Source organism: Meles meles, chromosome 20 (assembly GCF_922984935.1).
Source record: "Meles meles chromosome 20, mMelMel3.1 paternal haplotype, whole genome shotgun sequence".
NCBI lineage: Eukaryota > Metazoa > Chordata > Mammalia > Carnivora > Mustelidae > Meles > Meles meles.
In genome coordinates, this window is record NC_060085.1 from 51,568,567 (window position 1) to 51,640,085 (window position 71,519).

At 48.5% G+C, this 71,519-nt stretch overlaps 2 protein-coding genes across 2 annotated transcripts in view; one reads left to right on the forward strand and one right to left on the reverse strand.

The window, feature by feature from the left end:
* The window catches only part of CAV3 (caveolin 3), a 10,732-nt gene extending 2,894 nt beyond the window's left edge, over nt 1-7,838 (forward strand). The window contains exon 2 of the mRNA XM_045992110.1: nt 7,497-7,838. Within this exon, the coding sequence (XP_045848066.1) occupies nt 7,497-7,838 (342 nt within the window). The remainder of the gene's footprint in view (nt 1-7,496) is intronic.
* A 7,056-nt stretch (nt 7,839-14,894) lies between these two features.
* On the reverse strand, nt 14,895-34,452 carry OXTR (oxytocin receptor). The gene is made up of 3 exons (XM_045991884.1): nt 34,335-34,452; nt 32,391-33,480; nt 14,895-15,197 (listed from the first exon to the last, which is right to left on the reverse strand). Exons 2-3 carry the CDS (start codon nt 33,316-33,318, stop codon nt 14,950-14,952), a joined length of 1,176 nt encoding a protein of 391 aa, XP_045847840.1. The 5' UTR covers nt 33,319-33,480; nt 34,335-34,452; the 3' UTR covers nt 14,895-14,949.
* Nucleotides 34,453-71,519: the final 37,067 nt, after the last annotated feature.

The following is a 71,519-nucleotide window of genomic DNA, read 5'->3' on the forward strand; positions in this document are numbered from 1 at the left end:
ACAAGACGGAGGGAGGCAGCGGGAGAAGGAAGCGAGGGGTGAGAGAGACAGAAAGAACAAGGCAGAGGCCAAGAAGAAGGCTCAGGAGGGACCTGTTAGGGTGGTTTCACCAGCCCTAGCTCTGTGGGCTAGAATGCAAGACACAGGAAGAGGCTGGAATAAGACCGAGCTACAGAGACCCAGGTTCTGCTCCCAGCCCTGACACAGGCTCACTGTGTGACTCCAGGGAAATCCCTTTCCCTCTCTGGCCTGAGTCCTGGCGTCAACAGATGCTGGGTGGCAAAGAGGGAGACCCGTCCCCTCGGCCAGCCTCTGCTGAGGTTTCACACAGAAAAGCCAAGGACGCAGAGCAGGAGAGAGACCCATGTTGTCTGTGGATTTGCCCTCCAGAAGACCAGAGGTGCTCCCTTTTGACTTTCTAGTCAAAACTTCCCTAAACTTCCCCAAAGAAGGCCTGGTATGGCCCTTGAACCAGGGCTGGAAAATGAGTGCCAAAGGCAGAGCAAGAGCCCTGTGCAGCCCACCAGACTTGAACTGCGGTCCCCGAGGTTCAGGGCTGGGTCTCCCGCAACAGGGAGGCTCCTGGAGATTAGAACTGAGCACAGCCCATCCCCCCCCCCCCGCCCCCGCCCCCGCCCCAGACCACCACTACCACTCCCAGAGTATGGATTCCACGAATCGTTTCTGAGTGCCTACTATGTGCCAGGTTCTGCGCTGTCTCAGAGGAGATGGTGAGGAGCATAACAGGCCCACTGCACACGAGGCCCCGTGCCGGGCTCTGAGGGACGCCAAGCTGCAGCAGCAGTCCCCAGGGCTCTCCAGCCTTCCCTTCAGACCCACCTGGGAAACCTCCCAGCCCTCTTCCCTGGCATTCCTGCAGGACCACAGCCTCAGCTCAAAGGCCTCTGAGTTCTTTCTGAGAGGGCTCAGGACTGTCTCCCTAACCCACACCTTGGCACCCAGATCCTAGAGCAGGAGTGCACAAGCCCGAAGTGTCACGCAGGCCCCTCACCTTCAGGCTCTAACCTTCCTCCCTGTAGCCACTCAAGGTCAAACAGAGCAGGAGCCCAGACATGACTCCCGCTCATCCTACAGGTTTCCGTCCCACCTCCAACCTACATTTGCCACTAAACACCCTCCTCCCTCAGAAAAACACACAAACCGCAAACCGCACCCTTTGCCGATCAGCTCAGGCGAAGAAACAGCCAAAGGACCCGGTAGTCACCAGTTCGGCAGACTCTGCCCCCGGTTTGGACCCACCTGGATACCCCATTGCGGAAAGATGACACTGACCTGTCCTTCCTCTGGAGGGGGGAGTCCCACCCAACAGAGAGGATGAGACTCAGATAATGAGAATATCTGGGGAAAGGTGCTAAACACCATAAATGACAACCTGGTGCAGTGTCCTGGGGTTTAAGGGAGGAAGACCTTACTCTAGTCTGGGAAAACCAGGAGCCAGATCCATGGGGAGACAGGAGCCCAGGTGCATAAAAAAATGGGGAGAAAATTAAAATGTGAATAAGGCTTTTGAAGAAGAGGGAACGAAATAAGCAAAAGCCATAATATTGAGAAAGACGTTGAGTGGTATTGGCAAGCTTGAGAGACGGGTATTGCCACCCCCCCCCCCCACCTGCACCGACCTATGTCCATGACAGACATTACCAGGGGAGCCCAGCACTCTTCCAGGAAGCTATGGACCATTGGCAAGGCAGAGTTGGCTCACAGAGGAAACCTCTCTGCTACTCTGCCTGCCAAAGAATGATAAGACTAAGGGCATCCAAAAGAGAATTTGTGGGAGAAAGAAGAAGGGGCAGGCTGAGACCGGGTATGGAAGGTCATCCAACCTGCCTTTCATGCCATGTTGGTGGTTTCCTCCTTTTGGACATGTCTGGTCCCCTGTCAGGTACCTCTTGGAAGGGCTACACTGGACTAACTCACACTGAGGTACTTAGAATCTAGTGTTATGGGGACTCCTAGTTCCTAAGTCATCTAGCTTTTCTTTTCTTTTTTTTTTTTTTTTTAAGATTTTTATTTATTTATTTGACAGAGAGAGAGAGAAAGATCACAAGTAGGCAGAGAGGCAGGCAGAGAGAGAAGGGGAAGCAGGCTCCCTGCTGAGTAGAGAGCATTGCTTTGGTTCCCCCAGATTATATAGAATTCTATTATCGTGATTACCAATCATAAAACAAGAAGCGAAGGTTTGCCATTTTTCAGCTGTTTCAGAGCTATCACGTCATGTCAGCTTCCTACTACATCGACCAGCATTTCTCAAATTATCTGGGTGAAGGGCCAGTTTTATTATTATAATTTCAATTTGTTGAACACAGAGACTTTGGTAAAATTCAATAGAGGTGAATTACTAGGGAAACGAAATGAAGAATAAACATCTACAACGTAAACCCCAATTTTTATTATTAGGAGCGTTACCAAACATACAATGACTGGCTCAAATTTCTGTGACAATTTCTAAATGCTTACTCTCAACTGCTGTCCATACCTTGTCGGGAAGAGGGGCACCCGCTCTGAACCAACCTGTAAGTAGCAAGGTACTAAGCAAGAAAACTAAGACCAGTAAAACTAAGCCTCCCCCTTGGGTGTTCTGACTTCAAATCGAACTCTGAGTCAGTAGACATCTTGGCCCAATCCTCTTGGGGTAGTTTAAAAACAAAGAAACAAACAAACAAAAAACCCATAGGCCCAGAGAGGGAAAGCACCATGACCCAAATCACACAGCAACTCAGTGGTCAAGTGCAGACCGGCCCCCAGATGTCTATCCCCCTGCCTAGAGCTGTTTCCCACCCACGGATACTCTATCTGAATTGTCCAGGGCCCAGCATGCCCAAGGACTGAGTCATACTGGCATCGTGGGAGGTAATTTTGACAGGGGATGGCTGCTGGCCTTCCCCGAAACCTCCGGCAAAGCCCGCCCCTGCTGTCCTGCACCCTTCCCCACCCTCTTGGAGCCTGTGGGGGCTGCGCTGGCTCATTCCAAGTAATCAGCTGGCTCTCTCACTGTTCCAAAAATAAATATGCCAGAGAAGGGGACACCGACTCAATGGGCAGCCACGCTCACCCTTCTCATCCTCTACCCTTCCTCCAATTGCACACCAAGCCCTGAGGCTCTGCTGATAGGTCCAGCACCCCCACCACCACCCTCCCAGAAAAAGCCTTCCCTCCACTTTAGAGACGAATTCGGAAATGAAGTCACTCTGTGCTTCTAATACACTGGCGTGACTGGCTAAGATCTCCCTGAGCCGGGTCTTATAAATACCTCCCCAAAGCTGTCCCAACGCTCACCCTGAGTGAGGGGAACAGCTGGGCCCGCCCACACAGCCCACCCCCCCAGAGAGCACATTTTCTGATTCCCAGAAAACGAGCAGTCGCCCCCATGCACAGTGCCCAAAGGCAATTACGGGGAATAATTCAAACGTCAGCACCGATGTCTTCTGCAAAGAAATAATCATTAAAAGACACAACAGAGAGGTCTCAGGGAGTGAGATTATTACCATAAACAGAAAATCAGGGAAAAGAGGACTGCACCCATCTTACCCGCACAGGCAGAGGCATGTGGGCACACGCACACAATCACAACCAGGGAAGTCGCAGAATGGCTGTATTTAGGATCTGGGGTGTCAACAGATTTTCTGAGATATATTTTTGTAGGAACTTGAGAACAAGTGAACACATACTCACTGTCACTAAGCACCTAGCACGTGCCAGGTACATTGCCCACGAGGTGGTCTGCCTAGCGCAGAGCTGTTGCTGAATAATTCCGGGTTTGAAGGAGGGGATGGATGGATGCATGGATGTCTATAGATGGAGGGGTGGACGCGTGGATCAATGCGTGGAAGGGTGGATAGGCGGACGGATGGTTGGATGGTTGGATGAGAGATGGATAGGTGGGTGAATAGATGGTCAGGGGGACAAATGGATGATTAATTATTTCTATTCCTCATAACAAGGTAGTAAGAAATAGCAAGCCCATTTTACAGATGAGCAGGTGAAGCTCAGAGCTGTAAGACACCTGCCAAAATCACTCATCAGAGCAGCGCGTGCACTGGTGCGCCAAAACACCTTTGGGGCTCGACTGTCCTCTTGAAGAGAACACTCTGTAACAACCCACAACAGCAGCTAACGGTGATGAGTCCGGTATTCTGTGCCAGGCGGTGCTCTGAGTATTTAGATGTCTTACCTTATTGAATCCTCCTTCAGACTTTACGAGATGAATCCTGGAAGCTGAGGCACAGAAAAGCTCGGCCCGCTTGCTGACGGTTACGGAGCCAGTGCGCAGCCGCGCTGGACTCCAGCCTCCGCGGTGGGACTTCAGACCGGGCTCTCTTCCACCCGGCCGCCTCTCAGAGGCCAGACGCAAATAATCACATGTATTGAAAGGCAGAATACAGGGGACTCAGTGAACAAAGAGGGCTGGGCTACTAAGGAGCAGGGTGGGTGGCTGGAAAGAAGGGGCCAGGAGCCCTGCCTTGGGGCACGTCTCTCCAGCGGGTGAGGACCAGACCTCAGACACCGCAGAGTCAGTAACCACCTCGGGGTCTGATGCTGTCTGGGTGGTGTGGACACCTTAGATTAGAATCAGGAGGGCTAGATTCGCTCCCACCTCCGGGTGGTCTGCCTCCTGTGAGGTGAGGAGGCAGGGCTGGGTCACCTGTGAGTAGGGGAGGCACCATCCTAAGGAACAGCCCCAAGAAGGGCAGGGAGGCTACACGCACTGAGTGGGAAGACGAAGGAAGGAGGAAATGCCTGCTGGGACAAAAACAGGGAGGCATATCTCTGCCCTAATATCTCCTTCTGCTGGCAAAGCTCCTGGGGCTCCACCATGCTCCAGAAGCCAGCCTGGGTGCTCAGAGGTATCAGGCTGGGGCACAGCCCTGATGGAGGAGGGACAGGCTGCAGAGGTCAGAACGCCTCAGTGGACAGGACCCAGGCCCTAGGGACCTAACTGAACCTCAATAACCATTATGGGTGGGCCCAGGTCAGGGCTGGAATGGTCGTCCCAAGCCTCTCCTCCCCAGCTTCTTAGATTTGAAAGCTCCCCCGAGAAATAACAACTGAACTTTTGCCCCATAAAAACCAAATAGAGAAGATACCAGCCCTTTCCAACGCCACGAAATGCTTCTCAGCCATCTTGGGCCGCCTTTTCCAAATATCCAGCACACCAGTTTTCCATCTCTGCCTCCAAACCTCACAGTCCACCAAATTCCCAGCCTGCCACCACCTCCCAGAAGCCCTCCAGGAATAAGTACCATCTTTCTGAGATGAGGACCATATTTATATTCTTCCCTCCAGCCCTGCCCTTCCATCCAGCCCCCCCCCCTTTAAGAGGTCAAATGACCCCTGCTGAACCCCAGCAGAGACAGCTGGAGGCTGAGATTTACAGGGGGTCCTGGAAGGTCCCACTGACTCCCTTGAGTCAGCTTTTCACATCACCTGCAGCCTGAAATCCCAGTCTGTCCGTCAACTTTGCTGTCCATGAATATAGCAGCCCCTGGGGGAGAATTCATCCTCTGCTGTCTCCAGGAGGATCTGGGGACCTGAGGCATGGCACAGGACCTCAGAATATACTCATGTGCCAAAATCAGGACTTGTCATTGGATGTACAACAGGATTATGTCCACTCCCTCCCCACAAAAAAGTCACCCTGGAAAGAAAAGTACCAAAGCAATGACATTGTTAGTACTAGAGAAATACAAGTTGGAGATGCTTTCGTTTTTTTACTATTTCCTGAATTTTCTGCAATGTGGCTCTGTCATTTTATAATGAAAAGTAATTTGAATAGTAATCCTGAGCCCAGATGAGAGGATCCCCTGGAAGACTGATGTTTGAGCTCCGGCCCACCCAGGCCTCACAGGCGACCCCTCCACCCTGGGTCTGATGAGTCTGAGCCTTCCTTCAACCAGCTTCTATTCAACTGGCCCAGGAGCCTGGAAGATGGTCATGTCCCCATTTCACAGACAGGACAGCTAAGGCTTAGGGATGCTAACGACACTGCATATAAGAAAGCAGCTATGATGGTGTTTAATGCATAACAGCAACTCAAGAAAGATTAGTTAAATGACTCGACTGAAAGTAATCTTTTTTTTTTTTTTTTCAAGTTTACTGATTATTTTTTCCCACCTCCCCGATGGGGCCTCAGCCACCATTTTAGCGGAATGTGTGAACTGGATTCTCTGAGCACCGGTGCTCCTTCCAGCTGCAAGGCAGGCTGGGGTGGGCAGCAGGGAGAGGAAAGTCTGAGGTTGCTGCGGGCCTGCTCGGCCTGACTCGGCACCAGACACCTGTACGAGCCAGGAGGGCATGGCCCTCACTTCACCACATGCCAGACCCTGAAATAGCCTTCCAACCCGTGCACCCCTCTCTAACCCACCACCATCACCCCAAACAAGCCCGCAGCAGGTCCCATTCGGAATATTACCCTGGGTCCCCACTGGATCCCTCCCTGCGTTCTCTCTCCCAACCTCCACCGGCTCAGCCAGCTGCTCAAAATTCAGATCAGAGAGCAGAGAACAGATGGGTGATTGCCGGAGGTGGGGGTGGGTGGTGAGCAAAGGGGGGTCAAAAGGAACAAACCTCCATTCATAAGATAAATAATTCATGAGGACCTAAGTTCCGGCACGGTGACTGCAGTTCACAGACCGGGCAACAGCTATGAAAGATGCTAAGAGAGAAGATCCTGAAAGTTCTCGTCACACACACAAATGTGTGTCGATCTGTGGGGACAGACGTTAACTACACCTAGTGTGGTGATCATTTCCCAAATATATGCATACTAAATCATTATGTTGAAGCTAATATAATGTTATATGTCAATTATACCTCAATTAAAAAAAAAAATCAACTCCGATGAAGTCAAGCCAGTCCCTGCACAAAAGCCTTCGGAGACTGCTCATCACAGTGACTGTCCGGCTGGGCCCCTCCCGCCTCACTCTGGCCACACCGGGCTTGCACTTGGCCTTCCGGAAGCACCTGCATCATCCTCGAGGGCACACACTGTCCATCCCAGGAGTCTTAGCTGTGCCCAATATGCTTCTCCAGTCCCCGCCCCGCCCTCCACCTGGCCACCTTCGGGGACCAGCCTAGCTAGATAGTTCTCCTTAGCCCTAGGAGGCCCGACGAGGACCATCCAACTAACTCTCCAGGAACACAAAATCACATTAATTTAGAACCAGGCCTCTAAGCCTGCCTCTAACTTGCTTGGGGCATTAAGCAAATCATGCAACCCCCCCCCCAGGGCCTGTTAGCCCCCCATAAGTTGGGGGGCAGTTCTGTGCCTCACTGCTCCCAGGTGTCACCAGCATCACCTGGGAGCTTGTCAGAAATGCAGTGTCAGGTGTCCCTCCTGCTGTGCTGGTTCAGCATCCCCAGCGGTGGGGCCCCGCCGGCAGGTGCAACCAGCCTTCCAGAGCGTTCTGATGCTGGCACACAAAAGGGTAGGAAGTGGGTGGATGCTGCGACTGAGAATGCCCTTCCCGCCCCCGCAGGTGGATTTCGAGGACGTGATTGCAGAGCCCGTGGGCACCTACAGCTTCGATGGCGTGTGGAAGGTGAGCTACACCACCTTCACGGTCTCCAAGTACTGGTGCTACCGCCTGCTGTCCACGCTGCTGGGGGTCCCGCTGGCCCTGCTCTGGGGCTTCCTGTTCGCCTGCATCTCCTTCTGCCACATCTGGGCGGTGGTGCCGTGCATTAAGAGCTACCTGATCGAGATCCAGTGCATCAGTCACATCTACTCCCTCTGCATCCGTACCTTCTGCAACCCTCTCTTTGCCGCCCTGGGCCAGATCTGCAGCAACATCAAGGTCATGCTGCGGAAGGAAGTGTAAAGCCAGGTGGGGGCGTTGGGGGTGGCCGGGCAGGGCGAGTCAGTCCAGGCTGGCCCCCTGGTTCTGCTTCGCGGAACTGCCGGTGAGCGCTTTCTCTTTAGGGACTGCTATTTCCCCTCAAGATGAAAAGAAAAGACAGCCCAGCCACAGAAACAGTCTGCCCCCGACCCCACCTCGATGCCCCTGTGACCAGGCAGGAGAAAAGAGAATTTGCTAAGAGGCAGCTACCGCAAATCTTTGCATTCACCTGTACTGTAACAGCACAAACCAGCACTCAGTTCCCACCCGGGGTCAACCTGTCCATGCACACCGCCTGGGAAAGCTACCAGTGACTCTTGGCATTAGGAGGGTGGCTCCAATAAAGGGGTTTGGCTGCATTTGGGGAACGCTGTTTTGTGTGCGTCAATAAGGTCTGTGTATGTCTCCATGAGCTCCAAAAATACAGTTTGCTGCCCTGAGAAACAAGCGGGGCAAGTTGGTCGGCCCTTCTCTTGGCCAAATTCAAGAACTAAAACGGAGTCTGGTTCCTCTTGGGCTTCTTATTTGCTGGGTATCTGCTCCCCCGTGCTCCTTAAGAGATTACTTCCCACTGGGTTCTTTTGTTCTGGGCCAGCCAGTGATCACCAACAGAAGAAAATGGCCCTTGGGCTGGAACCGCCAAAGGCAGAGCCTGGGTTCAAAACTCTCCGAACCTCCCCTTTGGCTCAGCAGACCCCAAGCCCCTGGCACTCCTGCTTGGCACATGTACCCCTTAAACGTTCAGAAATGTGATGGGGGCATAAGGTCCAATTTGTGCATCTGTGGGCTCACTATAGATGTAAAGAACAATAACAAGGGCATGCCCCGCCCTCTCCTCACCTAACCCCAGTGGGGGAGAAAAACAGTAATCTTACATTCTTTAGAGATACTGTTCCCAAGAGTGTTATTCAGAACTTAGTCCTTAGAAAAAAGGGTGGGGGTGGCTGTTGTGATTAAATTTGTTTGGAAAATGCTCTATTTTTCTCTCAGAGATTTTTCAATAGACATCAGGACATCAAAGGCTCTGACAAGTCCTGCAGTAAAGAAAACTGTTTAGGACATGGTCTCCCAATCCCACTTGACCTTTTTTTACCCCCATGTAACACCCATATAAGTCTCATAAAATGATGGTTCCACAACAGGTTTTCAGAGGCATCACCTCACTGGTGCCTGGCCATGAGCCCAAGGAGCTTGGGGGACAGTGTGGTAGAGCAGATTGGGAGACAGGGCGCAGTCAGCCTTGGTTCCAGTCTTGTCTCTCCTCTAGTTGGCGTCTCTGTTTCAATTTTACCATCCATAAAATGATCCCTAATGTCCATCTCAGCCCTAAAGTGTTACCTGTTTTTGCTTTTTCTAGTATCTTATTATGCCATTTTCAAACACAGAGGAAAGGCAAAAGGGTTTGCTGTGAACACCTGTGTGCACTCCATCTAGGTCTGACAATGAACGTTTTACTGCTCCTGCTTTGTCACAGCTCTGTCCATCCACCAAACTCAGCTTTCTTTATGCAAGCTTATTTTTTATGCATTTTAAAATAAGCTGCAGATATCCACATTTTTGCTATTAAACACTTCAGCAGTCATCCCTTAGTTTTTTCCAGGTGGGGAAGTTACAGCCCAGAGAGGTCAGCAGACTTGCCAAAAGGCACCCAGCAGGCCAGCATTGGAGCACAGCAGCTCCTGCCCACCGCTCTTTGCCCTATGCTGGGGCTCTTCGCATTCTCAGACTCAGTAGCCCAGGCTCCTCCTACTGAAAAGGCTTAAATTCAGTATTACTTACATCCCCCTTGAAGGGGCCACCCTTTCAAACATCTCTGGAAGGTATTAGGTCAACAGCTTCAGACTTGGAATCTTGGGTTACGCCGAGATTTTTCACCCCCTTGACATTTCCCATAACCTGATATGACTACAGCTCCAATTTTCGAAGCTCGCTCTCTTTCCCTAGGGGCAGATGAGAGCAGGTGCTCAGTTACCCTTGCTGTTCACAGAACTGGAGAAAGGGCACACATTTAAGATGCATGTATGTCTGAGGAGTTCTGTTTCTTCCGGGAATCTCCTGGAGAAGTAGGGGGAAGAACAGCACCCTGGGGGCGTATCGGGAATAGGCTGGAGGAGGGAGGTGGAGTTCTGCTCCCTCTCACATGCTACATTCGGCTCACCAGGGACACGTGCTCATAATGCATGGCCAAAATGTGAGTCCGTGGAGCCTAGGAACGAACATGAACCCATCTGTGGTTCTTACCTCCCCGGAAGAAATATGTGCTAAGGTCCATTCGAGATGACAGTCTAGAATCCTATTACCTCCAGAGTTCGACGGCGGCACAGTGGGTGTGGCCATGTCATATCCAAGAGATCGGTGCCTGGGTCTTGGAGCCTCTTTTGATGGCACTCTGACAGATCGTGACCGAAGGCAATGGGACCAGGTCCCCCCAGCCCTGCCCCTCACACCCCGCCCCCCCACACCCCAGGTGTACTTCTGTCATAATGGGGCAGAAAACTCTGCCGCCCCGTGGGGGAATCCAAGTCTACAAGCCACCAGACACGATCACTGTTTTAGGGAGGGAGAAAGAGGGCAAAGCAACATACGAAAAAAAAATGTTTGCTCGGTGTGCCTTTTATAAAGCAGGTGATGAAGCGGACATTTTGGGATTGGCCACATCATTCACCGACAGGCACAGTCCACGAGGCTACCACAAAAACCACCACAGTAGAACAAAATCAAGGAATTCACATTTTGCATTTAGTGGTGTTTCATTGCCACTGAATAGAAAGGCTAAAGACTATGAAGCCAGGATCTTGGTAAAAGGCAGCCTCCTGCCTTTGTAACCCACAAATTCACCCCCAAAGGAGCACAAATTGTGTGACAGATTATTCTTTTCAGGACCTAAAGAAATAAGGCTTGGGGTTTTCAAGGGTTCACATTTCACTTCTGACCACCGGAACAATGAAACGTTCCAGAAAAAAACTTACATGTTCCGATTGATTGGCACTTCCAGCCACACATGTGGTTTGTCAACACGCCTGACACTGTGGGAGAAGACGGTACACAGACCTCAGGCGTGGGGTCCGGGGAAGGAGGGGACCTGGGCTCCAGACAGTGATCAGGACCCCGCACTCATGCTTCCAGGCTCAGTTGGACAAGGACTGAGATGGTGAAGATACTCTCCAGCACAAGACTGGGAGGGTAGGGGTATAGAGCCACGGGTGCTGCTGAAATCAAATGCCACGGGTGGTTCTCCACGGTGCTCAGGAAGGGTGCGCCCCTAGTGAAAAAAATCTGTGACTCACTGTCCCCTTAGTCCCCAGTGGCCTCTGTTAGCCATTAGGGTAGCAGCTTCCCCAGGAAGAGCAGAGGCAAGGGCATCTCTGGTTGGTGAGCAGGGAGGCTCAAAAGCCAACAGACCCCACCATGGCCGCAGGTGCACCCAGAGTGCCCCGGGGGTCCCAAGCATGGCCACAGAGTCCCCCAGGCAGCATCCCGTTAGCTTCCCGAAGAGCGGAGACACACTGGTATTCACGCTTTCAGGACATGTCACAGCAACACCGCCTCTGGATCTTCAGTGTCCGGTTAGTCCCGAAGATCTTGGACTAACTGGTAAGAATCTGAATACGGGCATTCTGGCACATGGCTCACTTCTCTCTGAGTGTCTAGACCACGCCAGCTCCTCCTACTATGTGCATAAATGTGTACGTGTATGTGCATAACACAGTGTGCAGGAAGAAGAGGACAGTGTGTAAAGTGACAGTGTGTAGGGTGGGCTTTGGGGAAATGCTCTTCTTTGGATCACAGTCCAAAAAAATATGTATAGAAGTTTTTTAAAAAGTGCCCCAGAGTGCCAATGAGTTGGCCAGTCTCCACTGAAAAACCTCCGATCTAGAACATCCTGTACTTAACAACCAAAGGTAGTTCTTGGGCATGGTTGTATCCTTCCTCAAGCCTAAGAGGACACCTGAGAACCTGTTTACCAGGTAAGTAAAACCTTTGAGACCCTTGATGAATTATTGCTCTTGTCAGTAAAACACAACAGTCTGCAACCACAAGACATCACTTGTGCAGGATGGGGGGTTACTAGAGCAGGATGGGGGGATTATCACCACTGGCTCCTTCGGCCAAACTGGGATCACCATCTCTTGCAGAAAATCTGAGGAGCCATTCCTCCTAAATGGTGAGTCACAGAGACAAACGGAAGCTCAGGGAGAGTCTAAGGAATTCATCCTTCCAGCTGGTAAACATTTTTTTGTTGTTAACTTCCTTTAAATATTCAATTCAGCAATTTTAGCATATTCTAAAAACTCACCTACCGTCATCACTAATTCTAGAAAATCCCTATCACCTCCCCCCTCAAAACCCTGCATCTATTCTCATTCGCTCTCCATTCAGCCCAGCCTGCAGCCCCTGGCCAGCACGGTCCTCTAAACTTCTCTCCAGATTCGCCTATTCTGGACATGTCACAAAGACGGAACCAGACGGTATGTGGCTTTCTGCAATGGCTTCTCCCAGCTGGCATCACGTTTTCAAGGGTCACCCGTGTTGTAGCGTGTACCGGGATTTCATTCCTTTTTATAGCCAGATACCATGCCACTGTACAGAGAGACCATATTTATCCATTCATCTGCTGGTAGACACCTGGGTTATTTCCACTTTGGGCTATTACAAGTGATGGTGTCACGAACACTTACGTCCACGTTCTTGTACTTGCATATGCTTTCATTTCTCTTGAGTAAATACCCAGGAGTGGCATTTCTGGCTCATATAGTAATTCTATGTTTAACTTTTTGAGGCACAGCCAAAGTATTTTCCAAGAGGCTGGACCATTTTCTATTCCCACAAGCAATGCGGGAGAGCTCCAGTGACTCTACATCCTTGCCCGCACCTGTTAGCGCCCAGCTCTTTGAGGACGGCCATCTTCGTGGGTGTGAAGTGGCATTTCCCCGTGGCTTGAACATGCATTTTCCTAATGAATAATAATATTGGACATCTTTTCATGGGCTTACTGGCCATTTTTATGAGAGACTATAAACATATGTCTATTTATTTGTTTATTCAAATATATTGCCCCTTTAAAAAAACCAGCTTGTCTTTTTATTGTTAAGTGGTAAGAGTGTTTGATATATTTTAGACAGGAGTATTTGATTTGCAAATGTTTTCTTCCATTCTGTGAGGTGTCTTTTCACTTTTTTGACAGTGTCCTTTGAAGCACAAAGGTTGTGTACCCCATTTCATGATGAGGTTAATTTACCTATTTTTCTTCCTCTTCTTGTGCTTTTGGGTAGCATATCTGAGCAATCATTGCCTAATCCAAGGTCACAAAGATTTATGCCTGTGTTTTCTTCTAAGAGTTTAATAGTTTTAGCTCTTACATTTAGGGCTTGAAGCATTTTGAGTTAATTTTTATACACAGTGTGAGGTAGGAACCCAACTTCATTCTTTTTTTACTGAAGGATGGTTGACATACAATGCTTTATTAGTTTCAGGTGTACAAGATAGAATTCCAACAATCCCATACATTATTCAATGCTCACGCAGTAAGTGTAATCACACACAAAGTTATTACAATATCATTGGCTATATTCCCTGTGCTGTACTTTTCATCACTGTGACTTACTTTTATAACTGGAAGTTTGTTCCTCTTAATCCCCTTCACCAATGTCATCATTTTGCAGGTGGATTACCAGTTTTCCCAGTCCCGTCTGTTGAGCAGATTGTCTCCCCTACTGAATTCTTTTGCCACACTTGTCAAAAATCAATTGGCCATGAATGGGAGGGTTTTTAACTGCACTCTCCATTCTATCCCATTGGTCTACTCCATTGATCCACATGTCTATCCTTATGCCAGTACCACACTCCTTTGATTACTGAAGCCTTGCAGTGAAGTTTAAAACCAGGAATTGTAAATCCATCAACTCTGTTCTTTCCAAAAGATCATTTGGCTATTCTGGGTCCCTTGCATTTCTGTGTGAATTTTAGGATCAGCTCATCAATTTGTGCAAAGAGGCCAACGAGGATTTTGATAAGATAATTGCTTTAAGCCTGTAGATCATTTTGGACAGTACTAACATCTTAATAATATTTAAGTCTCTGATTCATGAACACAGGATGTCTCTCCATTTCTCTGAGTTTCTTCAGTTTCTTTCAATGATATTTTGTAGTTGTCAGGGTCTAAGTCTTGTACTTCTTTTGTTAAATGTATTCCTATTTTTTCTTTCTTATACCAGTAGAAATGTGATTATTTCTTAACTTCATTTTCATATTGTGAGTTGCTAGTATAAAGAAATACCCACTGGCCTTTGCATACTGACTTTGCACCCTGCAACCTTGACGAATTCATTTATTAGTTCTAATGGGTTTGTATGCGGGCATAAACTCCTTAGAATTATCTACATACAAAATCATACCATCTGCCAAGAATTTTACTTCTTCTTTTCCAACCTGGATGCCTTCTGTTTCTTTTTCTTTCCTGACTATTTCACATAAATATTAGCTTCTTAAACATTTATAGCCCCACTTTTCATCAGCTGCCAATGCCAAATGGTTTCATAAGGGAATCCCCTGTTCCTAGGGCCACCTTCTGACATGCTGGTGGCCAAGGATGCTGGGACGGTTCCATGCAAAAGTAAAAGAACTCTAAAGTCAGAAATATATTAGCACCATCCTCCACATCTGAGGTCCCACTCCTACTCCTTATTCTGAGCTCCGAACAGTACGCTTCCACATACCAATCCCATACTTACCAGCTTTCACATGATCCCAGAATAAAGGAGTAAAAAGATACTGCAGAGAAATGACAGGTCCAGGAGAATAAAACCAACCCATCAACCAACGAGAGCAGCAGTAGGGGCAGGGCGTATAAACCCCCATAGGAAGCCAGAGGAGATCCAGAGACTGACTGATGGCTGAGTCACCCCAACATTTCCACCGTGGAGACTCCTTCCCCAACCCATGCCAGAATTTCCCACCCCACTCAAGCTACCCCGAGGTGTGGAAGGGTGCAAACTGAAAGGTACCTTATACATACACGCACACCGCCACCAAGGGGCGGACTGTCTATGCCGGCACACCCCGAGCCATGGGAGGCAGTCCTGGCCCAGCCCGGTCACACTGTGGATGGCTGCGAGCCGCTCCTCTGGCTGGAGCTGTGGTGGCTCAGGACAAAGGTGGATGAGTTGCTCTTTTTGCTGACGCTGGTCTCTCCTGGACGGTTGCCCTTCAGGTAGCTGGAGGAGCAGCAGAGGAAGCGCTGTACCAGTTCGTGGAAGAGATGGCCCGTGAAGAGCAAGTAGATCCACGGGTTGCAGCAGCTGTTGAGGCTGGCCAGGAGCATGGCTATGATGAAAGCCGAGGCTGAAAGGAGGATGGGGGCGCGGGGAGAAAGGAGAACAGGCCATCACTACTGGAGCGCCACCACCATTTCCCGAGAACAGCCTTCCCCAGGTGCCAGGTGCTGAGTCACAAGACAGAGACATAGAGGGACAAGGTCTGCCTGCCGTCCACATCATGGCTCCGGGTGTGCGCTGAGCCTGCCCCCGCCACACACACACCCCAGCCTTCCCAGGCTCAGCCAAGCCCTAGAATGCTCTCTGTCCTTTCTCTCATCAAGAGTGCCCCCCGAATGCTTCCGTCAGCGGACAGCCACCTGTTCATTCATAACTCACCCAGCGCGCGTCCAGTGCCCACGACTCTGAGTGCCCGAGAGCACAGCGTCAAGGAGCTGCCAGACCTAGCTGGTAGTCTTGTTCTGCCAGCAACAAATTACTTGAGTTCCCCAGGAGACTGCTGTTTGCTAATCTTTACATGGGGATAACAAGAGTACGCAAAACACGCAGGAAGACTGCAAGGATTAAAAAAATGCCTGGTATACAGTAAGGACCCAATACACGGTAGCTGCTATCGTGACCGTGTGCCATGCACCAGGCTAGGCCCTGGGGACACAAAAATAAAATGAGTAGCAATGCAGGCCGGTTGGGCAGACCAAGGAGGGGCAGCAACTCGGAGCGAGTCATGGCCAGTCTTACAGAAAGGGACATTTGAGCCGATACCTGAAAGATGCTTAGGAGTTTTCCACGCAGAGAACAGAGGAAGGGTGCTCCAGGTAGAAGGAATGGCCCAGGCAAAGGCGTGGTGGCAAGAAAGCGTTGCCATCTTCGCCGTTGAGAACACTGAAAGTTCTGTACCCCTAAGAGCATGCTTCGGCATGACAAATCAGACTTACACAGGAGAAAAGGTTTTCCTGAAATTCTTTAAGGTATTGGGCAGAAGCCATTATACTAGGGATTTATTGTGTTCCAGACAAAATTAAGGATCAACTTCAAGACACTGCTTTTTGCAAATTCAAACTTCAAAAGGAAAGAAAAATTCTGAATCCTGAGGCGCCTGCCTGGCTCAGTCACTAGAGCATGCCACTCTTGATCTTGATGTCATGAGTTCAAACCCCATGCTGGGTGTCGAGGAAAGAAAAAAGGAAAGGAAAGTAGGGAGGGAGGGAGGAAGGGAGGGAGGAAAAAAAAAGGGAGAGAGAGAGGGAGGGAGGGAGGAAGGAAGGAAGAAGAAAGGAAGGAAGGAGAGGTGAGGGGAGTGGAGAGAAGGGAAGGAAAGGGAAGGGAAAGGAAGGGAGAAAACAAGGAAGGAAGAAAAGAAAAATTCTTAATCCTATATACTTCCAAGTAGAGGAGAGGAAAAAAATCCGAGTTTCTTGCAATAAACTTCCATCTGACAAACTACAGATCTCTCCCACCAATGAAGGAGAGTGAGCACTCCCTCCAGAAACCTGCAAGGACAGCAATACACCCAAGAATGCTGCTCACAGCCACATCCTTGCCTTAAGGCAGCTGCAAGAGGGCTTGAAAAATCTGCAGCTCTTTGATCTTGTCTGCAGAAAGTTTTCAAAAATATCTCCAGAGGGGCGCCTGGGTGGCTCAGTGGGTTAAGGCCTCTGCCTTCAGTTCAGGTCATGATCCCAGGGTCCTGGGATCGGGCCCCGCATCGGGCTCTCTGCTCAGTGGGGAGCTCGCTTTCCCCTCTCTCTCTGCCTACTTGTGCTTTCTGTTTGTCAAATAAATAAATAAAATCTTAAAAAAATATATGTCTCCAGAATTCTGGGTGCCTGGCTAGCTCCGTCAGAGTGGCGTGCGACTCTTGAGCTCCGGGTTGTAAGTTTGAGCCCCACGTCAGGCATAGAAATGACTTAAATGAACAAATAAATAAAAACAAACCAAAACAAAACAAACCTCCAGAATTCAAGAGCTGAATCCAGGAAAGGATTTCTCACAGCGACTGGGAAGCCACAAGACCTAGAGGCCACCACAGAGGCAGAGCATGGAGACATCTGTCAGACATCTGCCACCTAGTCACCAGAGGAAGAAGGATGATTACCCACAAGACGATGGCTTGGTTCTCAAACTGGGATCCCTGGGAACCTGGGAACTTGTTAGAAATGTAAATTCTCGGGCCTTACCCAAGACCTACTGGACGAGACTCCTGGGGGTGAGGTTCAGACACATACACAAGCTGGAGAACCACTGGTCTAATTCCTTGGTGCACCTGTTGGCACAAGAGCAAACTCGAGCAGATAAAATCAGAAAGTCTCGCACTAGAGAATGATCAGGGAAACAAAGGAGGAGCATCTAAACCTTGGACTAAAATAGTAAAGAACAGGAAAGTGGAAAAGTGGAGGGGGGAAAAAAGCCTGTACTGCTCATTTTCTAGAAAAGAGAATGAAAAAAATACATATTTGATTTGAGTAGCTAAGAAGATGAATATAAGTTTAGAAATTCTGGTGAGAAATCACCAAGACTAAAAACAGAATATCCTCAAAAATTCAATGTATAAAATAAAGGAGGCAAAATCACCACACGGTCAAAATTTAAAAAGGACTCTGAGAAATAAACCACCAGACACAGCGGCAAGAATGCAGGCATGTAAGGTTAGGAAACAAGGGAGAGGACAGAGCAGGAATGAACAGGCCTGCACAGGAAGGCACCGCCTTTTACCTTAACTGTATAGAGTTAAAACTTATCTTTTCTCTTAAGCTATTTGCTTTGGATCATTTAACTTATTTATTCTATTAAAAGAAAAAAGGCATACAGAAACATCAACAACAAAAAAGGAAACAGTTAATGAATTCCAGATACACCACCCCCCTCCCCCAATGGAGATTCCCTTCCTCTTCCTGGCCAGCCCCTGTAGGACTCTGGACCAAGGCAGGTGCCTCTGCCCCCACCTGATGGCCACCCGTATGTAGGATGGGCCTGGCTCGGCTCCCGGGGGGATGGATGACCCTCTCTAAGCTGAACCTGCTCCTGTCAGGTTGCCAGAGGTGAAGGGCACAATTGCACTTTTAAAAATCTGGCAATATCCTACCCATCGAGAGACAGGAGTCCCCAGGGGTGGAAATGCCAGCCCTCAGCAGGAAGGAGAACTATCTGGGAATCAGGAAGCAATAGGAATGAAGGCACATAAGTGAGAATGTCCAAGAACATTCAGGGACTGCCAGAGTTGGGGAAAGAAAGAGGAAAGAGCCAGGCTGAGGAGGACCTTGAGCACAGGCCGCCTGAGCTTTAGTCTACAGACGGTGGGGAGCCCTTGATGGTTTCTAAGCAGGCGCCTGACTGACTGCCCCTCACAGGCTCTCTGCACTTTCTGTTCCTTGTTTAGACCACGCTGCTGCCCTTTCTGGTGGCTAAAGAAGCCAACAGGAATAGAACAAAGCATGAAAAATATTGTCCTCACGATTCACGACGTTGTTTCCAAGAGAGCACAGGGCCATGTAGCGATGCTGACCATGGGAATCACTGCTCAAGCCGGCACAGGACCCTGTGGTTTTCAAAGCAGACTCATCCCCGTCTTCTGTGTAAGGGAAGTGACTTCCCCAGGGACACACAACATGTCACCCTGTGTTTCTACCTGAACCTAATGAAGCTATTCCTTTTCAAACTAGGTCAGCGTTCACACGTGTCAGGTTGGTAGCAGTTAGTGAATCCTCTCAATCCCAAAGCAAAGACATAGGCTTGCCAGACAATCCCTCTTAGGGTGTGATTTGAGGGCGAGTCAGAGAGCACCACCCTTTTCCCAAACAGGTAGAATTGCCCATGGAGGCGGGGTATTGCCTGTTCTCAGTGATGATCTTTTATAATCTAAGTATATCTGGGATGGGAAACACATTACCTCCTATCAGACCATCATCATTCCTAGCAGAAATGTCTCCTGGTCTAGACCAGCGACCAAAAAGCTATATTGTTTGGCCTATGGGGGCCAAATCCCACCTGATGCTTGTTTTTCTAAATAAAGTTTTATTGGAACACAGCCACACCCATTCATTCATATATTGTCTATGGCAGCTTCTGCACTACAAGGAGAAAGCTGAGCACCTATTCCAGAGACCTTATACCCACAAGCCTAAAAGAGTTACTGCCTGGCCCTTTCCAGAAAGCTAGCCCACCCTTGATGCCTGGAGGAGGGGCAGATGTTAAAAAGTGGTGGGAAGGGCTCCTAAGGGTGGGGGGAGAAATCCCACAGAGTAAGCCCCGCCCACTTCTCCCCACACTCCCGTGATGGCTTTGCTTTCAAGTTACCCAGACTCGGCACAAATCCTAGCTCTGCCACTTTGCACTTTGTGTGTTCTAGGGCGAGTCATCTAACCTCTTAACCTCAGTGTCTCCATCTGTGAAATGGGAGTTAATATAAAGAGCTCCTTTACAGAATCACTGCCAAGTTTCACTAGTCAGGACGCCAAGTACCCATCATGATTCCTGGCACTCAATGAAAGTAAAAACTTAACATACTCAGTTATTACCCTTATCACTACCATGATGTGTACACGCCCAGTAAATGCTACTTTTCTTAAGGATAACAGAGTTAACGCCAACCCATGTGAAACAATGGGGAGAGGCTGCTCCCTGGGTTGGGCTCTGTCTTGGAATCTGAGCCCAGGGTGGGGCACAGGACACAGGACCCACTGGCTGAGCTGCTGGAAGCCGCACTGACATATGGCAGTGTCCATCCACTGAGTCTCTTGGGCCGGACCGCATGGCCAAGGAGGTCAGCTCGTACGTAGATTCATTTCCTGGCTCTACAGGCCCGCACTACCCGAGCAACCAACAAGCTTATCTACCCTGTTCAGCTAGCTTGTGATTTCCGGATGGGTTTAAACAGACTGAAACATTGGGCCATCTTCAGGGAGAGCGAGGGGGGTGCTGAGGCTCCACAAAGTCAAAGGTGTGCTGAGACAATGAACCAGCAATGGAGGAGAATGTCCTTGCCTTATTCCACCTTCCTCGGGGGTCCTGGGAACGTCTGATCTCACCCTGCAGATTTCAGTATGAAGACCCGTTTTAACTCACATGCCAGCCTGGACATCGCAGGGAGGAAGCGTCTGTCTCCACACCGCAAACTGCCCTCTCTCCTCTCGGCTCTGGCATTCTAGCTCCAGGTTCTGGCACACGCCCCACGCGGGGTGTTCTTCTGGACCAAAATCCTTAAATGCGGACTTCTTTCTCTCTTTTTCTCTTTCTCTCTTTTTCATTTATTTATTTGAGAGAGAGCATGAGCAGAGGGAGGGGCAGAGGGAGAGAGAGAATCCCAAGCAGACTCCATGCCCAGTGCAGAGCCTCACTTGGGTCTTGATCCCACGACCCTGAGATCATGACCTGAGCCAAAATCAAGAGTCAGCCACTTAACTGACTGACCCACGCAGGTGCCCCAAGACTGTCTTCTTCAAAACACAGCTACCCGTGAGGTAGCTGCTAGAGAGGCACCATTGAAAAGTGACTCAGTGTGGTGCCACCTCGAGCTGGGTCTAGCAGATTTGCAGCAGATGGCATGGTGCCCTGAGCCCAGATCTCATCTTAGGACCCAGGGGCTCATTCCCCAACTACCAGGGAAATGGCCAGTGAGGCTCTCAGCTGAGTTCCTTTTGGGGCACTGCCTTTGACCACAACAGAAACGCCTGTCCCAGAAGCAGCCTACACCCAATGACCAGTCCATGCAAATGGGCAAAGGCCCACCCCTTTGCATTAATTCTGGCTTCTCTGAAGGGCCGTTCCCTGCTGCCCAGCTCCAGCCCTGGCCCCCTGGTCACATGTCAGACAAAGCAGAGCAATGATGAAGTCGGTGCGGAAAAGGAGGAGCTGGAAGTCAGAATCCACAACTCCTCCAAAGGTGTGGTCTGCAGCCCACACCTCCTCTGGGGCCAGGGGGGTGGGCAAGTGGTCACAGAGGGGCCCCAGGGGAGCCCTGGCTCAGGGAGGAGCCAGGGACACAGGATTCAGACGCAAACCCCTGGGGTCTGAATCCTCCACCTAATCTTTCTCTGAGCCGCTTCTACTGTATGAGCCTTAACATCCTTATCTATAAACTGGAAGTGACACTTGCAAGGACTTGGAAAAAACTGGTGGGGGGTGTAGGAGGGCTTTGTGCACTGCAGTGTTTATTCAGGTGATTACTATCATCATTAACAGATATGAGATATGAGAGATATGACCAGCCGCATCATTTTTAAAGTCCAAAGTTTAGAGCCTCCTGGTCCCAGGTCAATCAAAGAAAGTGTCCTTTGCCTGTTTTTCCATGACTTCAAAAATTGAAGAAAAAAAAAAAAAGGGCGCCTAGGTGGCTCGGTTGGTTAAGCGACTGCCTTCAGCTCAGGTCATGATCCCAGCGTCCCGGAACTGAGTCCCACGTCCGGCTCCCAGCTCCATGGGAAGTCTGCTTCTCCCTCTGACCTTCTCCCCTCTCATGCTATCTCTCGTTCTCTCTCTCAAATAAATAAAGAAAATCTAAAAAAAAAAAAAAAATCTTAAAAAAAAAATTAAAAACCAGAGGCCTGGGGTTGGATGCCATGACACCAAAGGAACTCCTGATCATCCATTTGGAAAAGCTTACCCGGGGGCACTTGGGTGGCTCAGTCATTTGGGTGGCTGCCTTTGGCTCAGGTCATGATCCCAGGGTCCTGGGATTGACATCAGGCTCCTTGCTCAGCGAGAGATTACTTCTCCCTCTCTCTCTGCCTGCTTCTCTGCCTAGTTGAGCTCTATCTCTCTTTCTCAAATAAATAAATAAAATCTTAAAAAAAAAAAAGGAAAAGGAAAAACTTACTCAGCCAGTGACTTAAGAAAACTCAAAAGGAAAGGTGGTTGCAACCCTGAGGAGGGCAGATTTCAGGGTCTCTACGGGGACCCCAACTCTTCCACTTGCTCCCCATAAAAATAACATCCCTCCCCAGGACAAAGCCCTGAGTGGTGCAAACTGCTCTCTCTGGTCCTTGCCAAAAATGGGGGGCCACTGGGAGGCACTGGTCCAGGGACTGGTCCTCACACCTGCCTGGTCACCAGCTTAGTGCTTTTCTCAGAGGAAAAAGAGGAGATCAGATGTTCTAGCATCCTTTCATGCCCTGTGCTCATTGTCACAGGACCTACTCTCAAGGGAAAGACGGCGAACACAGCACTCTATTCAACAGGGAGGTGCAGCACTGGGGGGAGGGGGCGGGGCTGCTGGGTGGGTGCAAGCCTGGAGACTAGGGGTGACCCTCAAGCGGGGCTCCTAGGCACCAAGCAAGAGATGTGAACAGAAATGGCCACCCGCCAAAAGCCAGATGCCCTGCTGGGCAATTTTACACCCAGGAGACAGACACAACACTGTATTTCCACTCAGCACTGTGATTCATGGAGGGGTGGGTGGCAGAGGGCCACTTGAGGACGAGGACGGTATGCCCCAAAGTGTTCCACCCGCCTACGAGGCTGGCTTTACTCAAGCCCCAAGAACTCCCATGTTCGGATTTCCCGGCACCGAAGGCCCAAATTAGCCCGAACAGCTGATGGGCAGCTGGCCACGGCCTCTCTGGGCTACATTGTGCCTGAGGCAACGAAAGCATTTCACACACACTTCAAAGACATGTGGCTTAGCTGACACCTAACCTCGGAGTCAAATCAGGCCCACCCTCTTTCATAAGAAACCAAGTGCTTGGTTCAGGACCACACCTCCCAACAAGGGCACTGGGAATTTGGGTCTAAGTACCTTATTCCTAGAGGCGCTGTATAAGAATTTGAGAGCTGTAGTCCACAGAAGGCTTTTTCTTTTTATGATTTTTGAATGTATACTCACATAAAGATTGAGTACTAACATGTATTACAGAGTGCCTTTTTTGAAAAGACCACAATTTTACAACATTGGAATGGTTTTAAAATTCACGGATGTGTGATCACCCCACGTATCATAAAGCCAGGATTAAGAGCCAAATTTGTGGGCTACATAGCTTTAACTGAGCTTCTATTACATCATTGCCCAAATATGGGGGAATCTATTACATCACTGCCCAAATTCTGGAAGCAGAAGGGCTGGGGCCTTTTGGTAAAAAAACCAGCCCTTCTTTACCCTGCAGGGAACAACAGGCCATACAGCCAATTTCAACCACAGGTGCAAAGGCAAACTGCACGTTTTGATAAAAGAGTAAGATATTAAAGACTTCCTATTCAATATGTTCGTCAGTTTATAGGCAGGCTACACAGGCATAGCCTGGCCGCTTGGTAAAAATGCAGACTCTTGGGCTCCCTCCCAGACCTCCTTAATCAGATTCTGCATTTTAACAAGATGCCCCCCACCCCGCCAACCTGAGCTATGAGCTCACTGAAATTTTAGAAGTATCCCTCCACTAGGGAGAAAGATAATAATAAAGTAACTGCCCCAGGAGATCAACAAGGAATGTGCTTCTTTGCACAGCCAGCTCCTATTCATTCTTGGAAACCCTTTTCAAATGCTGCTTCCTCTCTGAAGCCCTCCTGATTTTTTTTCCTCCAGGGAGACAGAATCCACAAATGCCTCATGGGGCATTCACGGGGCGGGGCGGGGGGTGGGGAGGAGGGGGGGGAGGAGGGGGCGGGGGGGGGGGGGGTTGCGGAGGCAAGGACAAATAAGCGCTGAAAGTAAAGATCTCTCTTCCGGTGGCATCCCCTCAGTGTCATTACTTACATTTCCAGATTTGTGGCTGGGGGGATGCGTGTCATTTGCAGAAAACACGAGAAGAGTTCTAGAAGGGACTGAACTGAAGCGAAGCATGAAATTAGTGGACCAGAAGTCCTGATAGAACTGCTGGAAAGGCAAAAAGGCAATCTCCCTGCTTGACAATAGGAGGGGGCTTTAACCCCACGAGTGGATTCTCATGCAGTTCCCTCTAGGAAAATCAGGTTCATACCCAGATATCCAGGTCTGGTGGAGAGAAAGAGAGAAACGGAATGAGCAAGAGTGACCCTTGTCACTCTTGGAGTGAGGTGTGGGTCGGAGCATCTGGCCGGTTGTGGGGGGGAAGTTCCAGCTCCCTGCAGAGCACAACAGGAGACTCTGGCCAAGGCTGCCCCTCCGTGGGTGGCCGGGAATCAGATTCACGGGATCAGGGGCTGGGACTCCACTGCCTGGTTACACCCCCTTCCTGCTCATCCCCTGGACAAGAGCTCCCTGCCATTTCTAAAACCCAGAACTAGAATTTCCCACCTTCCCTCTTGCTGTGTCCTCCAGGTAAGGCTCTTGTTTCTCTTTACCTCTTCAGGCTGGTTTGGAACACCCAGGGGCTTGCTATCTGCCCTCACCAGAAACCGCAGCCCTCTGCTCTGCGGAAAAAGAAAAACGCTGCTCCTAAACTCAAGACAACGCCCACCCCCAACAGCACTGACCCAGCCCAGGACCTGACAGTCTCGGAATTTCTCTGCTTTGTAAAGCAGACCTTGGGGGCGCCTCAGTGGCTCAGTTGGTTAACTTTGCCTTGGGCTCAGGTCAGGATCCCAGAGTCCTGACCTGACCTTGATCCTCTGGGATCAAGACCTACATCAGGGCTGCCTGCCCAGTTGAGATCCTGCTTCTCCCTCTGCCCCGCCCCACCAGCTTGTGCTTTCTCTCCCGCTCTGTCTCATTCTCTCTCTCAGATAAACGAAATGTTAAAAAAACAAAAAGAAAGAAAGAAAGAAAGAAAAGCAGACACTGACTGAGCGCTTACTATATGCCAGGCACCCTGCCACTGACAGGCAAAGCCCACCCTGCCCACAAGCTAAACTCTATACCTAACTCCAGAAAACTGGGCTCCAGGCTGGTTTAGTCAACTGCCCAAGGTCACTGCTGCCACTCCATCGTGCTATACCTCAGGACCTAGGAGCCCAACACCAGCGGGGCAGAAAGTGGGGTGTTACTCCCGGAGCTCTGTAACCCAACTTGGCCTGACAGTCCCATGTTTATGCAAACGCCAGCTGTTGGCCTCCGGAGGGCAGGTGAGGAACTGGGGATAGCTTCCTGCAAACTCCCCTCACTGGAGGACCAAGGTATCAAAGCAGTGCCTGTGTGGACAGGACCCTTGGGAGGCAGTAATGACTGTAGAGTGGATGCATCGGCCTTCAGAGGAGGATGAGGCTGCCAAGTCGTGGCCTGCAAGGCTCCTGGGAGCATCATTCTCACAGACCACGAAGTAAAGGGCACCCCCTGGAATTGTGCCACAAAGCGATCCACACCTGGACTTGACCTTTGAAGGACAAGTCTCTGCAGAAGGGACTGGAGTGGGCATCCCTATGGTGAGAACAGAATCAGCATGGGTGCTCAGCAGAAGGACCCTGTGGGAACCAACAAGCTGTCAGGGGTTCACAAGGCAGATTTAGCCAGAGCCCAGGACAGAGGGGATGAGGGTGTCCTCGTTCGTTAAATACTAGGTCAGGCCACACCTCCACAGTGTGTCTAAACCAGCGCTTCTCAACCAGAGGCGACATTCAGCAATGTCTAGAGACATTGTTGGTGGTCAGGACAGATGGAAAGGTGCAGTGGGATGCAAGAGGGCAGAGGCCAGGGATGCTGCCTGAACATCCCCCAGCACCCTGGACAGCTGCCACCCAATAGGGATTACGTGGCCCAGAATGTCAGGAGTGCTGACATCCAGACACTCTGGTCTCCACCCAAAACGAGACGTGTGGTAGAGCTAGGATGGAGGGTTCAGCGGGGAGCAGGGGGAGCTGAGAAGCTCATGCTTTGAACACACAGTGCCCAGTGAGTGATGCCAGGAGGGCACAGGCAGCCAGGTGTGTGTGTGTTGAGTGTTTCAGCCAAGAGAGCCAGGCGTGTAGAGATGTTGGGGACACAAAGAGGGGCAGGGCTCTGGGGCCAGGCCAGGAAGGTGGAAATGCACAGGAGGCCTGGTGTTAAGTGTTTCTCTGTCTGAAAATGAGCTTCCCAGCTCCTCCCTTTTCCTGTGGAACTGTGGTCCCTCCGGTGTGGCCTCCCCACCTCACCTTTTCAAGGATGTTGTGCCCAAGGTTTGGGTGGGCCAGGCACCTCGGAGGGTCTGGTCTTCAGGTGAGCCATTGATAGGCAGAGCAGTGGGGGAGGGAGGGCAGGAGGAAATTGGATAGATCACTCTCTGCCCTGAAGAGCTCTTGAATTTGGCCCTTCTGGGGATAAATTGCAATTAGATGGACAGTTAACAACCACACTCTTGTCATTAAGCAATTGTGAGTTATGTTCTTGGCTAATGTGAGTGCTTCCCCTTTGGGTTTCTGTCCCAGGTGACTTCCCCTTTCCCCCAAGAGGTTTGATCAATAACAGGAAAAAAAAATCTGTTGGGGGAGGCTTTGCTGCACATTTCTTCCATTGGATGGATTTCTGCAGGGGATGCTTCTGAAAGCACCCAGGAGATCCCAAGGCCAAGAGTGGTAGACCACCTTGAAAATGCTGGCCTGGGAATGAAGGCCAGTGTGACGGGGGCAGCCTTTGGGGTGGGAGAACCTAGGTTCAAATTCCAGCTCCACCCCTCACTCAACAGTGTCTTCAAGCAGGTCTTGCCTCTCTGGGCTTCAGTTTCTTCCTCTGCAAAATGGGGACAAAGCCCCCTTACCTTGCTGTGTTCAGGTGAGGATGAGACGTGGGGCTGGGTGAGAAGTGACGGCCTCCTGTTTCCAACTACTCTAACTCCTCATGTCACTGAAGCGGATGGCCACAGAGGGTGTCCTGTTCTAGCCCCATGGGGTGATGGAGGCCCAGAGACCACAGAGAAGGCAACAAGACCAGCTCTTAGCACTGCCCAGTGCTGTCTCCCGGGGCTGATGCAATGGGGTCTGAAAGAGCACAGTTCAGCCCCTGCCAGCCCCTGCCCCTGGGGGTGGGCCCCATGAGGTCCCCTTCATTTCCAACAATTGTCAGTGCAAAGTGCTGGGGTTGTCAGGTAGCCCAAGCTCTCAGGCAGCTAACTGACCAGCCCAGCCTCTCCAGAGAGGACCTAGAGCCAGGGGGAGGTCTGCTCAGCTGCTGACCTCCTGACCCACAGCCCCCCACAGCCTCCCCATCCCCCAGAGGGCACAACATCCTTGAAAAGTTGAGGCAGGTAGGCCACACCAGAGGGACCACAGTTCCACAGGTAGAGGGAGGAGCTGGGAAGCTCATTTTCAGACAGGGAAACACTTAACACCAGGCCTCCTGTGCATTTCCACCTTCCTCCTAGTACAAGACTCCTACCAGAGGTTTGGTTGCCCCCAAGTGACTGGGGCGCTCACTTCTTCACCAGACAGCCAATGCTAGTGTTGGAGGGCTGTTTAGAAGATCCTTATCTCTCTGGAATCCAAGTCCACATACCCAACCCAGGCCATCTCAAGCACCTTTCTCCTCCCATATCCCTCGTGTCTGTCAACCAGCACTGGCTAAGCTCCCCATGAGTGCCCAGCACCGTGCTCAGCACTGGACGCACACTAGTGAGCAGAACAGAAGGGGTCCCTGTTGTGACCAGGCTCACAGTCCAGCCTTAACAAGTTTCTCCTCCACATCCCCACCACCCTGGACACACTGCCTACCGTCGACAGGGCTTTTCCGAAAAAAACGCCCATCTCCTTCCTCAGGAAGACCTGCCAAGATTCTCAGAGTCATTCCCAAGAATGCGAACAAAACCTAACAAGCAGAATGGGGGAAGAGGAGAAGAGTGATGTTGGTCACGTACCCCCCAGGCGCCTTGAGGCATACCGTGTCATTCTCCTAACAACCCCAAAGGTAGGCAGGTAGGCTTTGCTTCTTTGATTATATACAGGAGGAAGCTAAGGCCCAGAGAGGTCTAGTGGTTTGCTCAAGGACACACAGGAGAAAAGGGCAGAGCAAGCTCCAAATAGGCCAGCCGCGTGCTTCTTTCCCTGCACAAACCACGCAGGATTCCACAGGGCCTGCCCACTGTGCTGGCCTGCCAGACAGGTCCCTTGGTCCTTCCACGGTCTCTGTGGAGTGGAGGTCCCCACCCTCTTCACTGGGCATTTTCTCACTCCCATGGAAATCAGCCAGTTTGAGAGAAAACAGGGACTATTCTGTATATGACTCATCTATGAAGTGTGAGTGAGATTTTTTAATTCAAAAGCTTCTCCCCTAGCTTCCAGGCACCGGACAGGAGCCACGTATAGTGTTCAGTGTGGACGCGTGGCACACCTGCCCCATCTGCCAACCTGTCCCCGCTTCCCTCTCATCTCTGCCTACGGGACCAGGCATTTCACCAAAAACTAGAGCCGGAGACTCAAAATCAGCCCTACCACATCCAACTAGAATCAGTGAACCCCTGGAAATACAGACATGCCCTCTCTCCATCTCCTCCCTCCCAACTACTCCAGGTCAGAATCCTGGGGGCCAGCAGCCAAGCAAATCACACTGAGTTCAAGGGGAAAGGTCAGCGCCGAATCTTTGACAGTGGAATTTGCTTGCCAAGATACATATGGGGCTGGTCCACACGCGCCGTGGGTGTCTGGTCTCACTCTTCCTGTGGTCTCAGGAGTCTCACTAACGCAGGGCTCCAACAGCAGGTGGCTGCTTTGGGCTTTGGGTGGGGAGAAGTGCAGTAATTACCACAGTGCTCCTCTTCCTTGTTTCTTCCCTCACTGTTTTTTCTTCTGAACAATGGAAATATGGAAATTGAGGTTTCTGTCTTTGCTCTGGCTCTTAGAGAAAGGTAGGGAGGGAATGAGCTCTCCAGATGGGAGGACTGTGGAGGTCTGGGCTGAGGGTGGTAAGGGGAAGGGGGATGGGGAGTAGAATGGAGTGATATGTGGGGAGGGAGCTTGGGGGAGCAGAGAGCGCCTTGGGTCCTGGGGCTTGTGGCCAGCTCCAAGCATGGCTCACCTCTACACACAGAGCCCTTATTATTATTATTGCTACGATTATATTATAATTTTCCTATCCCTTTCTCCCCTTCATCCAGGTTTCCTTGTATCTACTTTGTCTTGCCACAGTACCTGAATCTTTGTGGCCAACCTCTCATTACTCTTGGAGCAAGGTGAGCTCTGAACCCGTAAGGCGGAGCAGGCAGAGCAGGGAAAGAAGTCCATGAAAGGAGAGAGGTGTGAAAGGAGCGCCTGGGCTTGCAGAGAAGGCCAGGGTGCACAAAGCCTCACAGAGGTAGGGGGTTTGAGGTCAGTGAAGGGCCACACGGACAGCTGAAAGGCCAGTGTGACTTCTCCAACCCCTCCGGCAGCCCACGGGTTCAGAGCTTCTCCTTCCCTCGGAGGTTTTCAGGACGAAGCTGTTGGCAGGGACAGCTCCCCCATGTGCCCCCCTCCCTCCACCTTTATCTACACCTGCCTGCCCCTGGGCTGCCCAGAAGAACTTCTGCCTGCTCTCAGTGGGCTTCCTGAACTTCCAGCCTCTTCCCCCCAGGAGAGGAGCAGAGCAAGGGGTCCGGATCTAGATATTTTGCATCTCTTCTCAATTCCCTTCATCTTGGGAAGTGAGGGCTGTGCATTCCTTCCACGGTGCTGATCATAATTCCTTGAATAGCTCAAGTGTCTCCTTGTTTTGTTCCTTAACACTTGCCGATGGCCTCCAGACAGTCGTGTCTCCAAACTGACTGTAAACACCATTATTTCTGATGGCCCAGCCTGCTACTTGCAATTATCCCAGTTAATGCCAGGTGGGTACAGAGCTTGCAGTCCAGCCGAGCCCAAGTCCACTCAGAACCCACTGCTGCCCTGAGGCTGTGGCACGGCTTGGCAGGGCTTGTGGCCGGAGCTCAAGTCCTCGGTGTTGGGCAGGCCCTCACATGGGGACTGGATGCCCGCTCCTGGAAGGAGGCATCACGAATCCCATTGTCTTCATTTGTTCTCTTCTCAGAGCACCAGGACACAGAGGGCCAAAGATGAGGGGGCCCTGGCTTTCCATATGGCACCCACCCTTTCCTCTGAACTGGGAAAGAAGTCAAGGAACAGAGGGAAGAACTGAGGTTCCTAGAGTCTGTTTCTCTTCCTGCTCCTGGACCCTGAGAGCAGGAGCCTGGCCCCACCAGGAGAGTAGGCCCCACCATGGAAATCCTCAGGGGACAGCACACACACAAAAGGCCTCTGGCCCCCACTTTAGTGGGATGCTCTCGCTCTCATTCTCTCTCCTCTTGTGTTTTGTTTTTAAGACAAAGACATGTATTACTGTCTGATGTCCTTTCAAAGCACAGGAAACATGGAAACCTCACTCAGTAACTAAGATATATGCTGACCATATATTCTCATTCTTTAGGGAGGAAAATAGGAAGAGGAGAGGAGGCGAAGGGGTGGACAACAAGAAGTCATATGAAGGAGGTGTGGGGGAAAAAAGAAGGCAGAAAAATTCACCAGGAAGAAAAATGAATGGGAGAAGCCAGGGGAAGGGAAGAGAGGGAAATGAATGAACGCTGAAATGTCCTCATTCTAAAAGCAAGACACTAACCGTCAAGGGAGAGAAGGGGACCCCTCACCCAAAGTCCCACACTAGTGAGGGCTGAAGGGAGGGCTCCCCAGTAGGCATCCCCAGAATGTACTCAGTATCTGTCTCACTTCCTCAAGGACTGGGGTTTGAGCTCCTCAAGACCTGGGTCTGGCATTTCTTCGGCTCCCGCCGGGGAAACAGGTATAGTCTGACGCCTTAATGAGAAACACCCACGTGGCTGGGCCCACTCCCTGTTTCTGCACCCTTCATCAGAAGGCTGCTGACACAGGAGGAAAGAGCTGGGGTGGAGCAGCACCCCCCCCCCGCCCCGCCCGCCGCCGCCCGCTCGCCCGCCCACTCTAGTCTGCCTCTGACTGACTGTGTGACCTGGAGAAAGCACCTTCCCCACTGTGGACCACTGAACCCTTTCTGCAAACTGTGACCAGAGGCTGCACAATGGAGCCAGGCTGGCTCTGCTGTGTCTGCCTCGCAGTCCTCCCCTCCCCACTGCCTCAGCCTGCAGTACCACAGGTGCCCCTACTGTGCTCAATGATAACTGCCCTGGCCACTAAGAGGCAGGGCTGGGTAAAGCCAGGAGTCTGTGGTTTCTGAAAGATAGCAAAGGAAAATTATCCAGCTGAACGAAGGGAGATTTCAGCTTCCACGGGATGGTTGTATTTTAGACTTCTGGGAGCAGGAATGATCATATTTAGAAATGGGACATTTCTGCAAAAAGGGTCAAAACAAACCCCTTGATCTACTCTTACAATCACTAGAGTCACCTGCATCCCACCCAGTGCAGTGCTATGGGCTTACCGTCAAACAAAATGTGTAAGTCATTCACCACCACTGGTCATCCCTCCTGCTCTTTGCAGATGAGCTATTGGAATTGTGTGCAATGAAGGTGATGCTGTCTGGAGCTTCCAGCAACCCAGCGCTGGCCACAAGCCCCAGGACCCAAGGCGCTCTCTGCTCCCCCAAGCTCCCTCCATTCTACTCCCCATCCCCCTTCCCCTTACCACCCTCAGCCCAGACCTCCACAGTCCTCCCATCTGGAGAGCTCATTCCCTCCCTACAGAAATCTCCCAGCCTACCAGGTCAAATCAGAAAATTTGCATCTTTGCTTGGAGGCTCCCATCCTTTTCCCACCCCTCCCTGCCCCCCCAGCACCACCAATGTCTCTGGAACAAGACACCGCCAGTTTCCCGCTCCCCACCCCCCTACCCCCAAGCAGGCACTCACCTCTCTGCCTTTGGAGACTCTCCGCCTCCAACAAGCCAGAGGTTCAGAGCCTCGACCTTAGACCTTACTTCCCCACAACGCCCCGCCCCCTCCCCCCCCCAACGACTACTCAAGTACTCAGCGTTAAGCTGGACAAATCAAATAGCCCACCTACCGCTACCCTCATCTAAATCAAGCCCAGGAGTTAAGGCTGATTTGAACTTAAAGGGGAAGTTCAACATAAAGTAAATTTCAAGTGGCGAGAGCTTCGGCTCGGACCAGGGTTCGAAAGTTACTTCCACCACTCCCTAACCAAGTGGCAAAGTCATTTGAACCTCAGTTTTCCCATTCATAATAAGGAACCATATGCCCCATATGTAGCCCAAGGACTGTGCTAAGGACTTTGCGTGCATTTTCTCATTTCATCCCCCCATGAGAGCCAGTACTTTCATCATTGTGGCCGTTTTACAGAAGAGGAAGCGAAGGCTCAGGGAAGTTAAGCCCCAAATCCCCTGGCCAATGGATAATGGAGCCATGCCTCAAACCCTGCAGGATTCCGAAAACCCACATCCCCAGCGCGAGATCCCCAGAAACCTGTCAGTGAGGAGGAGGCAGGACAAGGACCCCGCCCCGCCGCGCTCCCTCCGGGTTTCCAGCCAGCGCTACCTTCCTTGGGCGCGTTGGCATCCCAGACGCTCCACATCTGCACGAAGAAGAATGGCGTCCAGCACACGATGAAGGCCAGCACGATAATGAAGGTCATCTTAACCGTGCGGATCTTGGCCTTGGAGATGAGCTTGACGCTGCTGACGCGTGCCAGAGCCGCGCGCCCCGCGCTGCCCGCCGCGCCGCCCTCCGGCCCCTCTGCAGCCTCCGCCGCCGCCGCCGCCGTCTTGAGTCTCAAGTTCTGCCAGATCTTGAAGCTGATGAGGCCGTAGCAGGCGGCGAGCACGATGACAGGCACGATGTAGACGGCGAGTGTGATCCACGTGATGTAGGCCTTGGGCCCCCAGGGCTGGATGAAGACGGCCCAGCAGTCGAAGACGCCGTCGGCCACCTCGCGCAGCGAGAAGATGTGCACTTGCGGCGCGCTAGCCACCAGGCAGCCCAGCCACGTGGCGAGCACCGCCAGGCGGTCCGCCCGGCGACGCAGCGCCCGCAGCGGCTGGCAGATGGCCAGGCAGCGGTCCAGAGACATGAGCAGCAGCAGGTAGGTGGAGGCGAACATGCCCACCACCTGCAGGTACTTGACCAGGCGGCACAGCAGGTCGGGCCCGTAGAAGCGGAAGGTGATGTCCCACAGCAGCTGCGGCAGCACCTGGAACACGGCCACCACCAGGTCGGCTATGCTCAGGTGCTTCATGAAGAAGAAGAGGCGCGAGTGTTTGTGGCGCGTGGTGCGCAGCGCCAGGAGCACGCACGCGTTGCCGCTCAGCGCCAGGAAGAGGATGAGGCACAGCACGGCCACCTCCACGCGCGCCAAGGCCTCGTTGCGCTGTGGGGGCCCAGCGGTGCGGTTGCCCTCCGCTTCCGGAGGCGCCTCGCTGCCATTGACCGCCTCGGCGCTCCAGTTGGCCACCAGCGCGCCCTCCATGACCGTGGTCGCCCTGCGCCCCTGGTCTTCAAGCCCTTTAAATGGTAGTGCGGCGGGGTGGGGCCAGACTCGTAATCCCTCGCGCCTGGGGGTGGCGGGAATGAGGGGCGCTCCTCTGGTTCCACTCGCTGAGACGCCAAGGACCGATTTGTTGGTCGGAGCCTGAAACGAATCCAGAGGACTGTATAGACCAAGCACTACTCTCCCGACGCACATCCGACTCAGTTGTACCCTTCCCAGGAGCCCCAAATTATTTGGACTAGGGGTACAACCGCCTGCCCCGGGGGTGGTTCAGCAGCCACCCGGGAAATCCCCGTTTGAGGTACCTCCTCTGAGCCACTGGAAATGAGCGGGAATCTGCCAGACTGCCGGTTCCTTAAGATTTTAAGTCACTTACATTGAGGAGAGGGAAGGGTCCTAATCACTTTCCTGTGGGACTGGTTCTCCTAAACAGACCACCTCTCCCAGAGATCCCCGAACTAGCCGCCCGCCCCGCCCTCCAGACCCTCAGCACATCGATCTTCCGCAAGACGCCCAAAACAGCCATCTCTCCTTCCTCCAGTCACTTCCTTCGGAGATTCCCCCAAAGGGCCACTTGGCTTGGGAAGCTCCAGCTCAGAACCATCCCCCTTCCACCTCCTATTTCTAAGACGTTTAGCCATCCCCGCTCACCCCCGAACTTTCACAACAGCTGCTTCGGTGGGTCCCCAATCCAGCGGCCCCTCCTGGAAGAACTCCTGTCTCAATACCTACCCCCAGGGCTCCCAAATGCTGTTCCGGGTACCCCTCTCAAAGGATCCTCCCCAGCCCAGCAGTCCCGGGAAGCCGACGCTGTCTTAGCCCTCGACAGTTTAGGGTTATGCATCTTGAGCCTGAGCGGTCTCCTTGCAGTCTCTCCCAGCACGGGGCGTGTCTCCAGGTACCAGGGGCTCGAGGCACCCCACCACCTCCACTCGGGTTCCAATGGTTCCTCCAGCCCCAACCAACCCGTCTACCAGTGCGCAAGACCCAGCTACCTGCACCCAGTCCTCGAGCTGGCCTAAAGTTGGCTCCCTGGGGAAACTGCACCGCCGCGGACAGCTCCGAAGACGCGTGCGCTCCTAGGCCAGGTTGGGATGGCTGCTGGCGGCACCCAGTCTGATACTATCGTGAGGTCCCGGACTCTGAAGCCTCAGCTGGAATCCCCTCGCCCGCACCTAACTGGTCACTGGATAGGGACAGAAGGCGAGCTCGGAGCGCAGCCGAGGCTGTGCGCGCTGACGGCGTCAGGATGTGGCGCTGTCTGCTGGTGGCCCGCTTTTCTGCAGCCTGCAGCTGAGGCTGCACCACCACACGAGTCCGCTGGGAGGCGCGGAGCGCAGGCCCCGCCGACCCCGCAGAGCAGGGTTAACTCGCCCAGCGTTAGCTCCAGAACGGTAATAAACAGGGTTCTTTCACAGTGGCTTAAAACTGCAAGAGGGAGGGAGCTCATAAATAACCCGCTTGGTTTTTTCCTTTCTTGGTTTGGAAGCTCCTGACTCTCAGGCAAACGGGAAGCTTGGACAGCGGTGTTTTCCCCTGAGTAGATGGTGATGAAGTTGCAAAAGCATTTAACTGACGTTTCCCAAACATCAGGTTAATTTCAACACTTATTTTTCCCCTCCCCTGAGCTTGATATACTGGATTTAGCAGTGCATTCAAGTAAGTCCTTTTATTCCTATACCCATTCCTAAGGAATGAGAAATGCCTTCTGTTCTCATCAGCACTGGCAGAGGACTTCATTCTTTTTTAGGGGAAAGATCTCAATAAAAGAAAAGGGAAAAAATCTACCTTCCTTTTAAATTGATTCTGTTCCTTTGTGGCCCGAAGCCATTTCTGCCTATTTGCCGTGCTTCAAAATTAAAATCCTACATGATGCCAAAGGAAGAAGAAATGTTAAAGACATCTTCTTCTGACTCCTAACTCCTTTTCTAGTCTAAAATCAGGTTTGTTTTTTTTTTTAAGTAATTTACAGAGACCAAGAATTAAGGCAGAAAAGGTGAGGATTCAAAAATGAACAAAGCTTTTTAAAATTTAAATGCATACTTCCTCCTGACATTTCCCTTCACCCTCTTTTGATTATGTGGAGAGAATTGAGTTAGTCAGGGACTGGGTTTCCTGAATCCACAATTACAGCCCTGTGCCAGGACATCCTAGGGACAGACCATTACTCCATCCTGGTCCCAAGGTTCTAGTTGAGTGAGCATTCCCAAATGGGCCTGGGAATTCCAGCAGCCCTGGGAAGAAGTGAAAGTTGTCTTTTTCTTGCCCCATAATATCATTTAAAAAAAAAACAACAAAATTCAAATGAATAAAATTTAAAGATCTCAATGGCTTTTTTCAGCAATGCATGAATCAGGCAGTATCCCATCTACTAGATAAAAAGAAGCTCTGAGGAGCTTTACAAAATGAAGATTTTTATAGGCAGAAGGGAGCCCCAGAACATGGGATTATACTTGGCAACAAAGTAACTAGTTATTGCCCAGTTACTTTCACTATAGGGAAGGCAGGGGTCTGTCAGACAGATACTTGCTAGTGCTGATCAGGTGGTTCAGGACTGACTGGTTTGAATTTCCATCCATCCCTGGGTGAGCTGAAACTGAATCTTAGTTTGGTAATTGGGCTAAGCATAAGCCACTCCATTTTGGGTCTGTTGCCTTGTTTTTAACACATTAATAGTCTCCGACACAAAAATTACAGATCAAATTACAAACTAATCAGGTGAGAATTAAGTAGTCTTGACTTTCTCCCCTGGCCTGTTTCCCCATATATAAAATGAGAGGGTTGATCAAGATCATCTCCTCTCTGAGATCTCATCCTTTTTGTTTTCTGGAATTTGATGATAGATGCCATCTGAGAACCTAATTCTAGGAGGTGAAACACACGGGCCCCACTCCATGGTGGGATCAGGGAAGGGTTTTCCCTAAGCACCCCCAATGGGATACATTATATTTACCCATCACCTTACTTATTCCATACTTATCAATAAAATGTGTTGAAGAAAATGATTAATGGATTCCCCAAGAACATCCCCCAGTATATTAATCACTAGGGTCAGACCCTGGCTTTCCAGAATCAATATTTCTGTGGCAATCTGGCTATAGGAGGGCTGTGTGTAAGAAAGTATGGCATTTGTACACGTGGGTCATTCTTCCCAAGAGAAAGCAATGACAGAGATAAAGCATGACAATGAATGTGACCACATAACCCCTATTAAGGAAGTGGCATAAATACATGTATTCTCCATCTGTAGACACTGTTGGCCTAGGTGAAGACACAACAAGACGTAACTGAGACAAAAAGCATTCTTTGGGAATAACTGAGCTTGGAATAAAAGCAGGCTGTTCTTTTGCAGAAGAAAAGGTTTATTGAGAATCAGGATCTTCGAAATCTGTGGCTTCTTTCAGAGAAATAGGGCCCCGAGGAGCTGAGAGTCATTTCAAGGTGGTTGTTATCCTCCATACAAGCAGAGCAATTGGGATTCTCATGTTTTCTATCTTACAGATGGAGTTTAGTGGTTCAGAGAGGGTGAAGGGCTTGCCCAAGGCACACAGCTGGTCAAGGGCCAGTGTGGCTGGCATGAAGCATGAGGCAAGCCTAGAGACGTCCACCAGAACCGGACCACCCAGGCAGGCAGCCTTGGAAAGGGGCTTCACACTCTCTCCCTCAGTGCTGGAAACTGGGGGGCAGGGAGAGGAGGTTATCTGAAGGAGAGATATGATAGGCAACAGCAGGAGGAAGGATTGGAAGGGGTCAAGTGGCAGGAGGCAGATGGGACAAGAGCCCCCTTGAGAGCAGGTCTGGCCTGAACAGGGAGATGGCCAGGTTGATATGGCAAGGACAGGTGACTTGCCCAAGGTCCTACTGCCATCAGAAATGAAGCCAGACCCAAACTCCTGTCTCTGCATAGACCCAGCCACCTCCTATGTCCTGAAAGGCCTGAGCAGCACTGAAAAGGGACTGGAGATAAAAGCCAGAAGGACCTTTTGGTGAAGGCAAGGGGCATGGTCTGAGAAAAGCGGATAAGGGAGAGGACTTAAGACAGTTCCCAGGGACCATTTAAGAGGTCTGTGTAGATTCACACAGGACACCGAAGGAAACTAAGCTTTCTTCTCCCGTCTGCCACCCTTACCCTGTGTTTATCAGTCCATCTCTGCGAGCACAGAGGAACCTAAGGCAAATTCCAGTGACCGGACAGCTCAAACACAAACAGTGCCCAAGCCCCAGGCAACCCCATCTCTCCTCCTCCACCAATTCCAACAGCCTACTCACCTTTTTTATTAAAAACAACAACAAAAAGGCATTTCTTCCCAGAGGGGCACCCAACAAAACATCCTTTCCTCTTGGAATGTTGAGCGCATTTTGGCAAATGAAAATGTACTGTTTCCTGTGCTCTGTTATGCGGATTCATTAAGTAAATATTTTCTTAGCACCTACTGTACGCCCAGTGAGGTGACCCTGAATTGAACCCAGGAATTAAACTGGACCAACAGCAGTGCTCCTGAGGATAGGTGAGAAGATCAGGTCAGGACAAGCGGAAGGACTGAAATCCCTGCCTGAATTCAGGGTTCCGATTGCACCAGAAATGCGCTGCTCTCTATGACCAGGGGCAAACCCCCACCCCTCCCTGGCGTCCATTTCCTCTCCTTAAAATGAGGATATGGACAATCTCTAAGGTCCCCTCCAGCTCGGTCTGTCATTTTCTAAGTCTAGGCAGCCAAACACATGGAGTGAAGCAGCGGGCACAGAACGGCTGCACGGGGAAGCCTCCTCGGGGGCAGGGATGGTTCAGGCATGTAGTAGGTCCTCAGGAAACACGGGTCAGAAGCGTGTGGACTGTCTGGGAAAGGATAATGCTCTGCCAGGAGAGGAAGTCTTCAACAACTGAAAATAGCATTTCCCCCCTCTCTAACTGGTGAGAATGAGCAAGAAAAGTACCCTGGGGCAGAGGGTGGTGGGGGAAGGGGTCCTGGAGCTCTCAAGCAATGCTGATGGGAATGTATTTTGGAATAGCCTCCTTAGAAAGAAATAAGACAATATGTATCAAAAGTCTGGAAAACCTGGATACTTTTCGCCACAGCAAATGTATCCTTCTGGTGACAGACCTTAAGGACACAATCAGGCAAGAAGGCAGAGATTTATACAGATGTTAATCGAGCATTGAGAACAGTGAAAAAAGATGAATGGAAAGAGCCTTGGTATGTACCTCCAGCGAAAAAGGATACAGAGGTTAAAAATGACAGAGTGCAGGTGCCTCGGTGGCTCAGTGGGCTGAGTGGCTGCCTTCAGCCCAGGATCTCGCGAGCCAGGATCGCTGGAGCGAGCTCGGCATCAGCATCCAGCTCCCTCCTTAGCGGAGAGCCAGTTTCTCCCTCTCCCTCTGCCTGCGGCTCTGCCTACTTGTGTTTGCTCTCTATCTCTCTGTCAAATAAATAAATAAAATCTTTTTAAAAAATGTCAGGGTGGATCTTTGTTAATTGACCTGTAATGGGTGTGTGTGTGTGTCTGTGGCTGAGAGAGGAAGAAGATGATAAAGGATGAGGAGGAGGATGGGGAGGAGGAGGGAGAGAGGAGGAGGGAGAGGGGAGAAAGGAGGGTGAGAATTATCTGTAAAGGATGTTACAAACAAATCAACAGCAGTTATCTGTGGTTGGTAGGGTCACGGATGGCTGCAATATTTTGACGGTCTGTACCCTGTGATGTTCATAGTACATATAGATCATTTCCGCAATGTGAAAAGAGAGAATTCTGTTTCCCAAAAGCCATGTCACAGACTGATGGGAGTGACTCTGGATGCCACCCTCTGCCTTGCCTCTGCAGGATTCTCCCTCACCTACTGGAGAAGTCGGAGCATTCCTGCAAGTGTTTTCAAGCATCCTAGGCTTTGAGTGGGGCTTGCAGCTGGTGGGGTCCTGGTCCCACTGCGGGAACCCCACTGGAAGGGAACAGCTACTTTCTTCCATCCCCTCCCCCAGCTCTTCCCGAAGCTGTCACGCACACAGCACTTTCTCTCCACTTGTACGATGCTGACACACTCCATCAACCTTGTCCTAAAGGGCCACGCTCCCGCAACGTGTCCTCACAAGACAGATGCACCAGACCAGACCAGGACAGTCAAGCTCACAGCCTGTATTCTTAGAGGCAGCCCATGTGCAGGAGCTTTTCCCTAAGAGCCACACCCCAGAGCTGAGCCAGGACACCCGAGCTGAGGGCAGGAGAGCCCAAGATTCTGGAGCGCTAGGACTAGGAAAAACACAGACACACGTCTCCGTTCATTTCCCACAGGGCAGCTGTGAGGGGCGGAAAGGAGGAAGGGCTTCTGATGTCACCCAGTGGCTGAGCTGCCATCTGAAGGCCAGGCTCAGGGCATTGATCAAGCTCCCCACTGGCCAAACCACCTCTCCAGTATGGCACAAATTCCACCCTCCTAGTCCCCAGCAGACTCTTAATTCCCCCCACAGCCCCTTGCAGGGGCTCTGGCTTGCCCCTCTGCCTTCTCTGCGCCCACAAAACTCTGCTCCCTGCAGCAAGCCAGGCTCTCTGGGCAGGACTCCCGATACTCCCTGCCCTCAAGTAGCATGTCCCCTACTGGGAGGGACCTTCCTGCTCATCCCCTTGTCAAATCCCACACCTTGTCCACTTTACAGGTAGAGAAACTGAGGCTCACGACAGGAAGGGACTGCCTAAGATTGCTCCACTCACTGGTATCAGACTAGATCTCTGACCCCTTTTCTGAGAACTGAGTTCTGGAACTTTCCACCTGGGTGCCAGAGAGTGGACACCCCCTTTGCTGCCTCCAAAATGGATGATCATGATCCTAAAGCCTCAGATCTCCTGAGGCCTCCTTATTTATGCCTTCAGGGACCCTTAGAGTTCACGGCTGGCAGAGGAGGATTCAGTGAACCAGCTGGTGCAGGCTCGCCTGGGGTAGACGCACAGCCCCCGGGTCTGGTCCCAGTGTTGCATGGAGGGGCAAGGCCGGCCAGCATTGAGTCTTCTGGCTACCACATGCTCACAGTGTTACCCTGAGAGGCATCCCCAGCCTCTCTGTGCCTCAGCTAACTCAATTAACAAGTGATGATGGTGATAACAGCCATGTGCTCCAGTTACTATGGCTACAGAACAAATTGCCCCAAGAGGTAGGGCTTTAAAACATTTATTTCACTCACAGAATAATGGTTTGAGCAGCACGTGGACGGGATAGCCCATCTCTGCTTCATTCAACATCAGTTGAAGCAACTCAACGGCTGGGGTTGGAATCTGCTGTGACTCCTGAAGGCTTGGTCTCCCACAGACAGCGGTCGGTTCCAGTGGGAACCGTGGCTCAGGCGGCAGTCAGAGCCCCTGCAAATGGGCTCCCACGCTGCGTCACACATGGCAGCTGGGTTCCAAAGGCAAGCTTCATGCGTGAGAGAGACACAGAGACAGAGAGAGACAGCCAGGGAGAAAGATCCAGAAAGAAGCCGTATCACCTCCCTCTGCCTCATTCCTTTCAATGAGGTGGTATCAAAGCCCCACTCACAGTCGGGAGGAGGAGAACTGTGCTCTGCCTCTTTCAGGGGGAGGTGCTGGAGGCAAATGAGATCCAAAGTATTGCTGTGCCATTTTTGCAAAGTACACAGTCACACCAGGTCACTGAGGGGTTCAGGGAAATTCAATGGAACAAGAACTAGAACGGCACGTGGCCCGTGGGGGGCACCAGCCGCTGTCAGGTGGCCGCTGCCTACAAGAATGCCCAGGGGGGTCTGGACTCTACAGCTGGGAAACAGGCCCTGCCCTGAAGATAAGTGGGAATCTGTCCTCTCTACCCAAGCCCCAAAGCTCAAGGCTCCTTCAGTCACCCTTATCTAAGGGAAGCAGGGCCTGTTCATGACAAGAGCTCCAGAAAACACTGTTAGAGTTCTCCCCATGTGCCCCACCCTGCACACCCATCCCACCCCAAAATTATTGCCGAACGTCCCAGATTGAGAGCCAAGGGTGTCGGTCCTCAAGAAACCACACAGTCCTAAACAAGCCCCAGGGTACCGAGGCAAGCCGCCGGGAAATGAGAACAGAAACCTCTGCCAATCCCAGGGCCAGTGGAAATATAAGGCTGCTTCCGGAAAGCCAGGGGCAGGCATCTTGTAGGCCAGTAGAAATGGTCCCCGGCACACTGTTACTCCTGGCCCACCCAGGGGGCCCGGGGAGCCCTGTGCCAGGGCAGGGAGGGTGTGTCCTCTCCTAACAAGTCTTCCCCTGCCCCTGCCAGTAAAGACCACACCACTCACATTTCAGCTGAAAATAGCCACAAATATCGTGACCCCCCAGAGGGCTTTTGTTGTACCTCACAGGGCATTTCTCATGGTAGAAAATCAGGCAAGTGATAGAGAAGACAAGCAAGGGCCCTGCCGAGCCCCCTCCTCACAAGCTGGCCCATACACAACCCAGCAGCCCTGAGAGCCTCGCACGGCACGGACATGCCACCAGAGCCAGAACAAACACAGCATTTTAGAGCTGGAAAGGACTCTAGAAACCATCTTCCACATCCCCTTTGTTTCTCAGAGAATCAAAGTGAGGTCCAGAATGAGAAGGGGAAAAAAAAACCCAACAACCCAGCCCTGGTTTCTGCTGACTCCTTGCGGGGCCAGGGCCCCTGGGGCCGAAGCTGTGATTCATGCCCAGCAGGGTGACTCTAGCCATGAGCCCCACGGAGCCGGCCGGGCACCTCCTCAGATGAGCTGGTTCAGAGACTGCCTGCAACTGGGGGAGAGGCAGTCCCGAGATCCATGGGTCCAGCCCCAGGGGCAGGCCCAGTTTCCCAACTTATAGAACCTGGTGCCAAGTGAGGGGCAGAAAATGGCCCTTTCCAATGAAAAAGTGACAATGCAGAGCCCCTTGGCCAAACACTACTACGAATTTTGAGACAGAGAGAGAAGAGTGATATGGGGCTGGCGCTGAGGCACAGACGGCATCCTGTGAAGCCAGCCTTCCGGAAGCTTCCCTCACACCATCCACCCCACCCCTCCAAAGCACCCCTTGAAGCTCTCCTGGCCTCCATGCCACGCTCCACTCTGCGCTGCCACTCACACACACTCCCCAGGGAAGCCGCAAGCCCTCTGCCCCTCCCACCTGCTCTCCAGACAGCAGCCAGCCTTGCCTTTGATTTTTTTTTTCTAAGATTTATTCATTTGAGAGACAGAGAGACAGAGCATGGGGGAGAGGGACAGAGGAAGAGGGGGAGAGTCTCAAGTCGACTCCCTCCTGAGCACTGAGCCCAGTGCAAGCCCAATGTCACTGCCCTGAGATGATCACCAGAGCGAAAACCCAGAGTCAGAGGCTTAACTGACCACACCACCCAGGCGCCCCGAGAGTCGCCTTTGAAAATGCCACATGTGACGATATCATCCTCTGTTGGTGACAAGTCAATATCTGCCCCCCAGGGATAAAGACCAATGCTTTAACGCAGCCCGAGGCACCTGAGGGGCCCAGCCACTGCCACCAGGCAGCCTTGTCTCGTGCCACCCTCTTTGCAATTCTCCAAGCTTCTGCCAATGCCACGTTCCCTCTTGCTCATGCGTCATATCCTAGCAAACCCCCCCCCCCACGTCCTTCTAACCCCGTCAGAACCCCATGTAGTACTACAAACCTCTCCTTCTCAACACTTTGCACTGGTGTGATTTCACATCTGTGGGTTGAGAGAGGATGACTAATGCCTGGCCCCACAGGCAGAAGCCAGATCTGGTGGCATTCCCCAGTGTCCCCCACTCCCACACCCCGTGCCTAGCCCGGTGGGGGTGCACAAGTCACGTGATGAATGGCTGGACTAATAAGCCAGCACCACGTGCATGGAAATCCCAGGGCTAACAGTGTGCCTGTAGTCCTACAGGCACCAGAATGTTTTCTCAACTGTAACAAGGAGACAAGAATACCTTCCTTTATCGAACGGTGTAAGGATGAGAATAGGTACGAAAAGCAGCTGGCCCAAGAGAGATACTCAGTAGTGTCTGTTAAGTGTTTGTGGGCGAACACGTATAGGCCTGGGGCAAGGGCACATCTCTCTCACGTCCCTACTCCGTGATTGGGACCTTGATTGGGATTCTAGGAAAAAGCTCTCGAAATCACTTATTTCTACTGCCAGATCAGAGGTCTAGTGTCATTTCCCTTCTTGAGGAATATGCATTTAAAGAGGGACTTCTCGTAAATGAAGTTGGGTTCATTGGGTTGTAAAAGTCCTCATAGCCAGGCCAAATATGTGGGTGCAGGAGGGAAAGTTCAAACCCAGCTGGGGCGAGTTCCAAACCCAGGCCCCTTTCTACATCAGGTTGACTTTGAGGTTAATTAATAAACCTAACTTAATTAATTTTAGCCTCAGTGAGGTTTAGCCTAAACCCTAATTCGAATCTCACTTACCTAACCTGGTATCAAAAAAGCAGCAGATGGACACCCAACCCTACCCATAGGCACAGAGCAGCCCAGGCCACATCCAACTTTCTTGTTCCTCGAGAGCTTCCTGAAGTTCAGACTCAAGGAAAAGATTACCAAGTGGCCTTGTCAACTCAAACAGAAGGCAAGCCCCCCCCGCAAGGAAGGGAGTAGCAGGAGGGCTGCTGCTGATCCTCTCACGCAGCCTTACCTTGGCTCTGCCCTCCCAGGCAGGGTCTGCAACGCCCGGGGGGTCATGTCCGGCCCGGCAATGGGTAGGCATTGTGTGGCGCCACCAACAGCTGTCCAGGGTGTCTGGAGAGGGAACGGCCGCCACTTGCTTTGAAACATGGCTGCAGGCAGAGGAACCTGAACCCCTGCAGCAAAGCCCATCTCCTCCGGCCTGCACAGCTTGGAGTCTGCAGGGAACCAAAGCGCCTTTATAAAGAGTCCCAACCAGAACATCCTCCCACATCTGGGCTGCTTCTGTTCTTCCTCAGAGCACATTCCGGTCTCTTCGCTTGTTACAGCTTAAAAAACAGCTCTATGCAGTCCTTAGGCAGGAATCCCCATTCTTCGAAGAGGAAACGGAGACCAGGGAATGATTCTCTCCAGCGGCAGCACTGCAGTCCTTACTGAGTGCTTGCTGTATGCTTCCCGAGAGCTCGGCATGGACTATCCCAGTTAAATTCTGAGAAGTGATTTCATTATTACCCTTATGCTCCAGGTAAGACCTGGGAGCTGGGGGGGAGCTAAATAACTTGTTCCAGGTTACACAGCTAGAAAACAACAACAAAAACGGAGCTTGGGTTTGAACCAGGATTGCCTGACTGCAAAGACCAGGCACTAGACTTAGACTAGTCTGGCAGCCATTTCCCAGGAATGGCCCCTCCGCAAGGTTCCCACTCCACATCCAGAGCAGCAAGACTCCGTTCATTTCTGGGCCCCACCTGTCAACGAGGCCGAACCTGCTGCCAAGCCTTGTCCTAACACCTCTCTCAGATGCAACACTGACCCTCAAGTCTGTGAACCAACAGACCTCAAGGAAGTAGCGCCCAAAGCATGATGTCCAACCCACTTTCCTAGAAAACACTGCTGCCCCCATCATAAATTCCCATTCCAAAAAACTCTAACCACACAGAGATGTTTACTAAAACACAACCTTAGCTCCGAGGGATTTATTGTCGGAACACCAAGGTATGTGAAATTGCAGGACACCAAAGCTCCCACTGTGTTCCAGGCACTGTTTCAGGCCCTTAAGATTCAGCTATGAGTAAGACAGACCAAGTCCCTGCCCTCCTGGAGTATTCCTCCCTACATTCCAGTGGGAGATATCATAAACAATTATACACATAGAACAGTAACATAATAGCAGGAGGGAATAAGAACTCTGAAGAAGAAAAAAAGATCAAGGTAAGGAGACAGAAGGAAACTTGGCTGCTATTTTAGGTGAAGCCATCAGGGAAGGCCAGTCTGAGGAGGTAAAACTGGGCAAGATTCTATAAACAGGAGTTAGCTATGGGAGATGAGCATTTTAGGCAGAGATAATTGCAAGTACAAAGGCCCCGAGGCAGCAACAATCTGATGTAGCATGAAGTGTGTTCAAAGTAGAGTGAACTGAGGGTACAGTAATAAGAAACGAGGTCATGGAGGTCAAGGTCCCAATCACGGAGGGCCTCATGAGCCAGCAGGAGAATTTGGACTTCTTTCTAAATATGAGAGAAATTAGAAGGTTCAAGTGGGGTAATGATATAATCCTATTTTTTTTTTTTTTTGGCTTGGACAACACAAATCTATTGTCTCACACTTCTGGACACCATATGTTCATGATTAAGGTATTGACAGGTTTCTTTTCCCCCCACTTTTATTGAGATACAATTGACACACGGCACTGTACAAGTTTAAGGTATACAGCATAATGACTTAGTATATGTTGTTGGATAATCACCACAATACATCTAGGTAGCATTCCTCATATCATATAGATAACAAAAGAGAAGGAAAATATTTTTCCTCATCATAAGTAATTTTAGGATTTACTCTCTTAGCGACTTTCAGGTATACCATTCAGCAGTGTTAACAACGGTCATTATATTGTATTTTATATCCCCAGTACTTATCTTGTAACTAGAGTTTTGTACCTTCGACCACCTCCATCCAATCCCCCTACCTTCTCTTGATAACCACAACTCTGATCTTTTTCTATGAGTGTGGCTTTTATTTTTTCAGATTCCACATATAAGTGAGATCATACAATATTTGCCTTTCTCTGTCTCACTTATTTTCCTTAGCATAATGCATCCAAGATCCATCCATGTTGTTGCAAATGGAAGGATTTCCTTCCTTTTAATGGGTGAATAGTATTTTATATATATACTGGAATGATGAATATTTTCTATTACATATATACTTCTCTATTATATATTTTATATTATATATGTTACATACATATATTTTATTTATTTATTTTTTTGGAGAAGGAGGAGGAGGGGCAGATAGAAAGGGAGAATCTCAAGCAGGCTCCACACCCAGCACAGAGCCTGACACAGGGCTTGATCTCACAACCCTGAGATCACAACCTGATCGAGTCAGACACCCAACTGACTGAGTCACCCTGGTGCCCCAGAACAATGAATATTTTCAAAGACCACTATGCTAAGTAGACACAGGATCCCCAGAGAGTATCCTGGTTAGGTACAGCCACATAACAAACAGCCACAGAAGTTCAATGGCATTTGATAATAGAGTTGTTCTCGAAGTTTTTAGTTTTAGGATACCTTTATATGCTTAAAAATTACCAAGGACCTCAAAAAACTTTTGTTTATCTAAGTTATTTTTATCGATACTTAACAGTATTAAAAATCTTAACTGTGAGAAATTTTAAAATATTAATTCCCTTTAAAATAACAATAATAAACCAATTATATGTTAACACACAAAACTTTTTTAAAAGATTTTATTTATTTAAGTAATTTCTACACCCAAGTGGGCCTTGAACTCACAACCCCAAGATCAAGAGTCACACAGTTTATTGACGGAGCTGGCCAGGTGCCCCTCACCACCTCTTTAAGGTTTTATTTTTTTAAGTAATCTTAATTTTTACTTTTAGTTTTGGTTTGAGAGAGAAAGAGAGAACACGAGTGGGGAGGAGCAGAAGGAGAGGGAGAAAGAGAATCTTAAGCAGGTCCCACTGCAGCTCGACCTTACAACCCTGAGATCATGACCTGAGCCAAAATCAAGAGTGAGATACTTAACCGACTGGGCAACCCTGGTGCCCCAATAATCAAAATTTTTAATTAAAACCACAGCATTTTATTAAAATTTTATTAAATTTTATTTACTAAAATTTAAGTACATTTTGTAAAATTACAAAATAAGTACATTTTATTAAAATTTTATTAAATTTCATTTTCTTGAACCCACTGCACCGAAACAAAACAAAACATATATATAGCATTATTTACATTTTTGCAAATCTCTTCATAATCTGGCTCAATAGAAAGCAATTGAATTATGATTGTTTCTACATTCAGTCAGTTTCCTCCCATGCATACACACCTATGATAGTTTAATTTATAAATTAGGTACAGGAAGAGATTAACAATACATTAATCTCTTAATGTAAAGAGGTGAACAATAACGAATAGGACAATGACAATATACTACAATACAAGTTATTACATGAACGTCTCTCTCTCAAAATATTTTAATGTACTGTTGTCATCCTTCTTTGTATGTTGATGTGAGATGATAAAACACCCGCGTGGTGAGAGGAAGTGAGGGGAATGACAGAGGCATAGCGATGTAGCGGCAGGCTACTACTGACCTTCTGGCCGTATGTCAGAAGGACGGTCATTTGCTTCCGGACTGCAGTTGACCGTGAGTAACGTGACATCATAGAAAGCAAAACCACAGATAAGGAAGGACTGCAGGGACAAATGTTACGGCCACAAACATTTGTGTGCAAGTTCTTCTATGAACTCATATTTTTAGTTTTCTTGGGCGTACGATTGGGAGTGAAAATCTTGGGACATATGATAACTCTATGTTTAACATTGTGAGGCATGTCCTCACTGTTCTCCGAAGTGGCTGCATCATTTTACATTCCCACTATCAGAGTATGAGGGTTCCACTTTCTCCATACCCTTGTCGACACTTGTTACTATCTCTCTCTTTTGATCACAGCCATCTTGCTGGATGTGAAGTGATACCTCATTGCGCTTTTGGTCTGCACTGTCCTGATGGCTAGTGACGCTGAGCAGCTTCTTGTGTGTTGACTGGCTATCTGCATATCTCATCTGCATAACTATTTCCCTCTGCCGTTTTTAAAATTGGGCTGTCTTTTAATTACTGGATTATAGACATTCTTTATATATTCTAGAAACACCTCCCTTTTCAGAAATATGACTTGTAAATATTTTCTCCTATTCTGTGAATTGTCTTTTTCACTTTCTTGATAGTGTTCTTTGAAGCATGAAAGTTTTTGATTTTGACAAAGTGCAATTTATCTATTTTTTTCTTTTGTCACTTGTGATTTTGGTGTCGGACCTACAAAACTACTGCTAAATTCCATAGAGACTTATGTCTATGGTTTCTTTTAAGAGTTTTATGGTGTTAGCTTTTTGGTGCTTTGTGAGTTAATTTTTGCACCTCGTATGAGATAGAGGTTTGAATTCATTCTTGAGCATCTGGATATCCAGTTTTCTCAGAACCATTTGTTGAAAAGATTATCCTTTCTCCATTGAATGGCCTTACGGAAAACCAACTGTCCATAATGATGATGGCTTATCTCCAGACCCTCAATGATAACACATTTACTTACGTGTCTATCCTTATACTGGTATCATACTGTCTTGATAATTGTAGCTTTGTGCTAAATTTTGAAATGGAGAAGTGTGAGTTCTCCAACTTTGTTCTTTTTGGGTTTTGGCTATCCCAGGCCCTTTATGTTTCTCCATGAATTTCAGAATCAGCGTATCAATCAGCTGGAATTTTAACAACTGATTGAATCTGTAGATCAACTTGGAGAGTCTTACCTTCTTAGCATTTATAAGTTTTCAGATCCATGAAAATGGGTTGTCTTTCCATGATTTAGGTCTTCTTTAATTTCTTTTAATGATGATATATAATTTTCAGAGTATAAATTTTACACTTTTTACTAAAAAGTATTCCTAAGTATTTTATTTTTATGCTAATGTAATGGAATCACTTTTTAAATTTCATTTTCAGATTGTTCACTGCAGGAATGTAAATACAAATAGTTTTATATATGGATCTTGTATCATGCAACCTTGATAAACCCTTCTGTTTTTTGGTAATGGTTTTTTAGTGAGGCATTCTGACTAGAGCTTGCTATCTGGTGTTGAATAGAAGTGGTGAGAGTAAACATCCTCGTCCTGGTCTTAGGAGGAAAGTATTCAATGTTTCACTATTAAATATGAGGTTAGCGATGGGTTTTTTGTGTTTTGGGGAAGCTCCCTCTATTCCTAGTTTGTGAATATTTTTATCATGAAGAGCTGTTAATCTAATTTTTCTTCTGCATCCATGGAGAGGACTGGTTTTTCCTTTTATTTTCCTCTATTCTATTGATATGGTATATTACATTATTTGATTTTCTGATGTTAAATCATTCTTGAATTCCTGAGATAAATCTCACTTGGTCATGATGTGTAAAGTTTGTTTTTTTAATATGTTTGTAAATTCAGTTTGCTAGTTTTTTTTTCCTCCTTGAGGATTTTTTTTGGGAGGGGGGGGCCTTTTCCTAAGATGCATTGGTCTGTAGTTTTCGTCTCCTGTGACATCTTTACCTGGTCTTGGTATCAGATATTGTTGACCCCACAGAATGAGTTGGGAAATGTGCTCTCCTCTTCTGTTCTTGGAAAAGTCTGTAAAACACTTGGCATTTAAATATATGGTAGAATTCATAAATGAAGCCTTCTGGGCCTGGCCTCTTTATGAGTAGTTTTGCTTATTTCTAGCCATTAATTCTTAAACCATTCTCTAACTATTCAATCTCTTTACTTGCTATATGGGTCTATTCGGATACCCTGTTATTTCTTCAGTCAGTTTCAGTAAATTTTGTCTTTCTAAGAATTTGTTCATTTCCTGAGTTATCTCATTTGTTGTCATACAGTTTTTCATTGTATTCTCTTATAATCCTTTTAATTCCTGTAAGGTCAAAAGTTTGTAAGGTCTTTCATTCCTTATTTTAGCAATTTCATTCTTCTCTCTTTCTTACTTGGTCAATGTAGCTAAAAGCTTATCAACTTTATTGATTTTTTTCATGTAACTAACTTTTTAAAAAATATTTTATTTGACAGAGAGAAATCACAACTAGGCAGAGAGGCAGGCAGAGAGAGAGGAGGAAGCAGGCTCCCCGCGGAGCAGAGAGCCCGATGTGGGGCTCGATCCTAGGACCCTGGGATCATGACCTGAGCTGAAGGCAGAGGTTTTAACCCACTGAGCCACCCAGGTGCCCCTTTCATGTAACTAACTTTTCATCCTGTTGATTTTCTCTATTTCTTTTTCTATCCTCTATATCATTAATCCCTGCTCTAATTTTCTTTATTACCTTCATCCTGTTTCCTTTGAGTTTAGTTTACTCTTCTTTTTCCAGAATTTTAAGGTAGACAATCATGTTGATTTGAGATCTTCCTTCTTTTTAATATAGACATTTACAACTATAAATTTCTCTTGAAGCTCTGTTTTAGTTGGATCCCATAAGTTTTGGTATGTTGTACCTTCATTTTCATTCATTTCAAAGAATTTTTTGTTTGTCCTTGTGATTTCTTCTACCATTGGTTGAGAGTGTGTAGTATAATTTACAGACAGTCATGACTTCCAAATTTCCTTCTGTTGTTGATTTTTTAAAAGAGATTTTATTTATTTATTCGACAGAGAGCACGGTAGAGGAAGAAGCAGAAGGAGAGGGAGAAGCAGGCTCCCCACTAAGCAGGGAGCCTGATGCCGGGCTCCATCCCAGGACCCTGGGATCAAGACCCATGCTGAAGGCAGACTTAACTGATTGAGCCACCCAGGCACCCATCTGTTTTGATTTAAAATCTCAGTCTATGAGGCCAGAGAACGCATTCTGTATTATTTTCATCCTCCTAAATTTATTTATTTATTTATTTATTTATTTATTTATTTATTTATTTTTAATTTATTTGAGAGAGAGAGAAATCACACTAGGCAGAGAGGCAGGCAGAGAGAGAGGGGGAAGCAGACTCCCTGCGGAGCAGAGAGCCCGATGTGGGGCTCAGTCCCAGGACCCTGGGATCATGACCTGAGCCGAAGGCAGAGGCTTTAACCCACTGAGCCACCCAGGCATCCCCATCCTCCTAAATTTATTAAGATGTATTTTATGGCCTAATCTTTGGTCTGTCCTGGAGAATGTTCCATGTGCTTTTGAGAGGAATGTGGATTCTGCTGCTGTTGTATAGAATGTTGTATAGATATCTTCTATGTCCAGCTCATTTATAATGTTGCTCAAGTCTTTTATTTCCTTGTTGACCTGTCTAGTTTTCTATTATTGAAATTAATATATTGAAGTCATAAACTTATTGTTGAATTGTCTATTCCTACCGTCAGTTCCATCAGTTTTTGTTTAATGTATCTGAGAACTCTATTCGGCTTATGCATGTTTATAGTTGTCGCATTTTCCTGATGGATTTACTCTTCGTCGTTATAGAATGTCCTTTTTTGGTTTTAGTAACTTTTTTGTCTGAAAATCTATCTGCTATTTGTACAACCACTACAGCTTTCTTCTGGTTGCTGTTTGCCTGGTAAATTTTCTACATCATTTTACTTTCAATCTATTTTACCTGTGAATTCAAAGTATGTCTCCTGTAAACAGCATATAGTTGGGTCTTGTTTTTTTAATCCAATCCACTGGATTGAACATCAGTGCCTGTGTCAACACTATATAAAAGATATATAGGGTCTTCACGTCATTATAAAAACCATTTGACCTCACAGATCCCCTTTGGTCCGCCCTTAGAGAACACTTCAATAATAAGCATTCATTTAGCTTATGCGTGTGTGAGTTTACTGGGAGTAGACTGACCTAGGCTGAGCCTGGCTGGGTAACTCTCCTGGGACCAGCAGGCTATTGCAAACATACCATTCTCTTGATGACAACAGAAGCTCAAGATGCCAAGTGAAACAAACCTCTTAAGGATCTGCCTTATTGAATTAGTCAAAGCAAGTCACATGACCAAACGCAAAGTCAAGGGGCAAGAAAATACATTCCACCCCTATAATCAGAAGAACTGCAAAATCCACGCAATGCCAAAGAATACTAGAGTAATGAGGCCAATGATGCAATCTACACCGGGGCCAGGAGTGGGAGCAGAGGGGCCAGTGAAGAGCTGTGAAAGCAGCCTGTGAGAGACGATGGTGCCTCACACTAGAGTAACAGCAGAGAGAGAGGTCAAAAGCAGATGGCTCTGGGTATGATCTTAGGCAAATCTGTTCTTCTAAGCCTTCATCTAGTCCACCATGAAAAGGTGTTATTATGACAATTAAATGAGATAATGCAAAGTTTTGCCCCCAATAGGCATTTGCTCTATGAAGGCTCTTACTGTTATCTCTAACGGGGAGTGGGGATGATTGAAGACATTCACAGATTTCTGGTCCGGATCAAAGCACCAGGAGCAAAGGCTCGCACATAAAATATACTCCAATTGTTCATTACTTCTATTCTGTCAGCTTTCCAAAGGGATTTGAGGAGATTTACAGTGAAAGACTCAGCTATATTAACACTATTAAAAGCATGGAGAGGGAAGAAGAGTAAGGACTTGTCTCTCTGACGTAGTCCTTGAACTGATGAAACCATATAAAGAAAAGGATTTTAGTCATTTTGCTCTATATGGAAAGCATGCTGGTATTTCTGATGGAGCTAACCACATTCCACAGAGATCTGTTACTATGTGGCTGGGTGTGGACAGAGGAGGTAAGACAGAGTTGGTGGGGGAAGCTTCTAGGTTAATTTAGATACTGTTTCATGGGGACTTCCTTTCTTTGATTTTCCCATCAGCATTCATCTGCAGGAAGAGATGATAATTCAACTGGGTGATCTCAGACAATTTCTTTTTTTTTTTTTTTAAAGATTTTATTTATTTATTTGACAGAGAGAGATCATAAGTAGGCAGAGAGGCAGACAGAGAGAGTGAGAGGGAAGCAGGCTCCCTGCTGAGCAGAGAGCCCGATGTGGGACTCGATCCCAGGACTCCGAGATCATGACCTGAGCCGAAGGCAGCAGCCTAAACCACTGAGCCACCCAGGCGCCCTCAGACAATTTCTTAATCTCTTTGTACTTGAGTTTATCTGTAAAGTGGGGTTATTGCTAATAATACTTCCTTTGAGGACTAATTGGGTTAATATACTTAATATGCACTGTATTACAGCAGAAACTGACACAGATCGTGTTACCAAGTCTTTCATATTATTGCTATCATTATTCTATTAAAACTCCAATGTTATTACCCAGAAAAGTTGGGCACAGCTTCACAAAGTCAGTTTGAGACTTAATCTTATTGCTTAGGAAAATCAGGGTCTACGTGTCTTCAAGAAACCAATGCTCTGCTCCTACTTTTAGAGCAAGAATCTACATTTCCTCTCTGATTGCTCCTCTCAGATTTGAAGTCCACAGGTAGTCAAGAAGAAAGCCAAGTCCTGCAACTTGCTAAGACCCACACGGGCATTGCCTTGCCCTCCCCCAGAGCATCCAGCCTGGCCATGTTCACGGTGCTTCCAGAGCTGTCCCCAGAAGATAATAAAGACTAGACATAAAGTTAGATCTACAATACTCAAACAAGGGTTGGCCTTCAAAATCACATTTCTAAGACCTTTCTTTTGAAGCTGAGGAAATTGTGGCTCAGAAAAGAGGAGAGAGTTGCCCAAGGTGCAACTGTTAGTGGCAATAATATCTCCCTGCCTCAGGACCCATGGACTTCACGATAATACCTTTATAGACCCTGCGACAAAGCTCCCTCACTCAAGCTCCTCCCTCAAGTCTTCAGTGTCTTGGATCCACTCTCTGGACAGAGTCTATAGACCCTTTTCTCACCATGTCATTCTGCTCTCCCCCTCAGAAAGCATAGTCTACAGATGAGACCATTTTCTAGATGATGTCTGCCCAGCCCTGAGGCTGGTGAGACAGTCCTCTCCTTTGTCCTAAATGTCACACTCCCATTAATGTGGCTCGATAACAATGCGGCTTCCTTGGAAGTTCCTGTCATGTTGACTTACATGCTGCTTACCATCTACTGAAACCCCGAGGCCCCTGCAGAGGATGCTGCTGAGCAAAGCCTCCCTCCACTCCAGCATCTCACACTCAGAGCACCTGGCGGCTAGCTCAGTGGCTCACCCTGAGAGGCTCAGAGCGCCCTGGCTGACCAGATTCACTGACTTCTGCAAGGGAGGGGACAGGGACTGCAACCCAAGAAGAGGACTCCAAGGTGACCTGCTCTGCTGGTACCTACCCGGCAGGACGGCCGCCGATTCAGGGCTGGCCCACATTTTCCTGGATGGAAAGAAACCAGTCTTGATGCTCCCGATCTTGCTTCCCTGACACTCTCTCAACCTTTTCTTGGAACCTCAAACAATCCAGCTCTGCCCATTCCCTTCTGAGCCTACCTAGCCCCTAGAGATCCATAGAGATGATCATGAAAACTGTCCATGCTCTGCGATGGGGGGAAAGCAGATTGAAGAATGGTATGGGGAAAGTATGGCATGGCATTTTTTTTTTTTTTGCAAAAATAAAAAAATCTTTTGTGAATTATATTCAATCATATGATTGTAGGAAAGATAACAGATTGTTTGTTTGTTTGTTTGTTTTTAAAGATTTTATGTATTTATTTGAGAGACAGAGAGTGAGAGAGAGCCTGAGACAGGAGAAGGGCAGAGGGAGAAGCGGACTCCCCACGGAGCTGGGAACCTGATGCAGGACTCGATCCCAGGACCACAGGATCATGACCTGAGCTGAAGGCAGTCGCTCAACCAACTGAGCCGCCCAGGTGCCCAAGATAACAGATTGTTAATGGTGCTTGGTTAACTCTGAAAGCTGGGCTGGTGCTAGGTGGGGGGGCTGCAGCTTTCTGCTGTACACATTTCAGTATCTTCTGAACTGGTGAACATGCTTGTTAATGTTAAATGTGTTAATTAAATGGATGAATGGATGAGGGAAAGAAGAAACGAAGGAAGGCAGGAAGAAGAAGGAATTGAAGTCTAAGTGCTCAGCACAGAGCCGGGTATACAGTAAGAGCTGCTCTAGGCTTGGCTTTACTTAGCTCCTCAATCAGTTTGGAACAAGGGTTGGTCCCCTGCCCAGCTGCCCCTCTTTAGCTCCTTTCCCTGAGTATTGCTTCTGGTCGCCCCTGCCATCACGCCTTACCCCCACAGACAACTCGGGAACAACATCCTTCCCCCTCCACTTCCCACCTGCCAGTGACCATGGCCGCCTCCTCTCAGAAATGTTCTGGCCAACTCATGCCCAGGGAGATGTTACCAGTTTAATACCTCCATACAATTTTAAGGGCGCAGGACCCACCAAAACAGTTTACCCTACAGAGAGGAGTAGTGAAGAGGGTTCTGGAGACAGGCTGTGGGTTGGTGGTGGTACCTAGCGTGGGCTTCAGGACCCCACGGGAGAATTTCCAGTGTTGCCGGCTCCTGTCCTGCTCTGGGTCAGGAGCCCCGAGGAGCCTGAGCCCCACAGCACTGGCCTGCGAAGGCTAGCTCCTACCCTTGACAAAGCTATCCACGTCCCGTGCCTCCCGCAAAGAGCAGCCTCCTTTCTGGCCCGGCACGCCCGTCTCTCGGCTTCCCACCCAAGCCCTGACACATGGCCCTGATGTGGCAGAAGAAGGTCTCCCCCAGGAGACTCGGTCTGATTCCATGCACCACAGAGTAGCGGCAGCAGCTTTGGCCGGCAGTGCAGGGATCTGGGGGCGGGGGGGGCTACCGCCCCCAGTCCTGGCTCCACCACCCACCAGCTGCAGGACCCTGGTAAGCCACCCGCCTCTCTTGGCAGCCTGCTCTTGAGTCATTGTCAGGAGGAGCGGGGGAGATAACTGATGGGCAACTGCCCAGCACAGTCCTCCACAGTGAGTGCTCAAAAAGGCATGTGGGGACACTGAGCCCTAGAATGCCCTAACAAAGACTGTCTTCTCTGCGCTTCCCTTCCTGAGCCCCCTGCTGCTGAGGCCATGTGTTAGGGGCTGGCCATCCCTGCAATTCGAATGAGCGTGAATGAACTCAAAGGCCAGAGGCAGACACATGAGTACAAGTGACTGCCACCCAAGCTACAGGGTCCAACCCAGGAGGCAAAGGAAGGCACAGGGCCCCAGATCCACTTGACATCACTCCTTCTGCCTCAGGGAAGAGACGAGCAAATGCTGGCACAGGAGGCAGAGTCCAGACAGCAGAGCCGTTTGAGGAAATGCGATGGATGCAGACGGACCCTGAATCACCAGGAACTGGTGATTCAAAGTCTCAGAGACATGAGCTAATTGCTAAAGTGATTTCAGGCGATCAGGGATTAGAGTCTCTCACGCCAGGCCGACAGGGCGCTCGGGACAGCATCAGAGGTCCCTTCCCTGGGCCACAGCAAGCCAGCGGCTGCGGAAAGCAGGAGGTAATTGAATTCTGAGAAACATACTTAGCTGCTAAAGGCAGGGATACCACCCACTTGAAAAACAAAAGAGAAGCAAGACAGCCCTGAGCATCGTAGTTATTGACTGCAAATACCTAGAAAGATGGGTGAACAAAGGGGCAGGATTATGAGTGCTCATTAGCCCCTCCTGCCAAACAAACATATTTGTAGGATTCTGACGTGCTCCGGCAGGTGAAAATGTCCAAAGGCCCTGCTGTGCGAAAGGCGTCCCGTGGACCAGCAGGACCAGCATCGCCGGGGAGCTTGATAGCAAGGCTGACTTGGGCCTGCTCCAGAAGCCCTGGCATTATGGAAGCAGAATCTATATTTAACAAGACCTTCAGGAGCTCTGTCCGCACACTGAGGTTTAAGAAGCGCCGGTCCAGGGGCACCTGGGTGGCTCAGTGGTTTAAGCTGCTGCCTTCCACTCAGGTCATGATCTCAGGGTCCTGGGATCGAGTCCCGCATCGGGCTCTCTGCTCGGCAGGGAGCCTGCTTCCCTCTCACTCTCTCTGCCTGCCTCTCTGCCTACTTGTGATCTCTCTCTGTCAAATAAATAAATAAAATCTTAAAAAAAAAAAAAAAAAAGAAGCACCGGTCCAGGGGCCCCTGGGTGGCTCAGTGGGTTGAGGCTTCTGCCTTCAGCTGAAGTCATGATCCCAGGATCTTGGGATCGAGCCCCACATCGGGCTCTCTGCTCGGCGGGGAGCCTGCTTCGTCCTCTCTCTCTCTCTCTGCCTGCCTCTCCGCCTACTTGTGATCTGTTTGTCAAATAAATAAAATTAAAAAAAAAAAAAAAGAAGCACCGGTCCAGACACATAATCATTTGCCTATGATCAAGTATTTAAGTTGTTTCCAATGAACATTCATCTATCAGACATTTACTAAAGATCTATGATATGGCAGCTGGTCAAGCCCCAAGGATGCAGCTATGAAAGGGAGGGACAAAATCCTGCTCTCATAGAACTTAAGCATTTCCGAGGGGAGACATAATAAACAGATGCCATGAACCAGATAGTTCTAGATTGTGGTAAGTGCAAAGAAGAAAACCGGGTAACATTTCAGAGTGATGAGGGCGGTCAGAGAAAGCCTCTCTGAAGAGATGGCATCTGAGATGGGTTTTGAGGAATAGAAAGAATACAGCCATGCCAATAACTACAAAAAACTCTGAGGGAACAGCAAATGCAAAGGCCCTGAGGCAGGCATGCCTGTGGCATGTCCAAGGAATAAAGAGGAGATACATGGCTAGAGCATGGTACCCAAGTGGAAAGTGGTAGGCAGTGAATGGATGTCAAAGGCCTATATACCATGGCAAGGAATTTGGATTTTATTCTAAGTACAACAGATCACTCATGAGGGATAATTAGGGGAGTGCCAGTAGCTTAAGACAGCAAGCATTTTGGTGCTCATGATTCTGCAGGTTGGGAATCCAAGCAGGTCCCAGTGGGACAGCACATCTCTGCTCTGTGGGACATCTATTAGGGAGGCTGGACGGGGATGAGGATCCAAGGGGACTCACTCACACATCTGGAGTTTCAGCGTCAGCCATAAGGAGGCCTCAGTGCCGCTCCACATCACCTGCCATCATCCAGTGCTCTCACCCAAGCTGCTGTCTGTGGCAGTCCGCTTCCAAGAGCTGGTTACTTTTGACCAGATCTCTCCAGTGCTGAGTGGAGACAGAATGGCAGAGAGGGCGAGGCTGGGAGCCAGGAGCCTAGTGAGGAGGCTATAGGCCACAGTGTTACCCTGCACGCTTGGTAACTGGACAGTACAGGTGGAAGGTGTGGCAGGAGCAGACCCAGGGGACAGCTTCAAAGCTGGACCAGTAGGACTTGCTGATGGAGTGAACGTGCCAGGAGGGCAAGGAGAGAATCAGAGATTACCTTCGAGTTTCTGGCTTCAGCAACAACATGGCTGGGGGTGCGCATGAGACGAGGAAGAACAGGTGCGACTCCAGGCAGGAGGGTGGGAAGACACAGCTCTGTTTTAGCACATCCATGGTAAGAGGCCTCATAACCTCAAGGGACGATTCCTTGAAGCCAGTCAGGAGTGTGCCCTGGGAACAGGGGGATGGTCTGGGACAGAGCAGAGACATGACAGCTAAAGCATGAGGAGATGGTAGACACAGACGCAACCAGGGAGGAGAGTGTGACGGCAGGATGGTATGGGAAGGGAGCATTCTCTGTGGGGACAGAGGGAGAGAGAAATCTTGTTCAGACTCCCTCCCAAGATGGAAGGTTCTAGAGCATCCTGGAATATTCCTGGGATGCTCCAGCTTCGGGGGTGATGGCAGGCATGCAGGCCATGAGAAGGGGACAGGACCAGAACTCAGGTGAGGACTGGCCTCTGACAGCAGCAGAGACAGCCTTCCAGAGGGACGGGAGGGTGGGCAGAGAACATAGGCATGGGGGCAAGTGGGTCAGCAGGGAAGATGCGGCACTGTCTGGTTGCCTCCGTTCCTCAGCAAAGTCTCACATGAGGTCACCTGATGGCCAGAAGCCAAGTGGAGGAGATGTGTTCTGGAGGTCTGAGGTGAGAGCCACAGAGAGAAAGTGACGTGAAGAAGCTCTGTGTGAGTGGAACAGCAAATTTCCTGCCTTATGGTTGTTCCCCTTCTTTTATCTTAGTACAATGCATTCCGACAAGTAGGATTACTGAGTTTGTCATATCAACCCCTCATTTGTTCCACTCGACAACGCTGGGGAAGGTAAAGCAGGGATAAGGCACAAACCCAAAGAGGCAGATGATTTGCTACAGGCCACGAAGGATGTGTGCGACAAACGAGCAGCACAACACGACAAACGACCAACACCTCACCCGGGTCAGCTGAGGCTGGCTGGAACTGCTGGTCAGGGCTCACCTCCTCCGGGCAGGGAGGTCACTGCCATGTCTAATGCCTTCCTCGCCTCCTGGGCTCAGCACCACGTCTGTGTCCCCAGGGCCTCTTCCCCACCAAGCTCCCCATCTTCACCCCCATATCTATCCCTTCCTGTCAAGGCGGCTTAATGTGGAGGCTGATGCCTTTCTCCTCCAACCTGTCCTTCCCTCAGCTCACTGGCTACCGAGTGAGCTGGTAGTTTAGGACCATGGTTAAAGGCATCTTGTTTTAGAGGTTAAAAACTACAGCTAAGGGGCGCCTGGGTGGCTCAGTGGATTAAAGCCTCTGCCTTCAGCTCAGGTCATGATCCCAGGGTCCTGGGATCGAGCCCCACATCGGGCTTTCTGCTCCGCGGGAAGCCTGCTTTCTCCTCTCTTTCTGCCTGCTTGTGATCTCTGTCAAATAAATAAATAAAATCTTAAAAAAAAAAAAACAAACTAGAGTTCAAGGTCTGCATTTGCTGGCGATCCTGGGAAAGTCATTTATCCTCTTTGATCGCCAGTCTCTTCACCTTTCAAACAGTGACAGGGATAGTTGTAGTGAGAAGACTCGCTCATAACATTTGTGGGAGGATGAAATAAAGCAATGCATATGAAGTTCTTCCCTCAGCACCTGACGCACCGAAAAGATTCCCCGAACAGTAGCTGGGGTGAACATGGGATTGGAGAGAAAACCAGTCTGCATTGAGGTTTGCACTTGAGACTTCGTATTTGGCCTCTAAGAACCCACAGAAGAATAATATGAAATGCATCCATATTTTCATATCAATATATAAGGAGGGCCAGGTTCACTGTTGGCACTTGATTAATAAATCAAGACATGTGTGGTTAGTCAGTGAGTCAGAATCACCTGGTGGGCTGGTTAAGCATAAAAGACAGTCTGGCCCCACCACAGACCTGAGGGCCCAGACCCTCTGAGGTGAGGGCGAGGGCACCTAGAGAAAACACACACGTGCGTGCACACAGACACACGTATATGAAGGTTCGCAGACATTCTGGTGCTCAGCTGGAGTGCAGAGGATATTTCAACCACAAAATAAAGGTGATAATGCATTCATAAAGCCCCAATTAAGAAACCATATCACAAACTGCAAAAGAGAGCAAAAGGTCTAAAAAAAAAAAGGAATGCAGATTCCCTGACATTTAAATCACAGAAATGCAATTAAAAAGAACACCCAGGTGGGGAAAATGATTCGACCTCTAATAAGGAACGAAACGCAAAACTCAAACTGTGAGAATAGAGGCAAAAGAGACAATATCAAGTGAGACAGTCCATAATGGGGCTGGTGTAATGTGAGTCATCCACTTGAAAAGCAATTTCACATGGTTTAAATAGCCTAAGAGACGTAAGTGCCGTTTGCTTCAGCAATCCTGTCCTTGTGTATTTATGGTAAGGCAATAATTTAAAAGAGAAAAAGAATGAAATTATTGCAATAATATTTAAAATTAGGAACGACCTGAGAATCTGAAAAGAGGGAAGTAGTTCTATAATTCACGGTACACTACCTTGATGTGACATTATGCGGCTGCAAAAATTATTGCAAAACATATAATAATACCGTAAGGAAAAAAAAGGCGTATGTTATGTCAGGAGAAAGCAATTAAACCTCAAAATGAGTTCTGCACCAAACACAGCTACACAGAAAGTTAGTGTCCGGGGCAACAACCATAAAGGACACTGGACAAGTTGATTTGTAGGGGGGTGGGATTCTGGATCCATTCTCCCCCTTTCGATTCATTTTAGTGTTGCCCCTATGTTTGCACAACAAAGAATTCTAAAGGTAAGAAGCACGTGTCTCTTCTTACTCTTTCAGTAAGTTTGGATTGACTCATAACACTGTTACAAGCAAACTTCCACCAATAACCCTGGTGTTCAATTTATTCTGTTATGATGCACTTGGCTTTGTGGCCTCAGTCTCCTCCTGGGATTTCAGGCTGGCCAGTCCCTTTCTTTCTCCCTGGAGAAACCATATCACATACTAGGCAGCCTAGGAAGCCTCTTCTTTGGACAAAAATATCTGCCCCTCGCTCTTCATCCCTTGGAGACCCCTCCATGGCAGGTGTCTCCTCTCCATGTCTGTGGGTAAGGTAGCCAGTCTGGACCAGCCCACTGTGCTAATGTCAGTCTCTCCCTCTGGCCCCGCATCTGGCGCCATGCAAGTGGCCCAGGCTGGGGGGTAGAGAGGTGTCCAACCTGGCACTGTGCTCATGCAGCGGACAGTGTCATGGAGTCCCTAAGACAAGTCCCCAAGTAATGATGATGGCAAGGTCGAATATGAAAAAGGCCATGAATGAAGTACTAACGAAACAATATTAACAGATCAGTTAGTGATTATTAACTAATAGGATTAATGGAGGGAGAAACCGTATAAGCAGAGGAATCTGGAAACGCTTCAGGGAGAAAGGGATAACTAAGGAGGGCAAAAAAGGTGAAGAAAGGGAAAAAAAGAAGGAAGAGGAGAGGAGAAAAGGACAAGGGCAGGAAGGAAGGAAGAGGGGAATGGAGCGAGGTGGAGGGGGCAGGAGCAGGAGAAGGAGGGCTGCTCAAGGCTTCCGTTTCCGGGTTCCAGCTTCCGTTTCCGGTGGGCTTGCGTCTCTGAAGGAAGGAAGTAGTAGGCCGGGAACATGTGCGCTGCATCTAGGAGAGGGTGTGGGAAGTGCACAGCCACAGCCGCCAGACCTTTTCATTTTTGTTCGAATGGTGGTCTTCTCCCTTGTGGTCTCTTTTTCCTCGTTCCTTTAAACCACTTGGAGAGGCCATACACACTCCAAGCAGCTGTCACTGCCCAGAGATTTTGGAAACTGTCCCCTGCGGATACGCTTGATGGTGCACAACATGGAAAAAGAGGCAGTGAATTATCAGAAGCCTGGGTTCAAGTCCTTGCCGTAACACTGATGAGCTGCGACACCCGTAGCAGTTATGGGTCCCCAGTGAGGGAAACCACGAGGACCGCGCGAGATAAACGAACACGAAGCACTGTGCACATGCTCTGGCAGGGCTTTGTCTCTGAAACTTCAGACCGCAGAGACTGGAACAGCGGTGCGGGGCCTCACTTATTAGCTGGAATGCTTCTGTCAGGAGAAACCTTTCCTCCCTTGCTCTTTGGCTAGTTGAAGTTCCCAGGAAAAGACAGACAAAGATGCTTGTTTCTTCTCTTTTGTTTATTCGTTTTGGAAATAACAAGTTGGTTCCCTAGCATCCTCTCTTGGTGACCAATCATTATTACCATTTCAGCTTCATCATGAATTTCTATATTTGATAACTTTTCGTCCACGGCAGTATTGTTCTTACTGAAGTTACCTTAGGTCAAAGGGAGCTCCTCAAACTCACCGGAGCCCTTTGGATGCTAACCTACTAGTCGTCTTTGCCGGCTTCCTTGCTTTCTAGAATGAGCACCATTCATTTGCTCAGAGGAACTTTGTCATATTTAGGTTGGGGTGGGTTTGCAGTTTTAAGTCTTTATGACTTTAGATTCACACTAGACCCTGGAGGCTGGGGTGACATCATTCCTGTTTAACTGGCTGCCTCATGGGTAACTCATCAAGGTCGGCTTCGTAGGGCACACACTGTATTTTAAATTCCATAGGTCAACTAGGGTCAAGCAAATTCAAAGCAAACCTATTTTTCTTCACAGGTGCCCACATTCCCATCAGCCAGCTCCTTCTTTCCCAGTAGGAGAGTTTGGGAATCCCCACAGAGCTTGGGAAGGGGCTGCCCCCCCAATCCAGGCAGGAGCACAAAGCACCCCCTGAGCTGAACCCACTTGCCTACTACTGTTCCAGTCACATGGCAGCCATATGTGGCCCTCTCTTCCCTGCTTCCTGCTATCTCTCCACCCCAAGGGGTCACATCTGGGGACTAATGGCACCCATTGGGGTGCCGGATTTCGAAGGTGTACATGTTTGGCTTCCTCAGACTGATGCAGAAGAGCAGGGGCGGAAAGGAAGAAAGGCCAGCCTTCTACAGAGAATGTCAGCATCTGCAAGGCTTTCCATCTGGTCTCTCTTTTAACCAACGTAGCAGCTTTGTAAGAAGAGGGTCTTTATCGGTATTCTGGTTCTACAGATGAGGACAGTGAAAGCCTGAGAACATGTGTGAGTTGCTCCAAGTCATACAGCCAATAAGTGGCAGAGCCAGAAGCAACATGGAAGCATTCTGCCCTTAAATCTGATGTTCTTGCGGCGCCTGGGTGGCTCAGTGGGTTAAGCCTCTGCCTTCAGCTCAGGTGCTGATCCCAGGGTTCTGGGATCAAGCCCGGCATCCGGCTCTCTGCTCAGCAGGGAGCCTGCTTCCTGCCCACACCAACCCCCGCCCCCCAGCCTGCCTCTCTGCCTACTTGTGATCTCTGTCAAATAAATAAATAAAATCTTTTAAAAAAAAAAATCCGATGTTCTTGCTGTGTCCCTGACCCCAGCCAACACCACCCCCTTCCTGGTGAGACTAAAGGCAGCTGGCAAGCTCGTCTTTACCCACGTGATTATTACAGCTGTGGTGGGCAGGCGCAGGGAAGCACCATCTGTGTCAGAGCACAGAAGCAGGTCTAACCTTGTTTGCGGGGATGGAAGGAGCATGCACGGAAGGCTTCCTGGGGGAAGGACACTCATGAGACTCAAAGAACATAGTGCAGAGGGCCAGGTAAGAAGGGAGGAAAGTCCTCATGGAAGACATCATGCAGGAAGGTCTTGAGATTTGAGGGCAATTAAAGATGGCCACAGTTCCTCTGCTACCCCTCCAGAGAGGGGGAGCCTGTTTCTCCTCCCCTTGAAAGTAGGCTGATTCTGTCACTTGCTTTGACCAGCAAATGTAACAGAGGTGATGCTGTGGGACTTACAAGGCAGGTCCTTCTGTGGTCTGCAGGAAGCATGGAACACTCCCTCTTGGGGCTCAGCTACCATGTTTGGTGAAGCCCAAGCCGTGGTGATATCTGTTGGTGAAATGAGGCCCTCTGCAATGGTTAATTGTATGCGTCAAATTGACTGGATCATGGGGTACCCAGATTGTTGCTCAAACATTATTCTGGATGTTTCTGTAAAGGTGGTTTGGGCTGATATTAAGATTTCAATTGAGAGAATCAGTCCGGCACACTGCCCTCCCCAGTGTGGGTGGGCCATATATAATCAGTTGAAGGCCTGACTAGAACAGCAGTTCATGCAGGATCTTACAGGTGTGGAAGTGCTGGTTAAGGGAATCAGTGCCTTGTCTGCCTCCATTTCATTCTTTCTGTCCCTACTTGTCTGTCACTTTGCCTTAATTGTCAAAGTGTTGTTGGGGATTCAGCAACAGGAGCCCACCACTACCAATACACAAGGGTGAACTACCTCATCATCACTCCTGCTGGTATGCATGCTTCAGTCCCCAGAGAGCAAGGAACTCCGGTGTGCAAAAATGTAAACACTTTTTTCCAATACAAAAAGGTCTTGGTCTCCCATTTCCATTTCCAGGGATGCAGAAAAACCGAAGCTTTCCAACTCAGAGTATCCAAATTATTTCTGACCTCAAACTCTGTCCCTTTCAAATAAAATGCTCAGTTGACTTGGGATCTTCCCCTTCCCCTTGGGGGCTGTGTCAAGTTCCCAAGGTTGAGCCCTGGAGGGAGGGCATTGAGTCCCCGGCTCTCCTCTGTTCCTGCTTATTCCTTCTCCTCTAATCGTCCAACAGTGGAGGAGTCTGAAATGGCCTCTGGCCCATCAGCTGAGTCTCCTCCTTCAGCCACCCCACCACTCCATTGCTGGGGAAGCCAGGCAGTGGGTCTTTCTGCTCTGAGATAGCCCCACATCTATCTGGGTGGGAGTGAGTCCTCAGACTTTCTGTTGTCCCAGCCCCCATCCTGGTGCTTAGCTTATGAGGGGGATACTGGGAACTTAAAAATATCTAAACCCGGATCACCTGCCCTCTGGTACTTTCCTTCTAGCCAACAGGCCAAACTCTTATTTTCCTTAGGAGATTCTGAAGATCAGTAACATAATACTATCCTCTGAGTCCTTCTGGTTCTTGATATTTAAAAATCAACCTTTGGGAAAAAGCTTTTTTTTTTTTTTTTCCAAAAGAAAAATTATTTCCTTTCCCCTTTCTCTCTCAGGAATTTGATTCTTACCACTGAAAATCATAGCTCTCAAGACTATCGTCTCCACTAGAGATTTATAAGAATTTGTACTTTCTCTGTTACACAGGAAGTGTAGATGGAAGCCCTTGCTGCTGCTTGAACAGTGGTAGAAAGAACAGGCTTTAAAAGAGAGGGAAAAAATCACCCTATCTAGTTTTCTCTACGATTTGAGGCGAGCACTTGAAGGGACCCGGACATTACAGAACACAGTCTATCTTGCTGATCTCATTCCCACCTACCAACGCCGAATATACTGAAACCCAGGCAGGTCAGGGTTGGCTGTGTACCCTCCATCTCTCAGTGTGCTTTTCATGATACTGGCACAAACTCATCTCGGATCATTTCACCCCAGTGTCTTCCAATTCATTCTCAGTTTGTTTTGAACTCTATGTCCACTGATCCTCTCTGGAATGTTGTCTGGTTGTCACAACAACCCATAACCGATGGACGCCCGTGTGACAGCCCTTTCCTTGGACAAGTCCCAAATGCTCAGCTGGGGGAAAAAAAACATCTTTGAGGTTAAACCCAGGAGGGCAAATAGATTTAATCCCATGCACCAAATCTAATTGATCGTCTGGTACACAGTGTTGAGAAGGGTTCGTAGAAATCATCACCGTCTCTACAGGAAAGAAAGCAAGAAGACTGATGAGCAGTTTCTGTGTGGGTGTGTTGGGAGAGAGGAGCGGAGAGCAGAATCCCAGAATGCATGCCTGATACTTGCTAGATATTTGCTGAGATAAGAACGAATGGTGTTTATGGGAGATTCGGAGCCTTAAAAAAGAGAGGGAGAGAAGCTAAAATACCATAGTTTTAAAAAACTCACCAGAGACCCTGAAAACAAAAAAATATAAATGAACTAAACTCCAGAGTAGTGTGCTCTTCAAAGGAGAGAAGGATCCCACCCCTGCTCTATCCTTGGTGGGAGTACAAGAGAAGTCATCCTCCACAGAGGTGGGTAAGGAGAAACCAGCTGAGCCAAACTTACAGCAGACTTTTAACAATGATATTTAGGCTGCCATGACAAATTAGAATCCTGAAGACTCCTGCCCACAGAGTGAGTCTCACCATCTCTTATCCTACAAGTCTTCAACATGTATGGGATATACCCAAAGTAGTGGATAGGGGCAGAGAAGGAGACCAAAGAGATATCCCTGCTGAGGACATTGAGCTGGGACCTGTCCCCTATTGCAAGATCCCCTCCGGAGGTCAGAGCTGGGCAGGAGAGCTGCGAGAAGTCCTGTGGTATAGTGAAAAATATATCTGGTCTTTGTCCCTGGTTCCTGGCAGAAAGCTTCAAAACCAGTTAGATGCTACCAAACCATAGGACTCCTTGTTATGCTAACGAGGGGACTCATGGTGGATCCCCTGGAGTCTCAGGATGGGAGCCGGTCACCAAAAAGACCAACCACAGTATGAGATAGTTTGAACTATCCTTTCCTCTGGGGAGGAGACTGAGCTCAGTCACATAGCCAGTGATTTAATACTGAGGAAGGGAAAATAGGGATTCTGCCTTCAAATAATCTGAAGCCAATGGTGAAGTGAGTCAAAGAAAAGGATGACAAAGTCAGACATCGCTCAATTTCAGATCCAATTAAGCCAGCCCCACTCCAGTAGCCTGACAGAAATAATACTTATTTTTATTTCTATGTTCTTTAATATAAAATGTTTAGCATACAACCAAAGATAACAAGTCATATGAAAAAGCAAGAAGGGTGATCCATAATGTGATCCATTATCCACAGAGATAATGGCCAGTAGAAGCAGACCTAAAGATGGCCCAGATGTTGGGAAGATCAAACAAGAGTATTGAGACAGCTATGATAATGATGCTAAAAGTTATAATCCAAAAGATGGACTAATGTGTGTGAATAAATGGGGAATTTAAGTGGAGACAAGGAAACAAAAAAGAATCAAATGTACCTTCCAGTCCCCTTCACCTTTTTTGCCCATCCCCCCACCCTCCTTCTTTCTGGCAACCAACAGTTTGTTCTCTGTATTTATGGGTGTTTCTGCCTTTTGTTTGTTTGTTCATTTGTTTTGTTCTTTTGGATTCTACATATAAGTGAAATCATATGGTATTTTTCTTTCATATGATATTTATATTTCACTTAGCGTAATACCCTCTTGATTTATCCATGTTGTCACAAATGGCAAAAATCTCATTTTTTTTAAAGATTGTATTTATTTATTTGACAGACAGAGATCACAAGTAGGCAGAGAAGCAGACAGAGAGAGGTGGGGAAGCAGGCTCCCTGACAAGCAGAGAGCCCAATGCGGGACTCGATCCCAGGACCCTGGGATCATGACCTGAGCTGAAAGCAGAGGCTTTAACCCACTGAGCCACCCAGGCACCCCAATCTCATTCTTTTTAAGGCTGAGTAATATTCCTGTGTGTGTGTGTGTGCACCCCATCTTCTCTAGCCATTCCTTTATCCATGAACACTTAGGTTGCTTCCATAGCTTGGTATTGTAAATAATGTTACAATAAACATAGGAGCACATAAATCCTTTTGAATTAGTGCTTCTGTATTCTTTGGCTTACTTAGTTTGGCTTACTTACCAGTTGCCTTACTTTATTCATTAATTTTACTTTACTTCTAGTGTAGTTAACATACAGTGTTATATTAGTTTCAGGTATACAATACAGTGATTCAGCAATTCCATAAATTATTCGGTGCTCATTAAGATACTCTTAAACCCCTTCGCCTATTTCAACCATCCCCTCACCCACCTCCCTTCTGGTAACCACCTGTTTTTTTCTCTGTAGTTAAGAGTCTGAATTTTTGGTTTGTCTCTTTCTCCACTCCCCACCCCCACTTTGTTTGCTTTGTTTTTTAAGTTCCACATATAAGTGAAATCATATTTGTTTTTCTCTGACTGCCTTATTTCACTTAACATTATAATCTCTATATCTACCCGTGTTTTTGCAAATAGCAGGATTTCATTCTTTTTTATGACTGAATACTATTCCATTGTGTGAGTATGGTATATGCACACACACACACACACACACACACCCCATATCTTCTTTTTCCACTCATCTATCAAGGGACACTCGGGCTGCTTCCATAATTTGGCTACTGTAAATAATGCTCCTATAAACACAGAGGTACATATATCCCTTCAAATTAGTTTTTTTGTATTCTTTGGGTAAATACCCAGTAGTGAAATGACTGTTTTTAATTTTTTGAGGAACCTCCACATGTATTCCTCAGTGGCTGCTTCAGTTTGCGTTCCCACCAACAATGTACAAAGGGTTTCTTTTTTCTCCACACCCTCATCAACACTTGTTGTCTCTTGTGTTTTTTATTTTAGCCGTTCTGACAGGTGTGAGGTGATATCTCATGGGGGTTTTGATTTGCATTTCTGACGGTGAGTGACGCCGAGCATCTTTTCATGTGTCTATTGGCCATATGGATATCTTCTTTGGAGAAATGTCTGCTCATATCTTCTGTTCATTTTTAGATTGGATTATTTGTGCTTTTTGGTGTTGAGTTGTGTAAGTTCTTTATATATTTTGGATATCAGCCCTTTATATTAAATATGTCATTTGGAAATATCTCCCCCTATTCAGTAAGCTGTCTTTCAGTTTTGTTGGTTGTTTTCTTCACTGTGCAGGAGCTTTTCATTTTGATGGAGTCCCAATACTTTATTTTTGCTTTTCCTCCCCTTGCCTCAGGAGACAGATCTAGAAAAATGTTGTTATGACCTACGTCAGAAAAAAATCACTGCTTGTGTGCTCTTCTAGGATTTTTATGGTTTCAGGTCTCACATTTAGATCCTTAATCTGTTTTCAGTTTATGTTTGGGCATGGTGTGAGAAAGTGGTCCAGTTTCATTCTTTTGCATGTAGCTGTCCAGTTTCCCCAGCACTATTTGTTGAAGAAACTTTTTCCCATTGCATATTATTGTTTCGTTTGTCAGAGGTTAACTGACCATATAATCACAGGTTTATTTCTGGGCTTCCTAGTGTGTTCCACTGCTCTATATGTGTTTTCTGTGACAGTCCCATACTGTTTCAATTACTATGGCTTTGTAATACAACTTGAGATCTGGAATTGCTACATATCCAGATTTGTTTTTCTTTTTCAATATTTTTTAAAGCTATTCAGGGTCTTTTGTGGTTCCATACAAATGTTAGGATTACTTGTTCTAGTTCGGTGAAAAATGCAGTCAGTTTTCTTACTTTATTTTTATTTTTTTTTTAAAGATTTTATTTATTTGAGAGACAGAGATCACAAGTAGGCAGAGAGGCAGGCAGAGAGAGAGGAGGAAGCACGCTCCCTGCGGAGCAGAGAGCCCGATGTGGGGCTCGATCCCAGGACCCTGGGATCATGACCTGAGCTGAAGACAGAGGCTTTAACCAACTGAGCCACCCAGGCGCCCCCAGTTTTCTTACTTTAAAAAGTACTCCAGCCCAAAACATTAGTAAGCATCTCAGTAGATCCAAAAATTACCTTTGACACAATTCAACATCATTCTTAATTTTTTAAAAAATTCTCAGCAAGCCAGAGTAGGAAGAAACTTCCTCATTGTGATAGAAGACCTAACATCACACATAATAACATATTAAGCCCCTTTCCCCTAAGATAGGTAATAAAGCAAGGATTTATGTCCTCACCAATTTTATTCAGCACTAGAGAGAGGTCCCAGCCAGTGCCAAAGATCAAGAAAAAGAAATAAAAGGCATATATATTGGGAAAAGAAGCAGACAACAGGATTTTCTATTTGTAAAACCCTATGGTTCTTAGACACGATATCAAAAGCACAAACAACAGAACCAACCAATAGATAAGTCAACTTCATCAAAATTAAAAAGTTTTGTGCTTCAAAGTGTATGGTCAAGAAAGTGAAACAACGGGGCGCCTGGGTGGCTCAGTGGGTTAAAGCCTCTGCCTTCGGCTCAGGTCACGATCCCAGAATCCTAGGATAGAGCCCTGCATCCGGCTCTCTGCTCCGCAGGGAGCCTGCTTCCTCCTGTCTCTCTGTTTGCCTCTCTGCCTAGTTGTGATCTCTCTGTGTCAAATAAATAAAATATTTTTTTTAAAAAGTGAAACAACAACAAAGAGTATGTTTTCAAATCATGTATCTGATAAAGGACTTATATCCAAAATGTTTAAAAATTTCCTTACAACTCAATAATAAAAAGACAAATACCACAATTTTTAAATGGGCAAAATAGGTGGATGAACTGTTTTACAAAGAAGATATCAAAATGAACAAAAAGCGCATGAAAAGATGCTCAACATTATTAGTCATCAAATCAAAACCAAAATTAGGTACACTTCACACCCATTAGCATGGCTGTAATCAAAAAGACAGATAATAACAAGAATGTAGACAAATCTGAACCCTCATACCTTGCTAACTAGAATTTAAAATGATGCAGCCACTTTGGAAAATAGTCTGGTAGTTTTTCAAAAGATAAAACACAAACTCACTATTTGACTTGGCAGTTCTTAAGCATATATCCAAGGGATATGAAAATATGTCCACACAAAAACTTGAACATGAATGTTCATAGCAGCACTATTCATTATAGGGAAAATGGGAAATAACCCAAATCCATCAACTGATGAATGGATAGTGTGTTGCATCCATACAACACATATATATATGTATGCATGTATTTTTAAGGTTCATACATGTTGTGTCATGTTTCAGTCATTTTTATGGCTGAATATATTTCATATATATGTATATATGTGTGTATATATATATATACACATATATTACATAAAAGACACCAGCCAGTCACAAAAGACCACACATTGTATCATTCTATTTACACGAGATGTTCAAAATAGGCAAATTCATAGAGACAAAAAGTAAGGGACACCTGGATGGCTCAGTTGGTTAAGTGCCTGAATCTTGATTTCAGCTCAGGTCATGAGATTGAATCCCATGTAGGGCCTGGCACTCAACTTAGAGTCTGCTTGAGATCCTCTCCCTCTCCTCTGTCCCCCACCATGTTCTCTCTCTCTCTCTCAAATAAATTAATTAAATATATTTTTTTAATAGTAGATCAGTGGTTGATCAGGGCTGGGAGGTGGGAGCAGAACAATGATAGGTGGTGACTGCTCATGAATACAGAGTTTCTTTTGGGGGTGATGAAAATGTTCTAAAAATTAACTGAGGTGATGGCCG

Coding starts and splice junctions, on each gene's coding strand:
- OXTR (XM_045991884.1), bottom strand. CDS start 33,318: ATGGAGGGCGCGCTGGTGGCCAACTGGAGCGCCGAGGCGGTCAATGGC. Junction 15,198..32,390: donor TGCCAACGCGCCCAAGGAAG/GTAGCGCTGGCT, acceptor TCCTCCTTTCAG/CCTCGGCTTTCATCATAGCC.